Source organism: Triticum urartu, chromosome 2A (assembly GCF_056163025.1).
Source record: "Triticum urartu cultivar PI428250 chromosome 2A, HENAU_Tu73, whole genome shotgun sequence".
In the NCBI taxonomy this organism is placed as follows: Eukaryota; Viridiplantae; Streptophyta; class Magnoliopsida; order Poales; family Poaceae; genus Triticum; species Triticum urartu.
Genome location: NC_141874.1, coordinates 161321226 through 161393314, shown reverse-complemented (window position 1 = coordinate 161393314; position 72089 = coordinate 161321226). Strand labels below are relative to the sequence as shown.

Sequence of the window (72089 nt, the reverse complement as noted above, 5' to 3'; positions counted from 1 at the left end):
CTGATAGGGATTAGTGGGGAATCAAATATCTCTTGGTGGAAGTGTAGATCTAGGACCTCTAAAGCAAACCCTAGAGCAATAACAATATTTGTTAGCTAGGGAAGGAGATCAGGAGTAAATGGAGCTTAGGGCAACAATGGAGCTTAAAGGAAAAGATGGGAGTCTTCTTGGGGAAGAAGAACCCCTTTATATAGGTGGGGCAAATCCAACCGCTTTCTGTCCACGGCCCTCACACAAGCGGTACTACCGCTCAGGGGAACGGCACTACTGCTAGTGCAGTAGTTCTAGGAATAGCATTACGAGTGCAAAGGCACAGGGGCGGTAATGTCGTTGAAGCGCTACAACCGTCCACTACCGCCGTACTACTGCTAAGTACAAGACTTAGGGAACTAGCGGTAGTAGAGGGTGAGTAGGATGGGAGTACCACCAGAAGAGGTATTGTCGCTCTACTACCATCGAGGGGATAGGGGGTTACAGAAGAAAAATATAGGCGGTAGTGAGTGTAATAGAGAAACGGAAGTACCGCCCAAGCAGTACTACCGCTCTACTACCACTTATTTCTTTGGGCGACAGAGAAGACAACAATGGTGGGGTAGTAGTTGATGGAAATGTGCCCTAGAGGCAATAATAAAATGGTTATTATTATATTTCCTAAATAATGATAAAGGTTTATTATTCATGCTAGAATTGTATTGATCAGAAACTTAAATACATGTGTGAATACATAAACAAATACCATGTCCCTAGTAAGCCCCTACTAGACTAGCTCATTGATCAAAGATGGTTAAGGTTTCCTAACCATAGACATGTGTTGTCATTTGATAACGGGATCACATCATTAGGAGAATGATGTGATGGACAAGACCCATCCATTAGCTTAGCATATTGATCGTTCAATTTATTGCTATTGCTTTCTTCATATCAAATACATATTCCTTCGACTATGAGATTATGCAACTCCCGAATACCGGAGGAATACCTTGTGTGCTATCAAACGTCACAACATAATTGGGTGATCATAAAGATGCTCTACAGGTATCTCTGAAGGTGTTTGTTGAGTTGGCATAGATCGAGATTAGGATTTGTCACTCCGAGTATCGGAGAGGTATCTCCGGGCCCTCTCAGTAATACACATCATAAGCTTGCAAGCAAATGACTAAGGAGTTTAGTCACGAGGTGATGTATTACGGAATGAGTAAAGAGAATTGCCGGTAACGAGATTGAACTAGGTATGAAGATATCGATGATCGAATCCTAGGCAAGTAACATACCAATGGACAAAGGGAATTACGTATGCATAACGGTTCGACCGATAAAGATCTTGGTTGAATATTTAGGAACCAATATGGGCATCCAGGTTCCGATATTGGTTATTTACCGAAGGGGTGTCTCGGTCATGTCTACATAATTCTCGAACCCGTAGGGTCCGCACGCTTAACGTTTGTTGACGATATAATGTTATATGAGTTATATGATTTGGTGACCGAATGTTGTTCGGAGTCCCAGATGAGATCAAGGACATGACGAAGAGTCTCTAAATGGTCGAGAGGTAAATATTGATATATAGGACGATGGTATTCGTACACTGGAAGAGTTTCGGAGTGTACCGGGTCACCGGAAGGGGTTCCAGACACCCCCAGTAAGTGTATGGGCCTAATGGGCCAAGGGGGGACAGATCAGCCCCTCGTGCGCTCCTTCCTTAGACAGTAGGCCCTAGGGAAAGGAAAGGGGAGGGGAGGCCCCTCCTTCCTTTCCCTCCTCAAGTGGGAAAGGAAAGGGGGGCACCCTCCCCTGCCTTTCCCCCACACTTATATGAGGCAGGGGGAGGGCGCGGCTTGGGAGAGACCCCAAGTAGGATTCCTCCTACTTGGGTGCACCCTTTGGCTGCTCCTCTCTCTCTCTCTCTCTCTCTCTCTCTCTATATATATATATATATATATAGATCCAACGAAGGGATTAAAAAAATACAACTGTATGTGTCTTGGACAAAAAAACAAATAGTTCAGTATATATTTATGTCGCAGTGAGCTGAAATGCTTATTATTTTTACCGAGGACACATAGATTCATATTTTGACAATCCCTCCGTTGGATCATCTTACTACATTAGAGAGATGCACCCATATTTATTTCATATTTTTGGATAATTTTTAAACCGTTAAAAGTTTAGGGACACTTAACTAGTTCTATGGCAAGCTATGGTAGCCACAATTTTACCTATATATATGGGAGGGGGGTGCCTAGCACACAACAGATAATTGCCTAGCCATGTGCTGCGCCGCCCTTCACCGTTTACATGCCCAGTCATATTTTCATAGTGCTTAGGCGAAGCCCTGCGGAGATCACTTCACCATCACCATGACCACGCCGTCGTGCTGGCGGAACTCATCTACTACCTCGCCACACTGGATCAAGAAGGCGGAGGACGTCACCGAGCTGAATATGTGCAGAACGCGGAGGTGTCGTACGTTCAGTACTTGATCGGTTGGAGCGCGAAGAAGTTCGACTACAACAACCGCGTTGTTAAACGCTTCCGCCTACGGTCTACAAGGGTACGTAGACACACTCTCTCCCTTCATTGATATGCATCTCCATGAATAGATCATTGCGTGTGCGTAGATTTTTTTTTTCTGTTTTTCATGCTATGTTTCTCAACAATAGTAGTGTCATCGTACTGCACCACCCTACTTCCACTGAAGTGATAAACATCAATAAACCCAGAAATAAGCGGTAGTGCCCGTAGCACTGAACTGCGGAAGTACAACATTAGCGGTACTATCGTTGTCGAGGACGACACTACCGCTTCAATGCTTCCAAAACTTCCATACAGAAAACATAGGAACTCCAAAGTTGTGGGAAGGGTATGTGGGTGCATATAGGTATGTGTACGTGTTGATTCCATCATAACCTTTTCAAAGCGGACCTCCTCTTAATAATACATTTTCCTACTACTCAAATTCACCGAAGAAGATGCGTTGGAAAGAAACTGTCTTCACTCTAAATCACTGAGGGGAAAATAACCGTCTTGTGCCATATGTGATAATATCTGAAATGATCAATACACACGGTTACTTCGTAAATTGCATTGTTATCAATTATCAAAAACACCAAGAAAGAAATATGCCCTAACAATAGGCCGGGTGGTTATCCAAACTTGTATGTGGTTGTCACGACGCGAGTTCGGTCCACGAGGAGAACCAGTTATGTTTTCATGGGGGAGGGTTTTTGCTACCCACTAGCGAGCTTTATCGATTGAATTTTTGCTAGGCAGTCCCAGTAGCATTACCTTCGAGCCCCAGTAAGCCAAACCGGCGCTCTCAGCGCTGATTAGGAGCTCCCGACAATTTGCCCTAGCGAGCGGCAAAGAAGACACCACGCATAGGGCCACTCGACTGGGAAGGCCCATTGTCCCTTAGCGACCAGTTCTTTAGTGAACCCGTCTTTTCCCACTATTTCTTTTTTCTGTAAGTTTTTGTTTCTTTTTTCTTTTCAAAGAATTATCGTGCTTTTCAAATTTTGTTCAAAACTTCAAAAAAGTCTGTTTTTCCAAATTTTGTTCATTAAATACAAAGTATTCATATTTTATAAAATTATACAGAATTTTCAAAAATGTTCGTGTCTATTAAAGTTGCTCAGGATGTCAAAACACGAACATTTTTTAAAAAGACCAACCAATACTTTGAACACAAACATTTTTTTAATAATTCAAATATTTTTCAAAAAAAAACACTACTTTTTGGAATTTCAAAACAGATTCAGAAAAATACAAACAAAATTTAGGGTTATTATAAGAATGTTCAAAAATATACCATGTTCAACGGAGGTCTCCGAGTGGCTGGAAGGCTCTATCTCGTCTGGGAGCACGTTGTTTCTCGACATCCTAGAAATGACTCTAATTTTTGCATAGCCTTGTACAAACAATTCAAGGCATCATGCCACGTTGTTTGTGTTTTTGACAAGTTTTATATTTTCTAGAGTTTTTTCAATGAAAAAAGGTTGATATATGGCTAGACCATGTTCAACGGAGGCCAAAAGTCAACTAGTAGTACTTGTGTGGGCCGGCAAAGCATGCAGTGAAAAACGTCTTATTTGTTTAGTACCACATCGCTTAGATATACTCAAAGGTTAAAGGTGCTCATCTATATCTATATCTATATCTATATAAAAAGACCCAAAAAGGCAGATCCAACTGATCCCGGCCATCAAACTAAGTCAATCCAACGACTTAAACTGCTCCAATGGCGAGCGTCCAACGTATTTAACGTGTAATTAATATCATACCAAATATTGCATTAATCACAAAATTAACACACAAATAATAGCATACCTAATATTTGCATGCAATTAATATATTACCTAAATATTAACATGTGTCGCACGTGCACATTTACTAGTGGATATAAGAGAATGGCTCATAGGGGAAGCGCTCGCAGCTGCATCGTAGCTTGTAGGTATACGCTACAAAAAGATTTTTGGTATAATTGAAAACCGAACAGAATCAGTCTTTTTTTCTTTAGCAAACTGAACCGAATAAGTCGGTTAACAAAATATAGATATGTTGTATTGGGTTGATATTTTCGGTTTTTAGGTTTACTAACCAAAAAACAAATAGTAAAAACCATTTTTTTGGTTTCTATCACCCTAATAGGCGGTGGCATCACTCCGGTCGGGCGCCTATTGGGCTGACCCAAGCGTTCTGGATTTGAAAAATGTTCATTGATGTTGAAAAAAATTGTTCATGGGTTTGAATTTTTTTAAAGATTTTCAAAAACATGCACTATTTAAAGTTACAAAAAAGTTCAAGAAACTGAAAAAAAAAGATTCACAAATTTGAAATTTCTAATTTTAAAAAGTTCGCACCTTTGAAATAACAGGAAAAAAAAAGAAAAAAAAATAATGACCATAGTAAAACAGAACAAAACCCAATTTTAAAAAACATGAAAAACCGGCCTAGAAATTCACGAAGTTACATTTGCCACATAAGAAGCCAAAAAGAAAGCAAATGTTCAAGTTGTGTTAAAAAATTATCCAAAATATTAGTTCTTACGTTTGCAAGCTCCTCATACCTCATTAAATTTATTCAAAATAATTAAAATATTGTTTGAAAAAATGTTCTTAACATTTTCACTAACATATCTCTTTAAAAATTTCATAATGTTCATGCTTTTAAAAATTGTTGTTCAAAATTTTCAAAATATGTTCATACTTTTAAAAAATGAAAAATTCAAAATGTATTCAAGTTGTTCGAAGAAATTGGATTTTCAAAATGTGTTTAATTTGTTCAAAAAATTGTCGAATGTTCAAACATTACTCAGTTTTTAAAAATTTATTCAGAATTTCCAACGAATGTTCATTTTTTTAAACTGTCCGGATTCTGCATGGTTGTTACTCCTTCCGTCCCCAAATCTTAGGCATCTAACCTTTTCTAAACAATCCGAAAATCTTAGGCGATTTAGCTACACTTCAGTCGACTGATCCGACTTTGGGTCAGTCGATTTTCAGGAGGGGGGAGGGCTCGCCGGAGGTAAGGAAGAACCTCGCTGGAGAAGCTACCACAGTATCTATCTTAGGGTTCAGGATTGGGGCAGTGGTGGGACGGTGGCGTGGGGATTCGCCGGAGAAAAAGGTTGGCGCGGGGAGGGGGGTGGGGGTCCTAGAGGGATGGCCGGGGTCGCGGAGGACCGGCAGTGAGGAGTGGTTCCGAGGAGGGCGCGGCGGCGAGGACCGGCGGTTCGGCCGGTAATGGCTAGCGGCTCAAAAAGGTGAAGATTGAAGAAGCAATGTGGGCCTTTGATTTCGCATCCAATGACTCAAAAATCGACTGACCATAAATGAAATATTCAAATGACTGATTTAAAATTGGATATGCTTGATATGGATAAGGAGCACACAGGCCGATTGATAGAAAATAACAACTAAACTGCTGCCATTTTTTTTACCATGCACGCAACAACTTTCTTCTAGCGTGCATGCGTGTGCTTTATCCTTAAATTAAGGGATAAAAAACTAGATACCTTTATCTACACGTGTTTTCCATTCATATACTCTTAGTTTTTTACAAGCCATTCATATAGTCTATACTACTTATAAAAAAGCAAACATTATTTTCTCTAAATGCATCCTACAAAACGTATATGGATATATTACCACTGCATGATTAGTCTCACTAAACTCAATCTAACGGCTAGCCTTAACCTAATTTGCTCTCTGTGTGCACTTAGCAATTTACATTGACTGACCGTACTCCACCGCAGAGGAAAATATGAAAGTCCACGTCTGGTCGATTAGGAAACTATAATCACGGACACTCCTATTAAGAAACTAATCACATGTGCATCTAATTATTAGAAAACTAATCACAAACGCATCTTATTATTAGAAAACTAATCATGGGCGCATCCTATTATTAGGAAAATAATCATGTGCATCCTATTAAGAAATTAATCATGGACGTACCTAATTATTAGGAAACTAATCACGGACGCATCCTATTAGATAACTAATCATGAACGCATCTAATTATTAGGAAACTAATCGCGAGCGCATCCAATCGTCTCGGGAATCGTGATCGCGAGTCGCCTGCCGTCACCAGCCCACCACCCACGCAAGCCACAGTGGGAGACACGCGAGGAGGAGCTGCGGCTTCCTCCGAACACACACACGTGTCATCGCCGCTTTCGTCTTCTGCCTGGAGGCCAGGTCACTTTTCAACTGACTGCAACGACTTCGTCCACGTCCTGGCATGCTCTTCGGGAACCACCGGCATCCGCGTCGACTTCAGCTCCGTCCATAATACCCATGCTGACAACCACCCACCGCCGATGCCCTTCAAGTGGGGCAACGCTGAGTATCCTGGACCAGTATAAGCGGGCCAAAAAATCGAGTGGGGGGCGCCTCGGTGCATGGAGGGAGCCGCCTCAAAGCTGGACTACTGATTCACCTGCGTCGACAACGCCGCCCAGTTGGTGAGAGAACACGGTCGCCGCGGACGCTCGTAGGCCTGAACGACGGAGACGCTCGCCTTCACGCGAACGCGCCGCACACACGCACTAATCAAGTAAGCACCGAGTGTTGTTTTTTTACTATCATCGCTACCTCGCCGGTGGTGACACATCTAGAATTACAGAAACTAGAGATGAGGCAATGAGAAACAGAGGCGCGCTGGAGCACACACAGTTGGGTTTCAGGCAACCAATGCCTTCTTTCTTTCTTTACTTTTTCACTGATTTTCACTTACCTGCAATAGACATCCCTGTTTTTTTAAGTACTGACTACCGGTTATTACATGGCCAACTTACGACTACATAGTGAACTCACAGACAAATTCGCTGAACCAAGACCTTACTTGCAGTCATGAAATTACGTGAAAAACCCCAGAAGTTTGCATAAGTGTATTTTTTTTGTCCAGCAGATACATGGCAATTGTAATTTTACATGAGCGTTTTCATACCGTCCTTATCTACAGTTGAGTTAACATGTTTTCCTGATAGAATATTTGGACCACATATAAAAGAAGCAAAAAATGCATGTTGATTATGATGATGACGAATGTAGGATATTTTGTGGTCATGGTAAATTCTCATATCATTTATTTTATTTCATTATTGCACTCTACATTACATACTACGCACGACCACTTTGGTAGAGGTGACGAGTTCGCATCATACAGAGAGACCAACCATGTTTCTTAGAATATCTTGAATCATGATCCTTATGACTTCATCTCTACTACTTATAAGAAGTACATTTTTTCATTTGACTATTTCCTGACTTGAGAGGTAAGGTATGTTTTATCCACTAGAGTTGTTAAAATTGGAAGCATGTCTGCAGTTTTTTTATTTCTAAACCGGCATTTGTTGGCCTTTTTTTGCCACTGTTATTCTTACAAGTGGTAGCCTACGCATGTTGAAGACCATTTTCAAATTATTTATCTTCGTATCATTATTACTATAAACTGGGAGGATATTTGTTATATTGTCAAAATTTTAGAATGTTGAGCCCTTAAAGAAATGTGTAGTACTCAAGTAACTGTTTCAAGTTGTCGTATTAATGCTTTTGTCCACTGAATAACAAGTATAATTATGCAATTTATCACTGTAATTTTTATTTGGTTTACATGTTCTGTTTTCATAATAAAGTAAGTCACTTTTCTTGCCTCTAGACATTACGATACTTGTGTGCGATAGTAGAATCGAATGGTCCAGCTAGCATTTTTTTGTCTTGTTTCACAGCTGATTCTATGCAGTCAAGACATCTCTACACTTCTCTATCTGACAATGGTTTCCTCTTTTCAACAAACCATAGAGGTCTCTTCCCGCTATTATGGTTGACACTCAATTGTAATAATAATTCTTGACTGGAGTTTGTTGGCACTGAAACGGTTCCTTAGCTTGTCCTAAGTGACATTTTCATGTGTGATTATACTTGCATAAATGTGTGCATATGGAGAATCGTGATAAATCTTCTAAATAATTTTGAGTTTTATACATTGGGAACACTTGGTGATCTTTTAATACAGGAGACGTGTTGATTAAGGAGAAACGATATTTCAAATTGTTTGTATGAGTAGGGAATAAGAGATTGTGTATTTTATAGGGAAAATTCAAATTTATGAATAAATTGTCTTGTATTAAGTTTAGTATATTGTGTTAATCTAAATAAACGCGTGTTGCACGTGCACACTTATTAGTTTAAATAGACGTGTGTTGCACGTGCACACTTACTAGTAGTATATATCTTCCACTTGAAAGGAAGTAGTGTATGTTCGTTCGGTATATACAAATTGGCAGAGGTTGCATGCATTATTTATTTCATATAGGAGGTCATATATACTAATTTTGATGGAGCGCACATATTACCACATTCTTGCGATAAAGTATATGCCCGCAAAAGAAAAGTATATGCTACTTCCTTGTGATGGATTACGTACCATATATTTTTGGATGAGTATATACCAATTGAAAATGTATGTACCATTTATTTTTTCCATGGAGTATATATCATCGGTAAATACTCATCATGAATTGCGATATATTCATCAAAAAAAATGGCATTCACTCCATTGAAAAATGTGGTATATATTCCATCAAAAAACTGTTGTGTATACTCCATGGCAAAGGCTATACTCATGACAAAAAAATGATATATACCCCATCACAAAATATATGGTACATACTTTTTCAATGGAGTATATGCCATATTTTTTGTGATGAGTATATGCCAATTCATTACTTTCTTTTGCGGGTGATATATACCAATTCAGTACAATGGAGTACATACCATATTTTTTTATAGATGAGGTATATACACAATTTTAGCTATGGAATGTACATAGAAACCTAAAAACAAGTACAATTAATTCAAAGGGAGGTATAATAAAAAAGTATAATCCATTTTGAATGATGGCATTTGCGTACTAAAAAACAACACTTAAAACTATGTATTTGCATCACAATGCCGCATCGATCAATCTTGGTTGGAGTTCCACGTTGGCGGAGTGTCTTGCTTCATCAGTCTTTTGAGTACCATCGATCTATCTTATTACAGTTTCGTGTTGGCCTTTGAAGATGACTGGCCAATCTGATTCAGATGAGGTGAAGTTTCATTATTCATGCGGAGCGGACATCATCTAGATCCATCAGTTACAATATAAATAAATTAGTACAAGGGACGCAAGTAATCACATTCATGCATGCATGACACCCCGTACCTTGCCATGATCAATATACCGATTTAAATAACATGCATGCCAGGCGCTTCATCATGCATGATGACGCATGTCAATGTATCAGGCGACCCACGGAAGGCGCTTATAATATTAACCCTGACCTGTTAGCTTATACGTATGACAAATGCATGCGTGAAAATTCATCCATACCTCGGTGGCTTCTCGTCTCCTCTGCCAGATGCATCTCGGCCTGTATCTTCTAACTGCCACACGTCGAGTCATCACAGCTGCATGTTGTCTCCCCTATTGAACCCACCGACGACTTCTTGTCTACGAGTCCAGATCAATGTGCTCGTCAAGCATTTTTTTTGGAACACGTTTGGTGAATTGTCTTAATGGAAGAAGAAAAAGAAGAAGAAACAAACATCCTAATACACGGCCAACAATATTTGAAACAGTACGTGGTTATCCCTATTAGTATGGACATGGAACAACTTATCAAACGTTAGGTGATCTTTTTTGTACGTGCAGGATTACCACATATATTTGAATAACAAACTAACTAATTAAGCGCTAAGCCGGTTTGCTAGCGAGACCCAATACACATCGGTGGGAATAAAAAGTTACATGTGACCAGGGAGTATGTACTCCTACGTGTATCAACCCATTTCTCTCTCTCTCTCAACCCATATATATAAGAGTAGGATTTTCTACAAGTGCTTGCCACAGAACTAGTTAAGGTTTTTAACGGTGCAGAAGTTCTCAAAAATTCTGAAAAAAATACTGAACCAACACACCTATAATATAACATGATCCAATGGAGGGATTAAAAAATACGACTGTATGTGTCCTGGAAAAAAAATAAATGGTCCAGTATATATTTATGTCGTAGTGAGCTGAAATGCTTATTATTTTTGCCGAGGACACATAGATGCATATTTTGACAATCTCTCCGTTGGATCATCTTATTATATTAGAGCGATGCTCCCATATTTATTTCATAATTTTTTATAACTTTTAAACCGTTAAAAGTTTAGCGACCCTTAAATAGTTATATATATAGGTAAAATTGTGTCTACTATAGCTTGCCACAGAACTAGTTAAGGATCACTAAACTTTGTATATAATTTGGAGAGAAATACCAATGAAACATTGAGATAAGAACTCTATACTTTGCAAAATAAAATCATAAATCTAGATTATATAATTAAGTCAGGACCAATAGAAGCTACTCCTAAAGATATCGAAGAGTTCAAAATGCATATTGAAGAGTTATTAAAGCTAAAAGCTATAAGAGAACGTAGAAGCCCTCGTCGATCTGCTGCTTTTATAGTTAGAAATCATGCTAGAGAAGTTAGAGGTAAATCTAGAATGGTAATTAATTTTAAAAGGCTTAATGATAATACAGTTGACGATGCATACAATATACCTAATAAGAAGGAATGGATTAACAGAATACAATGAAGTAAATATTTCTCTAAATTTGACTTAAAGGCGGGATTTTGGAAAGTAAAAATTGCTGAAAAAACTAATCCTTGGACAACATTTACTTGTCCACAAGGCCATTATGAATGGCTAGTAATGCCATTAGGTCTAAAGAATGCGCCTGCATTATTTCAAAGAAAAATGCAAAATATATTTAATGATAATCAAGCATTTATATTGGTATACATAAATGATTTGTTAGTATTCTCAAAATCGTACAAAGAGCATATAGCTCATCTTGAAGTGTTCTTTGGAAAGGTAGAACAAAATGGGCTCATACTATCCAAAAAGAAGATGGAAAATTGCAAAGAAAAAATAAATTTCCTTGGTCATGAAATAGGAGAAGGAAAGATATATCTACAATAACATATTGCAAAGAAAATATTAGAGTTTCCTCATAATATGAGTGATAAAAAGGTTTTACAGCAGTTCTTAGGAATTGTAAACTATGCGCGAAACTATATAAATAACATAGCAAAGCTAGCAGGACCTTTATATGCTAAATTAAGAAGAAGAAAATGGTCAAAAATACTTCAATTCTGAAGGTATAAAATTAGTAAAGATCGTCAAGGAAAAGGTCAAGAATTTAAAACCCCTAGAATTGCCTCTAGAAGACAATTATTTTATAATTGAAACAGATGCATCTAAGGTAGGATGGGGTGCGATACTCAAACAAAAACCCAATAAATACTCTCCAAAAGCAGATGAAAAATATGCAGATGTGCTTCAGGAAGTTACAAATTAAAAACGGTAAACAATATTGATAGGGAGATCCTTGAAGTTGTAAATGCAATAAATGCATTTAGGCTATATCTAGGATTTAAAGAATTTACAGTGCGAACAGACTGTGAAGCTATATGCCGATAATACAATAAAATTAATAGTAAGAAAAGCTCAACCAGAAGATGAGTTTTATTTGAAGACACCATAGCTGGGAATGGTTATAACGTTATTTTTGAGCATATTAAGGGGAAGGATAATACCTTACCTGACATATTTTCTCGTGCATCAAATTTGCAGAAATGAGGAAAGTATTATTTGCCAACAGGGATGAATATCTCTTCTTTGGAGAAGAAAATATGCCGAAAGTATTTCAGCCAAATACATTCAATTTCAAGCCAAAACTCATATCAAGCTTGATGAAGCTCAAAGATGCATATTGGATAATTTTTGTTCCAATATACTCTCAAGAGAGAGGAAAAAGGATATTTTTTATCAATTCTCAATAGTTTGGCAGAATATTTTAACGAATTAAACAAAAATTTTCCAAAGCCAGAAAAGATTGAAATACCAAAAGGAGAAACACTATATCTTATATTTGATGGAAATAAACCTGGCATATATTTGGAATGGGAGAATATTATGATTGAAAAATTAGATGCAAAAAGAAAAGGACAAGATTTAACATTCAAAAGGTATTATAATATAGATGATGCCTTACTTTGGGCAAGAAAGGTATTAGGACCAGATTATTATATTGACCCAAAGGCTAAAGACTATATCCAAATGAGAAGAGGCATACCTGTTTCACCAACTCCCATAAAGGGGGAGGCATCAAGCTAAAAAAATATAAAGAAAGAAGAGTCTCCAAAATATAAGACATATCAAGAATGTCTTCTAAAGGGGCTTGACCCTTTAGACAGTGAATACATAGATCAAGAAATGGATAAAAGGTTTAAAGAATTTTCAAAAATAATAAAGAAATAATTGAAAGAAGAAATATTAAAAGAATTAAGGCATGAAATGGACGAAAAATTTGAAGAAATAAAGAAAGAATGCGACCAAAAATATGATTTCAATCTGTTAAATGATGATGATGATCATATGGACATAGCAGGGCATGGGCAGCGACATGAATAAAGCCCAAATTGCCTATGTTGATATCGCTACCAATTATTCGGGCATGGAGGACTATACCCGACCCGAATATTGATAGAAAATTCCAAGAATAGATATTTTAAATATTGATAGAAAATTCCAAGAATAGATATTTTAAATATTGATAAGGTATTATCAATCATATGGGCAGGGAAGACCCTTGTAAAAAAGAATAAGCAATGTTGAAAACTTAAGCAGCCTTGGCATGTATGTACGCATACACTGGTAAGGATTCTTGAAGGCAGAAGAAGCTTTGAAGGCTAATCACATGAAGATCTGTATAGCCGAGGAGCAAAGACTGGTACAGAGAGGTCAGCCAATTATTCATCGAGAGACAATGTCACGTGAAGAAAACAAAATTTCCTGAAGATTCAAGTTTGTCGGCGCTCTCTCTCGCACTTTTTTATATTATTAGAAGGACACACATGTACCCTAATAGGACACGCGTGTTGGAAATATGCCCTAGAGGCAATAATAAAAGCATTATTATTATATTTCCTTGTTCATGATAATTGTCTTTATTCATGCTATAACTGTATTATCCGAAAATCGTAATACATGTGTGAATAACAGACACCAACATGTCCCTAGTAAGCCTCTAGTTGACTAGCTCGTTGATCAACAGATAGTCATGGTTTCCTGACTATGGACATTGGATGTCATTGATAACGAGATCACATCATTAGGAGAATGATATGATGGACAAGACCCAATCCTAAACATAGCACAAGATCGTTTAGTTCGTTTGCTAGAGTTTTCCAATGTCAAAGTATCTTTTCGTTAGACCATGAGATCGTGTAACTCCCGGATACCGTAGGAGTGCTTTGGGTATGCCAAACGTCACAACGTAACTGGGTGACTATAAAGGTAGACTACGGGTATCTCCGAAAGTGTCTGTTGGGTTGACATGGATCAAGACTGGGATTTGTCACTCCGTATGACGGAGAGGTATCACTGGGCCCACTCGGTAATGCATCATCATAATGAGCTCAAAGTGACCAAGTGTCTGGTCACGGGATCATGCATTACGGTACGAGTAAAGTGACTTGCCGGTAACGAGATTGAACGAGGTATTGGGATACCGACGATCGAATCTCGGGCAAGTAACATATCGATTGACAAAGGGAATTGCATACGGGGTTGATTGAATCCTCGACATCGTGGTTCATCCGATGAAATCATCGTGGAGCATGTGGGAGCCAACATGGGTATCCAGATCCCGCTGTTGGTTATTGACCGGAGAGTCGTCTCGGTCATGTCTGCTTGTCTCCCGAACCCGTAGGGTCTACACACTTAAGGTTCGGTGACGCTAGGGTTGTGAAGATATGTATATGCAGAAACCCGAATGTTGTTCGGAGTCCCGGATGAGATCCCGGACGTCACGAGGAGTTCCGGAATGGTCCGGAGGTAAAGAATTATATATAGGAAGTGCTGTTTCGGGCATCGGGACGAGTTTCGGGGTTATCGGTATTGTACCGGGACCACCGGAAGGGTCCCGGGGGTCCACCGGGTGGGGCCACCTATCCCGGAGGGCCCCATGGGCTGAAATAGGATGGAACCCAGCCCATAGTGGGCTGGGGCGCCAGCCCCTATAGGCCCATGCGCCTAGGGTTCCACCATGGAAGAGTCCATGTGGTGGAAGGCACCCCTAGGTGCCTTGGGGGGGAGGGAATCCTCCCCTTGGCCGCCCCCCCCCCCTAGTAGATCTCATCTACTAGGGCCGGCGCCCCCCCATGGCACCCCTATATATAGTGGGGGGGAGAGGAGGGATTTCACACCAGCCCCTGGCGCCTCCCTCTCTCCCCGTTACGTCTCCTTTTCGCAGTATAGGCGAAGCCCTGCTTCCGTGACGCCCTGCATCCACCACCACGCCGTCATGCTGCTGGATCTTCATCAACCTCTCCTTCCCCTTGCTGGATCAAGAAGGAGGAGACGTCTCCCGTCCCGTATGTGTGTTGAACGCGGAGGTGCCGTCCGTTCGGCGCTGGTCATCGGTGATTTGGATCACGTCGAGTACGACTACATCATCACCGTTCCTTTGAACGCTTCCGTGCGCCATCTACAAAGGTATGTAGATGCATCCGATGACTCGTTGCTAGATGAACTCCTAGATGATCTTGGTGAAACGAGTAGGAAATTTTTTGTTTTCTGCATCGTTCCCCAACAACGCTTGCATACTACCGTGCACTTTTTTATATTATTAGAAGGACACGCATGTACCCTAGTAGGACACGTGTGCATACTACTATGTGTAAAATAAGTGAAGGAAGAGTCCCGAAGGCCTCCCTAGCAGCCACCCCTCGCAGCTATAAAAGGAGACGTTGGGCTCAAGAACACAACACAAGACGGGAGAGCACGAAGCACTCAGAGCATCGAGACCCTCCACCAGAGCACAGTTTCCTTCGTAGTTTAGTCACCACCACTACTAGTAGAATAGCCAAGAAGGCGCTTCGATCGCCAAGAGTTTGAAGGTAATTTCCTATTTGTGAGTAATCCCTTCGGGGCCTTCCGATAGGAAAATCATATGTAATTATGTTGTGAAAATGATGTAGTTTCTTGGTCTCACTTAGTATTTTTTATTTATGAATTTATGGGACGAGTTCTTATGCTAGGGATCTTATAGGAGAAATCTCTGCGTGTGTAGTTCTCTGTGTAGCGCAGAGTGGCATTTGAATGAGAACCTTGTGGCCGTAGAGAAGTGTTCCCTTCGGGTGGAACTGCTTGGGAAGACGATAGGAATTTACCCCATAAATTTGCAATTAAAACTACTAAGTGAACGTAACTAGCTACATCTGATACAACATAATGAAAAATATGGTGAGTGCTGAGTAGGATTTTACACCTCTGCGCACACCGTCGGACGAATTATTGGCCTCGCCAGTCCAGAATAGATCTTGTGTCAAATAAATTATCAAGTTAGAACATGGAGGTAATCATATTGAATTAAATATTACTTTGAATAGTGAAGTACTATTCCAAATACTGTACTGAATAGTAAACATTATTGTGAATAGTGCCTACCTAGTGAACAATAAATACTATTCAAGATAAAAAGCATACCTGTCTACCACTTTCACCTAATCCCATATTAGCCTAATCAAAATCTGAGCTAATATTTATTAAAATAATTTATTTTTCATATATTATATATATACAGCCGGTCTATTCTGATAATATTATCAGAATAACCATTCTGATAACACTTCCGCATTGCATGCTCAACGCAGGTGCACTGCACTTTCTGTAGCGAGAGCACTGCAATACAGACTACTAAACTTCGTGTGAGAAAAAACTGCACGCAGTGTTTTTCCGGTACTATTTTCGCTCTAGTTTTTTAACCGTTTATCCAAATGAGGCGTATAATATATCGTTGGAAAGCTATGGATTAGGTGCAACTTCGCCATGTTGAACACTTTTCAAGATTCCTCGCGGTTTAAGAGCAGTTTCAAAAATGGTGTGGCGGACGACAAGTGGCAGCGAGCGTATTTTCATGATTTTTCTCAACTCCTTGTCGGAATGAAGCAAATGATACACCGTTGGAAAAATATCATCGAGGCGCATCTTTTTAATATCTATTATTTTCTCTAATTCGTTACGGTTTAAGAGCTTTAAATTTAGTAAATCGCGGAATTCTGTTTTTTCGAATTTTTTGCAATTTTCGTACTATTTTCGCTCCAGTTTTCGTAACGTTTGTCGAAACGAGACATGTGATACGCCGTTGGAAATCTAAGGACGAGGCATAACTTTCATGTGTTGAAATGGTTTTGAGATTCCTTACGGTTTTTAGTTAATTTTGAAAATCATGCGGCTGACGACGAGAGGCAGCGGCCATTTTTCACGAATTTTTACAAAGTGCCGATCGGAATGATTCAAATTATATGCCGTTGAAAAGATATCAACGAGGCGCAACTTTTTCATGTAGAACACGCTCTCTAATTCCTTACAGTTTAAGAGCATTTTTAAATTTACTGAAATGCGAACACTCTGATTTTCGCGACAGCAAAATCGACAAGTGAACCACATTGGACAGAAAAGCGCACTGCTTCGGACAGGAAACCGCACTCCATCAGACGGGCAAGCGAACTGCTTGATTCTATTTACACGTAAATTCTCTCGTGTGAGAAAGTGGACAAGACTTCACATCGGACATAAGTGAACCCCAAAAGTAAGGAGAAGTGAACCATATTACATCGTTTCGGTAACATTTTTTTCTTTTTGCACTTACAAGATGAACAACATCAGACACCCGACCGCACTGCTTCAGTTAGAAAACTGCACTGTATCAAATGGTCATTTACAAGATGAACAACATCAGACACCCGACCGCACTGCTTTAGTTAAAAAAACACCTGATCGCACTGCTTCAGTTAGAAAACCGCACTGCATCAAATGATCACTTACAAGATGAACAACATCAGACACCCAACCGCACTGCTTTAGTTCGAAAACCGCATTGCATTAAATGGTCAAGTGAACGGCATTCCTTTTTTGTCGTTTCTCTACAATTTTTCATTTAACACATGTTTGCACTTCGTTTTCTTCTTTCTTTTTTTTGTTTGGAATTTTGGGTTTCCACATTGGCGAGTTGTACACGGGCGAAGAAGCAAACTGCATGGTCGAGGGAAATGAGTCGCAACACAATTCGAAATGAACTTCTTTGGTAAACAATTTTCAAAGAGTCCATATAACTTTTATACATAAAATCATCAAACACGGAAAACACCATTTTTGCACTGCATGTCCGCTGCTACATGAATTGTTCACATAAAATTCACAACTGGACTTCTGAACAAGAATGTTTTTGCCATCTCGTTTTTGCCTCCATAGTGGATCAAAGAAGTGGTGCGGACGCTTGTAGCACCCATCTGAAAACTGCACTTGAGATACATCAGCAATGAACTGCACCAGAGCACATCTTTTTGCAGGTGAAAAAAATTTGAAATGCACACGCAGCACCTGGGGAGTGCACGCTATCGTCAATGAACTGCACGGCAAAGCTGGAGCCGCATCGCGCGCGCCGGCGCACTGCAAGTGCGGGGCGGCTAGACTGCAAGGGGAGGAGGGGCACACTCCCACTGCACTGCACACGGGAGTCGCGGTGCACTGCACCACCACGGTTGTGCGTCTCCAGTGGCAGAGGAGACAGAGTGGATCAAGTAGAGCCGCCGGCAACTGGGGGCCTCCAGATCCGCTTGCTGATGGGTAGTCGATCCCGGGCATCTTCGGCTAGCGCGCGGGGCGGCACGGGGGGCACGGATTTGGGCCGTGGTCGGAGAGGAAGACTAGAATAGGCCAGAGGCGAGCTCCGGGCCATGGCCGCGCTGGGCTTGGCCTCCACGCGCATGGCCACGGTGGTGGTTCTGCTCCTCTACGGTGGCGGACGTCAAGCCCGAGGAGGCTGGGGCAGCGCGTGGTGGTGGAGATCCGCCGCCGTCGAGGATGTAGTTTGCTGGCGTGGCGGCCGGTGGGGGCTGTGGGGATTGGACCGTGGCGACGGAGTGTTGCAGGGGGGCGCACAGGAGCTCCGACGGCGCCCGCCGTGGCGGCGCGGGTGGTAGTCGGCCGGGGCTGTGCGGCGGCCATGGATCTGGTGACAGGAAGGTTGGTGGTGGTGTACTGGGGAAGGTGGTGGGGATAGCGAGCAGCTGGGGTGGGGTGGGGGTGGGAGGAGCACCGGCCGGGGTCAGGGGCGGCGGGGCGTGGGAGGGACGGCGCGGCGCCGGTAGAAGGTGGACAGGAGAGGAACTGGTGCGGTGGCGCTGGACGGGAGGGGGAGGGAGGTGGAGGGGGCCGGTGGTTGTAGCACGACGGCTCAACTGGGGGTCGGGAGAAGGAGGTGAGGGAAGTTGGGGGCGTTGTGCTGCGGCAGGGGATGGGAGTGGATAAGGTGCGGTTGGTGGGTGCGTGCGGTTTAGTTTGGATCGGGCCAGCGGTTCGGTTCGCGGCAGCAGGAGGTGTGGAATTGTTAGCAGAATAAGGCAGATGTTATTAGAATAACATTCTTAAGGCGTGTTATCATAATAGACCTGTCATATTCATATATATATACATATATATACATATATATATAATAAATAAATAAACGGGCCATGCGGTGCTAGCCCGCGTGCCCAGCCTCCAGGCCCAGGCACGGCCCAAGGCATGTCACGTGCCAGGCACGTCACGTTTAGGCCATGGCGGGTTGTGCCGGCGTCCTCCCGGGCTAGCCTGGTTGACCCGGCCTATTTGACCAGCTATAATTGTAAGTTTATACGCTTCTCATTTTTCACAAAGCTTAGTCAGCTCAATTGGGGAGCCACTCAATCCCACGGCAAGAGGTCCGTGGTCTGATACCTAGTGGGTGCATGCATACGCTACGGCTCCTTACATCCGTCACCAATGGTCTGACTAGGCCTCACGAAACGTACGACATCAGGGTCGGTGGGATCTCCGCTGAGACGCCCTTTTCTGAACGCAACTGCTGCCAAAACTGAGATGAATGTTGGCATGCTCAGAATCTGTGAACTATAGTTTCTTGCCTGCCACACACAACACAAAAACATCAGGTTTAATCCAACGATGATGGAGCTCGGCGCTGACTGTATCATCCTCTACATGTGGATCTTTGCTTTAGCTAGTGTGTTGGTGTCCCATCAGGCCAAATATCCTTTATGCTTATGAACCGAACTGGAGGACCCTGGTTGTCCAGACCTCACCTTTTTCATTGACGCATAGATGATATGCCGACTTAACATTGAAGATGTCATTCCTAGTGTAATTTTATGCTATGTAATCCTCTGAGTTGGGATCACCTATTGCAATTTGTTTGATATCAAGTGCATCTGAAACTAGGAACATGTCATCTACTTTGGGTGCATCCTAGCCCGCACCATCAGAGGTCAGCAGGTTTGTTTCCTTTGTAACTGCAGGTGTATAAATTTGACCCAATGGTCTTAAAGAACCATGCCTCGGAATTCAATTGCCGTGATAAATGTTGAGCCAAGATCCTTTCCTTTTTCGCCATATCAACCCTTATATTAACATAAGAGCAACTCTAACTGGCCGACCCAAACGGACGCACAATTTATCCTTTTTGTCCGTTTGGGTCGGCGAAGCGGACATGTTTATCCGCTTTTTCAATTGAGTCGACCGCATCCTCAACTGTGCTGCCCCATTTGTGGTTGTGTCCGCCTTGAACATTTTCTCAAACACAACACATGCGAGGGAGGAGGCCGCGCCACTCGCCGGTGTTGGGGAGCGTAGTAATTTCAAAAAATTTCCTACGCACAGCAAGATCATGGTGATGCATAGCAACGAGAGGGGAGAGTGTGGTCTACGTACCCTTGTAGATCGACAACGAAAGCGTTAGCACAACATGGTTGATGTAGTCGTACGTCTTCACGGTTCGACCGATCCAAGCACCGTTACTCCGGCACCTCCGAGTTCTTGGCACACGTTCAGCTCGATGACGATCCCCGGGCTCCGATCCAGCAAAGCGTCGGGAAGGAGTTCCGTCAGCACGATGGCGTGGTGACGATCTTGATGTTCTACCGTCACAGGGCTTCGCCTAAGCACCGCTACAATATGATCGAGGTGTAATATGGTGGAGGGGGGCACCGCACACGGCTAAGGAACGATCACGAAGATCAACTTGTGTGTCTAGAGGTGCCCCCCTGCCCCCGTATATAAAGGAGCAAGGGGGAGGGGGCAGCCGGCCTAGAAGGGGGCGCGCCAAGGGGAGTCCTACTCCCACCGGGAGTAGGACTCCTTCCTTCCTTGTTGGAGTAGGAGAAGGGGAAAGAGGGGGAGAGGAAGAAGGAAAAGGGGGCTGCGCCCCTTGTCCAATTCGAACCAGAGGGGGGGCGCAGGCCTCCTTCCTTTTGGCCTCTCTCCTCTATTCCCGTATGGCCCAATAAGGCCCATATACTCCCCGGCGAATTCCCATAACTCTCCGGTACTCCGAAAAATACCCGAATCACTCGGAACCTTTCCGATGTCCGAATATAGTTGTCCAATATATCGATCTTTACGTCTCGACCATTTCGAGACTCCTCGTCATGTCCCCGATCTGGGACTTCGAACTCCTTCGGTACATCAAAACTCATAAACTCATAATATAACTGTCATCGAAACCTTAAGCGTGCGGACCCTACGGTTCGAGAACAATGTAGACATGACCGAGACATGTCTCCGGTCAATAACCAATAGCGGAACCTGGATGCTCATATTGGCTCCTACATATTCTACGAAGATCTTTATCGGTCAGACCGCATAATAACATACGTTGTTCCCTTTGTCATCGGTATGTTACTTGCCCGAGATTCGATCGTCGGTATCTCAATACCTAGTTCAATCTCGTTACCGGCAAGTCTCTTTACTCGTTCCTTAATACATCATCTCACAACTAACTCATTAGTTGCAATGCTTGCAAGGCTTTATGTGATGTGCATTACCGAGAGGGCCCAAAAATACCTCTCCGACAATCGGAGTGACAAATCCTAATCTCGAAATACACCAACCCAACATGTACCTTTGGAGACACCTGTAGAGCACCTTTATAATCACCAAGTTACATTGTGACGTTTGGTAGCACACAAAGTGTTCCTCCGGCAAACGGGAGTTGCATAATCTCATAGTCATAGGAACATGTATAAGTCATGAAGAAACCAATAGCAACATACTAAACGGTCGGGTGCTAAGCTAATGGAATGGGTCATGTCAATCAGATCATTCACCTAATGATGTGATCCCGTTAATCAAATAACAACTCTTTGTCCATGGTTAGGAAACATAACCATCTTTGATTAACGAGCTAGTCAAGTAGAGGCATACTAGTGACACTCTGTTTGTCTATGTATTCACACATGTATTATGTTTCCGGTTAATACAATTCTAGCATGAATAATAAACATTTATCATGATATAAGGAAATAAATAATAACTTTATTATTGCCTCTAGGGCATATTTCCTTCAGCCGGCGCCTCTGCCAAGGCCCCCGGAGGACACCATCGCGGCACCTCGCGCGTGTTGGATAGAGGCTGTCGCAGGACCTCGCGTGCCCTGGAGAGAGGGCGAGCGCCGCGACGCGAGCGCGGTAGGGCGAGCGGCGACGCGGCAAGGCGAGGCGAGTAGGGCGAGCGCGGCAAGGTGCGGCAGGGCAAGCACGGCAAGGCGAGGCGAGCATGGCGACCGCGAGCTCGGCGACATCGCGATAAGGCGAGCGTGAGCGCGGCGGCGCGACACAGCAAGGCGAGCGTGAGCAGGCGACCGCGGCGGCAGTGACCAGGGGCGGGGAGGTTCGACGCCAGCGGATAAAATAAGTATGAGAAAGATGGAGGTGGGTGGCTGACAGGTGGGCTAGGTCCGGACACAAACAGACGAGGCGGGCGCAGAAAACGTCCGTTTTCTCTGTCTTTGGCCCAAATGTGATTCAAATATGAGACGGAAAAGGGTCCGAGCGAACACAAAAGGGACACAAAATGAAAATCGGTCTTTGTGTTGGATGGACGTTTTTGTCCACTTTGACCTAAATGGACATGCACAGATGAAATTGGTCCGCCGATTAGAGTTGCTCTAAGTTGTTAAAAGGTGTGGTGCTTGCAGAATGCTCCTATAGGTATACTATGCATTCGAAGGACGGGTGGCTGCGAATTAATTAATTTGATAAATCCCTGCAATTTTTATTTATTTATTTCATTATTATTAATAGGATGAAGAGAGATAGTTTCTTTATTTTATAATGTAGTGCGCCCGTGCTTTTTTAGATCTAAGTTTAACCATAAGTTAATCAACAAGACCGACTATGATGAAAGCAAAAATTATATCACTAAATTCATATCAAAAATATGATTCAGAAAAGGAAATTGTTTCTTCCAGCGAAAAGATCACACGTAAGTCCGGACGAGGATGTGCATGGGTATGGCTAGATCTAGTCGACACAGACTTAAACAAATATCAGTCAAGTGATAGAACATATAAAAAAGAAAGAAACAAAAAAATTGCACGGAATATAGCATCTAGCAATGACGTGTTGGTGTGGCTAGAAGGAGTAAATTGCACAGAAGTACCACAATTGGGGCATTGGAAGCAGATTGGTACCAAGATTGGTAATTTGTACGTGTCAGTACCAAGATTGGGGCGAGCCGTTGCAAAAAAAAATAAAAGTGCGTTTTATACGTATTGACAGGGAATCTGACATGTTGGGCCCGCCCGTCAGGCGCCACGCTGGCCAGTGAGCGTGTGCCCACGCGCTGACTCAGACGAGGCCGGGTCCAACCGTTTAGGGCGCGACTGGTGCGGTCGAGCCACACCCCGCTCATTCCCCACGCTCTGCTCTGCCCTCTTCTTCCTTCTATCTGCCTCGCCGCCGTCTGCGCCCGCCCCTGCCGGCCGCCACACGACGCTGCCGTAGCCATGGTTTTGGGAGACGAGAGCAGCGACGACAACTCAAGCCTCCCGTACATGCACTCCGAATCCTCCACCGATGGGCTGAACCAGGTAAGTTACTCCATTGGAGCTAGGGTTAGGGTTAGGTTTAGGAATTTTTGGGATTTTTGTGTGTAGGTGGTCTTTTTTGTGAGGATTTCGTTTGATTTGATGTGTCCTCGTGCTGTGCTTTTGACTGTGCAGGTGCCTTTCTCACTTGAGGACCCGGATTACAAGGGCCTTGAGCTAGATCTGATGGCATTCTGTGAGAAGCATGGGAAGCCATCAAGGAGGCTTGTTGCGTTTGAAGGAACAATGACTGGGAGAAGGTTCTTAGCATGTGCAGAGCCGGTATTTTTCTTGCCTTGGTGATTAGCACTGGATGTGTTCACTGAAAGTGGCAGAGTCTTGTTTGCCACTTGTGATTCAGTTATGTGCATACTCAATTTGTTAGTCATATGTGCCCTACTGTAGTGCTCATTGTGTGAATGCTCATTATTAAGTTCAGTGGAATGCATTTTTACTAAAATATATGCTCCTATTGTGTGCACATGCTATTTATTTACACTTCTTTCCAAATGCAGTGTTTCTCAATATTAAGTTCAGTGGAGGCAGTTAGTAACTATTGCTTACTGCTGATAGTAGGTAGTCTCATTAGCTAGTTTGTTGCTGCGGGCTAGTGTAGTGTATTTAGCTGGGCAAAGTAGTTCACATTGTATTACTTATTACTGTTAGGATTCCATTATATTAATGGTCAATTCTTAGCAAGTGATGTTGCTTAGCACATGGCTGCTTAGAAACTTCTAAGTTGAATGGAGTGTTACTCTATTGCCTGGTAAATATATTGATCATCCATTGTAGGATTACATCAATTTATTTTACAATGTGCTCCTGTTGCTTAGCAAATGTCTATGCAAAATCAGTTAATGTCAGTGCCAACATTAGGTACTGCCATGAACTAACTGTTGCTTTGTACTCTTAGTAGTTGTATTGTACTAAATTTTGCCCTTCTAATTTTTCCAGGAAGGTGAGAATTGTGGGTTTGTTCAGTGGGTTGATGAGCAGTGGCCCCCAACAATGGAGAATGCATTGCTGAAGCTTTGGTCAATGATTGAAGAGAGCAAGTCTGCTAGGGTGAGTGATAATCTTGAAAGTGCTTTAACTATTCATCATTTGACAGAAGAAAAGAACAAGCTGGATGCAGACTATGACAAGTTAGTGAAAGATGTGCATCAACTTGTGGACTTTCAGCAGGATAGGGTTGTGGATTTTAGTTATCTATAGTCTGCTATCACATATCAGCACCAATGCAGAGCTGAATTGGTGGCTAGTAAGAATGCAGAAATGGCAAAGAAAGATGCAGCTATAGAGAAGCTTCAACAGAAGTATGAACTCCTGTGCAACCTGACAAGTGTTCAAGCAACTGTCATCCAAAACCTGAAGTTGAAGAATATGAAAGAGAAGGAATTGATGAGTGAGGCTAGGATGAATTTGGAGTTGAAGAATGCAGAGTTCAAAAAGTTTGAGGAGAAGCTCACCCAAGAGAAGCTAGAGTTGAAGTTCCAGGTTGCTGATCTGCTGAAGCTCAAGGAAAACCATAATGAAGAGAAGCAGATGCAAGAGTTTAAGATTACTGAGCTCATGAAGGCAGAGGAGAAGCTGAAGGAGAAGATCAAGGGGATCCAGGCCATCTTGCAGAACTGAACAAGATTAATTGAGATTAGTGGGCATTGCAGACCTTTTGGGAAGGATGGTTGTGCAATGACCTAGTAACTTAGAATTATGGTTGTGTAATGTATGGTAGTAGTACTAATTGTGAACTGTGGCTGTTTATGTACCTAGTAGTTATGCTATTCATCCTTTTGTGAGAAAAGGATGGATTGTGCATTTGAACTCCACTATGTAATGTGAACAATGCTTGTGTATTCCTATAATGTGTTGAACTCCAGTTAGTATCATTTGCTTTCAATGTTAGACTAAAAATGATGACATATTGTTAACTGAATTTTAATATTATCAGTTAAATTTCAATGAACAAAATGTGGGCCTAATAATGGGCTTATTTATTAGTTTTGAAACTAACATTTGACTCTAATATTGGGCCTACCTACCACCATAAATCTACTGCCTACCTACCAGCCACCATAAATCTACTGCCTACCACCAGCCACCATTTCTACTATATAAAGCACCCCCAATTGCCACAAACAACAGCCACAATCCCTTCTCCTCCGCCTAGCCGCCAGAGAAAACCCCAGGAGAGATAGAGATGGATCTTGGAGAGGTCGTCGATGAAGAAGAACAGGTGCCAAGGGTAGCCAGGCGCAGAGAGGCAAGAAGGAGGGAGAGAAGGCACCTGGCTCAGCAGATCCTTGCAGCACGCAACCGCAAGGACATGGAGCAGTTCGTGGAGGCATTCCCCCTTGGCTCAAACCCTAGTGATGATGATGTCATCCACTGGGCAAGGAGGAGGGCAAATTTTCATCCCTTTCAGGTCACTAGGATGAGGTGGAGTAGAATTCTGTATCCAGATGAATGAGCTGTTAGTATCTAGATCTTCCTTGCTATCTACATGCATTCCCCCTTGGATCAGTTGATGCATGCCATGTAATAAATCCTAGTTCCTCCTTCTTCTATGCTATGTGATGCAGTGTATGCAATGTATGTAGTAACTTAATGAAATAAATCCTGGATCTACCATTCTAGCTTTTTAATCTCTTTGTTCAACTCATCCCTTTCTTCCCTCGACCCCGAGCCACCCTAGACCAAAGTTGATGGCTTTAGGTGGTTCCGTCGATCACGAGCCACCCTAGACCCTAGATGATGGCTTTAGGTGGTTCCGTCGACCCCGAGCCACCCTAGACCAAAGTTGATGGCTTTAGGTGGTTTCGTCGACCCGGAGCCACCAAAACCCAAAATGATGGCTTTAGATGGTTTCGTCGACCCCGAGCCACCCTAGACCAAAGTTGACGGCTTTAGGTGGTTCCGTCTGAAGGAAATATGCCCTAGAGGCAATAATGAAGTTATTATTTATTTCCTTATATCATGATAAATGTTTATTATTCATGCTAGAATTGTATTAACAGGAAACATAATACATGTGTGAATACATAGACAAAAACAGAGAGTCACTAGTATGCCTCTACTTGACTAGCTCGTTAATCAAAGATGGTTATGTTTCCTAACCATAGACATGAGTTGTCATTTGATTAACGAGATCACATCATTAGGAGAATGATGTGATTGACTTGACCCATTCCGTTAGCTTAGCACTTGATCGTTTAGTTTGTTGCTATTGCTTTCTTCATAACTTATACATGTTCCTATGACTATGATATTATGCAACTCCCGTTTACCGGAGGAACACTTTGTGTGCTACCAAACGTCACAACGTAACTGGGTGATTATAAAGGTGCTCTACAGGTGTCTCCGAAGGTACTTGTTGGGTTGGCGTATTTCAAGATTAGGATTTGTCACTCCGATTGTCGAAGAGGTATCTCTGGGCCCTCTCGGTAATGCACATCACTCAAGCCTTGCAAGCATTGCAACTAATAAGTTAGTTGCAGGATGATGTATTACAGAACGAGTAAAGAGACTTGCCGGTAACGAGATTGAACTAGGTATTGAGATACCGACGATCGAATATCGGGCAAGTAACATACCGATGACAAAGGGAACAACGTATGTTGTTATGCGGTTTGACCGATAAAGATCTTCGTAGAATATGTAGGAGCCAATATGAGCATCCAGGTTCCGCTATTGGTTATTGACCGGAGACGTGTCTCGGTCATGTCTACATAGTTCTCGAACCCGTAGGGTCCGCACGCTTAAAGTTTGGTGACGATCGTAATTAGGGTTTTTGTGTTTTGATGTACCGAAGGTTGTTCGGAGTCCCGGATGTGATCACGGACATGACGAGGAGTCTCGAAATGGTCGAGACATAAAGATTGATATATTGGAATCCTATATTTGGATATCGGAAACGTTCCGGGTGAAATCAGGATTTTACCGGAGTACCGGGGGGTTACCGGAACCCCCCCGGGGGGTTATTGGGCATACATGGGCCATAAGGGAGAAGAGGAGGGCCGGCCAGGGCAGGCCGCGCGCCCCCTCCCCCCTAGTCCGAATAGGTCAAGGAAGGGGGGGGGGCGGCGCCCCACTTTCCTCTTTCTCCCTTCCTCCTTCCTTTTCCAACAAGGCAAGAGGGGGAGTCCTACTCCCGGTTGGAGTAGGACTCCTCCAGGCGCACCCATAGGGTCGGCCGCACCTCCCCCTCTCCCTCCTTTATATACTGAGGCAAGGGGCACCCCATGACACACAAGTTGATCCTCGTGATCGTTCCTTAGCCGTTTGCGGTGCCCCCTTCCACCATATTCCACCTCGGTCATATCGTAGCAGTGCTTAGGCGAAGCCCTGCGTCAATAGAACATCATCACCGTCATCACGCCGTCGTGCTGACGAAACTCTCCCTCAATGTTTTGCTGGATGGGAACTCGAGGGACGTCACCGAGTTGAACGTGTGCAGAACTCAGAGGTGTCGTACGTTCGGTACTTGGATCGGTCGGATCGGGAAGACGTACGACTACTTCCTCTATGTTGTGTCAACACTTCCGTTGCCGTTCCACGAGGGTACGTAGACAACACTCTCCCCTCTCGTTGCTATGCATCACCATGATCTTGCGTGTGCATAGGAATTTTTTTGAAATTACTACGTTCCCCAACAGTGGCATCCGAGCCTAGGTTTTATGCGTTGATGTTGTGCACGAGTAGAACACAAGTGAGTTGTGGGCGATATAAGTCATACTGCTTACTAGCATGTCATACTTTGGTTCGGCGGTATTGTTGGATGAAGCGGCCCGAACCGACATTACGCGTACGCTTACGCGAGACTGGTTCTACCGACGTGCTTTGCACACAGGTGGCTGGCGGGCGTCAGTTTCTCCAACTTTAGTTGAACCAAGTGTGGCTACGCCCGGTCCTTGTGAAGGTTAAAACAGCACCAACTTGACAAACTATCGTTGTGGTTTTGATGCGCAGGTAAGAACGGTTCTTGCTATGCCCGTAGCAGCCACGTAAAACTTGCAACAACAAAGTAGAGGACGTCTAACTTGTTTTTGCAGGGCATGTTGTGATGTGATATGGTCAGGACATGATGCTAAATTTTATTGTATGAGATGATCATGTTTTGTAACCGAGTTATCGGCAACTCGCAGGAGCCATATGGTTGTCGCTTTATTGTATGCAATGCAATTGCGCTGTAATGCTTTACTTTATCACTAAGCGGTAGCGATAGTCGTGGAAGCATAAGATTGGCGAGACGACAACGATGCTACGATGGTGATCAAGGTGTCACGCCGGTGACGATGGTGATCATGAAGGTGCTTCGAAGATGGAGATCACAAGCACAAGATGATGATGGCCATATCATATCACTTATATTGATTGCATGTGATGTTTATCTTTTATGCATCTTATCTTGCTTTGATTGACGGTAGCATTATAAGATGATCCCCCACTAAATTATCAAAGTATAAGTGTTCTCCCTGAGTATGCACCGTTGCGAAAGTTCTTCGTGCTGAGACACCACGTGATGATCGGGTGTGATAGGCTCTACGTTCAAATACAACGGGTGCAAAACAGTTGCACACGCGGAATACTCAGGTTTAACTTGACGAGCCTAGCATATAACAGATATGGCCTCGGAACACGGAGACCGAAAGGTCGAGCGTGAATCATATAGTAGATATGATCAACATATTGATGTTCACCATTGATACTACTCCATCTCACGTGATGATCGGACATGGTTTAGTTGATTTGGATCACGTGATCACTTAGAGGATTAGAGGGATATCTTTCTAAGTGGGAGTTCTTAAGTAATATGATTAATTGAACTTAAATTTATCATGAACTTAGTACCTGATAGTATCTTGCTTGTCTATGTTTGATTGTAGATAGATGGCTCGTGCTGTTGTTCCATTGAATTTTAATGCGTTCCTTGAGAAAGCAAAGTTGAAAGATGATGGTAGCAATTACACGGACTGGGTCCGTAACTTGAGGATTATCCTCATTGCTGCACAGAAGAATTACGTCCTGGAAGCACCACTAAGTGCCAAGCCTGCTGCAGGAGCGACACCAGATGTTATGAACGTCTGGCAGAGCAAAGCTAATGACTACTCGATAGTTCAGTGTGCCATGCTTTACGGCTTAGAACCAGGTCTTCAACGACGTTTTGAACATCATGGAGCATATGAGATGTTCCAGGAGTTGAAGTTAATATTTCAAGCAAATGCCCGGATTGAGAGATATGAAGTCTCCAATAAGTTCTATAGCTGCAAGATGGAGGAGAATAGTTCTGTCAGTGAACATATACTCAAAATGTCTGGGTATCATAATCACTTGACTCAACTGGGGGTTAATCTTCCTGTTGATAGTGTCATTGATAGAGTTCTTCAATCACTGCCACCAAGCTACAAAAGCTTCGTGATGAACTATAATATGCAAGGGATGAATAAAACTATTCCTGAGCTCTTCGTGATGCTAAAAGCCGCGGAGGTAGAAATCAAGAAGGAGCATCAAGTGTTGATGGTTAATAAGACCACCAGTTTCAAGAAAAAGGGCAAATGGAAGAAGAAAGAGAACTTCAAGAAGAACAGCAAACAAGTTGCTGCTCAGGAGAAGAAACTCAAGTCTGGACCTAAGCCTGAGACTGAGTGCTTCTACTACAAGCAGAATGGTCACTGGAAGCGGAACTGCCCCAAGTATTTGGCGGATAAGAAGGATGGCAAAGTGAACAAAGGTATATGTGATATACATGTTATTGATGTGTACCTTACTAATGCTCGCAGTAGCACCTGGGTATTTGATACTGGTTCTGTTGCTAACATTAGCAACTCGAAACAGGGGCTACAGATTAAGCGAAGATTGGCTAAGGACGAGGTGACGATGCGAGTGGAAAATGGTTCCAAAGTCGATGTGATCGCGGTCGGCACGCTACCTCTACATCTACCTTCGGGATTAGTATTAGACCTAAATAATTGTTATTTGGTGCCAGCGTTGAGCATGAACATTATATCTGGATCTTGTTTGATGCGAGACGGTTATTCATTTAAATCAGAGAATAATGGTTGTTCTATTTATATGAGTAATATCTTTTATGGTCATGCACCCTTGAAGAGTGGTCTATTTTTGATGAATCTCGATAGTAGTGATACACATATTCATAATGTTGAAATCAAAAGATGCAGAGTTGATAATGATAGTGCAACTTATTTGTGGCACTGCCCTTTAGGTCATATCGGTGTAAAGCGCATGAAGAAACTCCATACTGATGGACTTTTGGAACTACTTGATTATGAATCACTTGGTACTTGCGAACCGTGCCTCATGGGTAAGATGACTAAAACGCCATTCTTCGGTACTATGGAGAGAGCAACGGATTCGTTGGAAATCATACATACAGATGTATGTGGTCCAATGAATGTTGAGGCTCGTGGCGGATATCGTTATTTTCTCACCTTCACAGATGATTTAAGCAGATATGGGTATATCTACTTAAAGAAACATAAGTCTGAAACATTTTAAAAGTTCAAAGAATTTCAGAGTGAAGTTGAAAATCATCATAACAAGAAAATAAAGTTTCTACGATCTGATCGTGGAGGAGAATATTTGAGTTACGAGTTTGGTCTACATTTGAAACAATGCGGAATAGTTTCGCAACTCACGCCACCTGGAACACCACAGCGTAATGGTGTGTCCGAACGTCATAATCGTACTTTATTAGATATGGTGCGATCTATGATGTCTCTTACTGATTTACCGTTATCGTTTTGGGGTTATGCTTTATAGACGGCTGCATTCACGTTAAATAGGACACCATCGAAATCCGTTGAGACGACGCCTTATGAACTGTGGTTTGGCAAGAAACCAAAGTTGTCGTTTCTGAAAGTTTGGGGCTGTGATGCTTATGTGAAAAAGCTTCAACCTGATAAGCTCGAACCCAAATCGGAGAAATGTTTCTTCATAGGATACCCAAAGGAGACTGTTGGGTACACCTTCTATCATAGATCCGAAGGCAAAACTTTTGTTGCTAAATTCAGAGTTTTTCTAGAGAAGGAGTTTCTCTCGAAAGAAGTGAGTGGGAGAAAAGTAGAACTTGATGAGGTAACTGTACCTGCTCCCTTATTGGAAAGTAGTACATCACAGAAACTGGTTTCTATGACACCTACACCAATTAGTGATGAAGCTAATGATAATGATCATGAAACTTCAGATCAAGTTACTACCAAACCTCGTAGATCAACCAGAGTAAGATCAGCACCAGAGTGGTACGGTAATCCTGTTCTAGAAGTCATGCTACTAGATCATGATGAACCTACGAACTATGAAGAAGCGACGGTGAGCCCAGATTCCGCAAAATGGCTAGAAGCCATGAAATCTGAGATGGGATCCATGTATGAGAACAAAGTGTGGACTTTGGTTGACTTGCCCGTTGATTGGCAAGCAATTGATAATAAATGGATCTTCAAGAAGAAGACTGACGCTGACGGTAATGTTACTATCTACAAGACTCACGCCACCGGAACACCACAGCGTAATGGTGTGCCCGAACGTCGTAATCGTACTTTACTGGATATGGTGCGATCTATGATGTCTCTTACTGATTTACCGCTATCGTTTTGGGGTTATGCTTTAGAGACGGCCGCATTCACGTTAAATAGGGCACCATCAAAATCAGTTGAGACGACGCCTTATGAACTGTGGTTTGGCAAGAAACCAAAGTTGTCGTTTCTTAAAGTTTGGGGCTGCGATGCTTATGTGAAAAAACTTCAACCTGATAAGCTCGAACCCAAATCGGAGAAATGTGTCTTCATAGGATACCCAAAGGAGACTGTTGGGTACACCTTCTATCACAGATCCGAAGGCAAGACATTTGTTGCTAAGAATGGATCCTTTCTAGAGAAGGAGTTTCTCTCGAAAGAAGTGAGTGGGAGGAAAGTAGAACTTGATGAGGTAACTGTACCTGCTCCCTTACTAGAAAGTAGTACATCACAGAAAACTGTTTCAGTGACACCTACACCAGTTAGTGAGGAAGCCAATGATAATGATCATGAAACTTCAGATCAAGATACTACTGAACCTCGTAGATCAACCAGAGTAAGATCCGCACTAGAGTGGTACGGTAATCCTGTTCTGCAAGTCATGCTACTAGATCATGATGAACCTACGAACTATGAAGAAGCGATGGTGAGCCCAGATTCCGCAAAGTGGCTTGAAGCCATGAAATCTGAGATGGGATCCATGTATGAGAACAAATATGGACTTTGGTTGACTTGCCCGATGATCGGCAAGCAATTGAAAATAAATGGATCTTTAAGAAGAAGACTGACGCTGATGGTAATGTTAATGTCTACAAAGCTCGACTTGTCGCAAAAGGTTTTCGGCAAGTTCAAGGGATTGACTACGATGAGACCTTCTCACCCGTAGCGATGCTTAAGTCCGTCCGAATCATGTTAGCGATTGCCGCATTTTATGATTATGAAATTTGGCAGATGGATGTCAAAACTGCATTCCTGAATGGATTTCTGGAAGAAGAGTTGTATATGATGCAACCGGAAGGTTTTGTCGATCCAAAGGGAGCTAACAAAGTGTGCAAGCTCAAGCGATCCATTTATGGACTGGTGCAAGCCTCTCGGAGTTGGAATAAACGCTTTGATAGTGTGATCAAAGCATTTGGTTTTGTACAGACTTTTGGAGAAGCCTGTATTTACAAGAAAGTGAGTGGGAGCTCTGTAGCATTTCTGATATTATATGTGGATGACATATTATTGATTGGAAATGATATAGAATTTCTGGATAGCATAAAGGGATACTTGAATAAGAGTTTTTCAATGAAAGACATCGGTGAAGCTGCTTACATATTGGGCATTAAGATCTATATAGATAGATCAAGACGCTTAATTGGACTTTCACAAAGCACATCCCTTGACAAGGTTTTGAAGAAGTTCAAAATGGATCAAGCAAAGAAAGGGTTCTTGCCTGTGTTACAAGGTGTGAAGTTGAGTAAGACTCAATGTCCGACCACCGCAGAAGATAGAGAGAAAATGAAAGATGTTCCCTATGCTTCAGCCATAGGCTTTATCATGTATGCAATGCTGTGTACCAGACCTGATGTGTGCCTTGCTATAAGTCTAGCAGGGAGGTACCAAAGTAATCCAGGAGTGGATCACTGGACAGCAGTCAAGAACATCCTGAAATACCTGAAAAGGACTAAGGATATGTTTCTCATATATGGAGGTGACAAAGAGCTCATTGTAAATGGTTACGTTGATGCAAGCTTTGACACTGATCCGGACGATTCTAAATCGCAAATCGGATACGTGTTTTTACTGAACGGTGGAGCTATCAGTTGGTGCAGTTCTAAACAAAGCGTCGTGGCGGGATCTACATGTGAAGCGGAATACATAGCTGCTTCGGAAGCAGCAAATGAAGGAGTCTGGATGAAGGAGTTCATATCCGATCTAGGTGTCATACCTAGTGCATCGGGTCCAATGAAAATCTTTTGTGACAATACTGGTGCAATTGCCTTGGCGAAGGAATCTAGATTTCACAAGAGAACCAAAGACATCAAGAGACGCTTCAATTCCATTCGGGATTTAGTCTAAGTGGGAGACATAAAAATTTGCAAGATACATACGGATCTGAATGTTGCAGACCCGCTGACTAAGACTCTTCCACGAGCAAAACATGATCAGCATCAAGCCTCCATGGGTGTTAGAATCATTACTGTGTAATCTAGATTATTGACTCTAGTGCAAGTGGGAGACTGAAGGAAATATGCCCTAGAGGCAATAATAAAGTTATTATTTATTTCCTTATATCATGATAAATGTTTATTATTCATGCTAGAATTGTATTAACAGGAAACATAATACATGTGTGAATACATAGACAAAAACAGAGAGTCACTAGTATGCCTCTACTTGACTAGCTCGTTAATCGATGGTTATGTTTCCTAACCATAGACATGAGTTGTCATTTGATTAACGGGATCACATCATTAGGAGAATGATGTGATTGACTTGACCCATTCCGTTAGCTTAGCACTTGATCGTTTAGTTTGTTGCTATTGCTTTCTTCATAACTTATACATGTTCCTATGACTATGAGATTATGCAACTCCCGTTTACCGTAGGAACACTTTGTGTCCTACCAAACGTCACAACGTAACTGGGTGATTATAAAGGTGCTCTACAGGTGTCTCCGAAGGTACTTGTTGGGTTGGCGTATTTCGAGATTAGGATTTGTCACTCCGACTGTCGGAGAGGTATCTCTGGGCCCTCTCGGTAATGCACATCACTCAAGCCTTGCAAGCATTGCAACTAATAAGTTGGTTGCAGGATGATGTATTACGGAACGAGTAAAGAGACTTGCCGGTAACGAGATTGAACTAGGTATTGAGATACCGACAATTGAATCTCGGGCAAGTAACATACCGATGACAAAGGGAACAACGTATGTTGTTATGCGGTCTGACCGATAAAGATCTTCGTAGAATATGTAGGAGCCAATATGAGCATCCAGGTTCCGCTATTGGTTATTGACCGGAGACGTGTCTCGGTCATGTCTACATAGTTCTCAAACCCGTAGGGTCCGCACGCTTAAAGTTCGGTGACGATCGTAATTAGGGTTTTTGTGTTTTGATGTACCAAAGGTTGTTCAGAGTCCCGGATGTGATCATGGACATGACGAGGAGTCTCGAAATGGTCGAGACATAAAGATTGATATATTGGAAGCCTATATTTGGATATTGGAAATGTTCCGGGTGAAATCGGGATTTTACCGGAGTACCGGGGGGTTACCGGAACCCCCCCGGGGGTTATTGGGCCTACATGGGCAATAAGGGAGAAGAGGAGGGCCGGCCAGGGCAGGCCGCGCGCCCCCTCCCCCCTAGTCCGAATAGGACAAGGAAGGGGGGGGCCCCCTTTCCTCTTTCTCCCTTCCTCCTTCCTTTTTCCAACAAGGCAAGAGGGGGGAGTCCTACTCCCGGTTGGAGTAGGACTGCTCCAGGCGCACCCATAGGGCCGGCCGCACCTCCCCCTCTCCCTCCTTTATACACTGAGGCAAGGGGGCACCCCATGACACACAAGTTGATCCTCGTGATCGTTCCTTAGCCGTGTGCGGTGCCCCCTTCCACCATATTCCACCTCGGTTATATCGTAGAAGTTCTTAGGCGAAGCCCTGCGTCGATAGAACATCATCACCGTCATCACGCCGTCGTGCTGATGAAACTCTCCCTCAATGTTTTGCTGGATCGGAACTCAAGGGACGTCACCGAGTTGAACGTGTGCAGAACTCGGAGGTGCCGTACGTTCGGTACTTGGATCGGTCGGATCGGGAAGACATACGACTACTTCCTCTACGTTGTGTCAACACTTCCGTTGCCGGTCCACGAGGGTACGTAGACAACACTCTCCCCTCTCGTTGCTATGCATCACCATGATCTTGCGTGTGCGTAGGAATTTTTTTGAAATTACTACGTTCCCCAGCACCGTCGATCTTGAGTCACCAAAACCCAAAATGATGGCTTTAGGTGGTTTCGTCGACCCCGAGCCACCCTAGACCCTAGATGATGGCTTTAGGTGGTTCCGTCGACCCCGAGCCACCCTAGACCAAAGTTGATGGATTTAGGTGGTTCCGTCGATCCCGAGCCACCAAAACCCAAAATGATGGCTTTAGGTGGTTCCGTCGACCCCGACCCACCCTAGACCCTAGTTGATGGCTTTAGGTGGTTCCGTCGACCCCGAGCCACCCTAGACCAAACTTGATGGCTTTAGGTGGTTCCGTCGATCCCGAGCCACCCTAGACCCTAGATGATGGCTTTAGGTGGTTCCGTCGACCCCGAGCCACCCTAGACCAAAGTTGATGGCTTTAGGTGGTTTCGTCGACCCGGAGCCACCAAAACCCAAAATGATGGCTTTAGGTGGTTTCGTCGACCCCGAGCCACCCTAGACCAAAGTTGATGGCTTTAGGTGGTTCCGTCGATCCCGAGCCACCAAAACCCAAAATGATGGCTTTAGGTGGTTCCGTCGACCCCGAGCCACCCTAGACCAAAGTTGATGGCTTTAGGTGGTTCCGTCGATCCCGAGCCACCAAGACCCAAAATGATGGCTTTATGTGGTTTCGTCGACCCCGAGCCACCCTAGACCCTAGTTGATGGCTTTAGGTTCCATTTTGAGTACTCATCAACATATCAATCATAAAAAGAACCATTTTGAGCATAGACAACATATCAATAACTCCATTAATATATCCAGCATATCAATAACTCCATTTTGAGTACTCATCAACATATCAATCATAAAAAGAACCATTCTGAGCATAGAAAACATATCAATAACTTCATTAATATATCCAGCATATCAATAACTCCATTTTGAGTACTCATCAACATATCAATCATAAAAAGAACCATCCAGGCTTGCATAATATAATGAGTACTCATCAATAACTCCAGCATATTAATAACTCCAGCATATTAATAACTCCAGCATAATATGGCATTGATTCTTAAAGTACACCACCAAAGCAAGATCACATTGTATCACAGGATGCAAGAACACACACATGAATTATCTAGTTACCACTTGCATAGAAGTAGCTCCTCCATCCACTATGTCTACCACCAGCACCTCTCCCAGTAGTAGATGTGGAGGGAGTAGTAGATGTGGAGGGACCAGATTGCCTTGGGGCAGAGAATGTACCTCTCCCTCTCCCAGCACCTCTCCCAGCACCTGGTGCAACACCTCTACCAGCACCTCTCCCAGCAGCACCTCTCTCAGCTCCTCTCCCAGCTCCTCTCCCAGCACCTCCTGTTCCAGCTATTGGTGTTGTTGTAGGGGCTGGATGAGAAGTTCTTGCTGCTGGTGTAGTAGCAGCAGCACCAACATTGGAATTCCTTGCAAGAGGCTTGCATAAACAAGAAGCAAAATGAGTTAGTACTTAAAAAATGGAATGTACAAGAAGGAAAACATGTTACTACTTATAAGAGGATCACCACATGTTTGTTCTTCCTCAAAGCCAGCTCACGCTTCAACTGCTTCATGCAGCTTGTGTACCTATGTCCTTGCAGTCCACAATTGCCACATGTTATAGTCCCCATTCTTGATGTGTCCTTAGGCTTTGGAACTTCAAATTTCCCCTTGATCCTCTTCTCTTTCTTTCTTCCTCTCTTCACTTTAAATGCAGGTGGGTCAATGTCTGGACCAGGGGTCCTTGTCCAGTCATGCTCACCAGGAACTGGATAGATCATTGGTTCATAAGCTGCCACATAAAATGCTTTCTTGAAGAACTTGCTTACATAATCCTCTGGTTTTCTTTTGCCCTTGTTTATTGCTGAGATGGCATGGTTACATGGGATGCCAGTGAGGTCCCATTTTCTGCACCCACATGAAGGAAATATGCCCTAGAGGCAATAATAAAGTTATTATTTATTTCCTTATAATCATGATAAATGTTTATTATTCATGCTAGAATTGTATTAACCGGAAACGTAATACATGTGTGAATACATAGACAAACAAAGTGTCACTAGTATGCCTCTACTTGACTAGCTCGTTAATCAAAGATGGTTATGTTTCCTGACCATGAACAATGAGTTGTTATTTGATTAACAAGGTCACATCATTAGTTGAATGATCTGATTGACATGACCCATTCCATTAGCTTAGCACCCGATCGTTTAGTATGTTGCTATTGCTTTCTTCATGACTTATACATGTTCCTATGACTATGAGATTATGCAACTCCCGTTTACCGGAGGAACACTTTGGGTGCTACCAAACGTCACAACGTAACTGGGTGATTATAAAGGAGCATTACAGGTGTCTCCAAAGGTAGATGTTGGGTTGGCGTATTTCGAGATTAGGATTTGTCACTCCGATTGTCAGAGAGGTATCTCTGGGCCCTCTCGGTAATACACATCACATAAGCCTTGCAAGAATTACAACAAATATGTTAGTTGTGAGATGATGTATTACGGAACGAGTAAACAGACTTGCCGGTAACGAGATTGAACTAGGTATTGGATACCGACGATCGAATCTCGGGCAAGTAACATACCGATGACAAAGGGAACAACGTATGTTGTTATGCGGTCTGACCGATAAAGATCTTCATAGAATATGTAGGAGCCAATATGGGCATCCAGGTCCCGCTGTTGGTTATTGACCGGAGACATGTCTCGGTCATGTCTACATTGTTCTCGAACCCGTAGGGTCCGCACGCTTAAGGTTACGATGACAGTTACATTATGAGTTTATGCATTTTGATGTACCGAAGGTTGTTCGGAGTCCCGGATGTGATCATGGACATGATGAGGAGTCTCGAAATGGTCGAGACATAAAGATTGATATATTGGAAGCCTATGTTTGGATATCGGAAGTGTTCCAGGTGAAATCGGGATTTTACCGGAATACCGGGAGGGTTACGGGAACCCCCCGGGAGCTATATGGGCCATAGTGGGCCTTGGTGGAAAAGAGAAGGGGCTGCCCTAGATGGGCTGCGCGCCTCCCCCTTCCCCTAGTTCTATTAGGACTAGGAGAGGTGGCCGGCCCCCTCCTCCTCTTTTCCCCCTCCGCGAATCCTATTCCGACTAGGATTGGGGGGGGGGGGAATCCTACTCCCAGGAGGAGTAGGACTCACCTGCGCCCTCCCCCTTGGCCGGCCAGCCTCCCCCCTCTACTCCTTTATATACGGAGGCAGGGGGCACCTCTAGACACAAGTTGATCCACGTGATCTATTCCTTAGCCGTGTGCGGTGCCCCCTGCCACCATATACCTTGATAATACTGTAGCGGAGTTTAGGCGAAGCCCTGCTGCTGTAGTACATCAAGATCGTCACCACGCCATCGTGCTGACGGAACTCTTTCCCGACACTTTGCTGGATCGGAGTCCGGGGATCGTCATCGAGCTGAACGTGTGCTCGAACTCGGAGGTGCCGTAGTTTCGGTGCTTGATCGGTTGGATCGTGAAGACGTACGACTACTTCCTCTATGTCGTGTCATCGCTTCCGCAGTCGGTCTGCATTGGGTACGTAGACAACACTCTCCCCCTCGTTGCTATGCATCACATGATCTTGCGTGTGCGTAGGAATTTTTTTGAAATTACTACGAAACCCAACAGTGGCATCCGAGCCTATGTTATTTATGTTGATGTTATATGCACGAGTAGAACACAAGTGAGTTGTGGACGATACAAGTCATACTGCCTACCAGCATGTCATACTTTGGTTCGGCGGTATTGTTGGACGAGACGACCCGGACCAACCTTACGCGTACGCTTACGCGAGACCGGTTCCCTCGACGTGCTTTGCACATAGATGGCTTGTGGGCGACTGTCTCTCCAACTTTAGTTGAACCAAGTATGGCTACGCCCGGTCCTTGCGAAGGTTAAAACGGAGTCTATTTGACAAACTATCGTTGTGGTTTTGATGCGTAGGTGAGATTGGTTCTTACTTAAGCCCGTAGCAGCCACGTAAAACATGCAACAACAAAGTAGAGGACGTCTAACTTGTTTTTGCAGGGCATGTTGTGATGTGATATGGTCAAGGCATGATGCTGAATTCTATTGTATGAGATGATCATGTTTTGTAACCGAGTTATCGGCAACTGGCAGGAGCCATATGGTTGTCGCTTTATTGTATGCAATGCAATCGTGATGTAATGCTTTACTTTATTACTAAACGGTAGTGATAGTCGTGGAAGCATAAGATTGGCGAGACGACAACGATGCTACAATGGAGATCAAGGTGTCGCGCCGGTGACGATGGTGATCATGACGGTGCTTCGGAGATGGAGATCACAAGCACAAGATGATGATGGCCATATCATATCACTTATATTGATTGCATGTGATGTTTATCTTTTTATGCATCTTATCTTGCTTTGATTGACGGTAGCATTATAAGATGATCTCTCACTAAATTATCAAGAAGTGTTCTCCCTGAGTATGCACCGTTGCCAAAGTTCGTCGTGCCCAGACACCACGTGATGATCGGGTGTGATAAGCTCTACGTCCATCTACAACGGGTGCAAGCCAGTTTTGCACACGCAGAATACTCAGGTTAAACTTGACGAGCCTAGCATATGCAGATATGGCCTCAGAACACGGAGACCGAAAGGTCGAGCGTGAATCATATAGTAGATATGATCAACATAAACGATGTTCACCATTGAAAACTACTCCATCTCACGTGATGATCGGTTATGGTTTAGTTGATTTGGATCACATAATCACTTAGAAGATTAGAGGGATGTCTATCTAAGTGGGAGTTCTTAAGTAATATGATTAATTGAACTTAAATTTATCATGAACTTAGTCCCTGATAGTATCTTGCTTGTTTATGTTGGTTGTAGATAGATGGCTCGTGCTGTTGTTCCGTTGAATTTTAATGCGTTCCTTGAGAAAGCAAAGTTGAAAGATGATGGTAGCAATTACACGGACTGGGTCCGTAACTTGAGGATTATCCTCATTGCTGCTCAGAAGAATTACGTCCTGGAAGCACCGCTAGGTGCCAGGCCTGCTGCTGGAGCAACACCAGATGTTATGAACGTCTGGCAGAGCAAAGCTGATGACTACTCGATAGTTCAGTGTGCCATGCTTTACGGCTTAGAATCGGGACTTCAACGACGTTTTGAACGTCATGGAGCATATGAGATGTTCCAGGAGTTGAAGTTAATATTTCAAGCAAATGCCCGAATTGAGAGATATGAAGTCTCCAATAAGTTCTATAGCTGCAAGATGGAGGAGAACAGTTCTGTCAGTGAGCATATACTCAAAATGTCTGGGTATAATAATCACTTGATTCAATTGGGAGTTAATCTTCCGGATGATTGCGTCATTGACAGAATTCTCCAATCACTGCCACCAAGCTACAAGAGCTTCGTGATGAACTATAATATGCAAGGGATGAACAAGACTATTCCCGAGCTCTTCGCAATGCTGAAAGCTGCGGAGGTAGAAATCAAAAAGGAGTATCAAGTGTTGATGGTTAACAAGACCACTAGTTTCAAGAAAAAGGTCAAAGGGAAGAAGAAGGGGAACTTCAAGAAGAACGGCAAGCAAGTTGCTGCTCAGGAGAAGAAACCCAAGTCTGGACCTAAGCCTGAAACTGAGTGCTTCTACTGCAAGCAGACTGGTCACTGGAAGCGGAACTGCCCCAAGTATTTGGCGGATAAGAAGGATGGCAAGGTGAACAAAGGTATATGTGATATACATGTTATTGATGTGTACCTTACTAGAGCTCGCAGTAGCACCTGGGTATTTGATACCGGTTCTATTGCTAATATTTGCAACTCGAAACAGGGACTACGGAATAAGCGGGCACTGGCAAAGGACGAGGTGACGATGCGCGTGGGAAACGGTTCCAAAGTTGATGTGATCGCGGTCGGCACGCTACCTCTAGATCTACCTTCGGGATTAATATTAGACCTAAATAATTGTTATTTGGTGCCAGTGTTGAGCATGAACATTATATCTGGATCTTGTTTAATGCGAGACGGTTATTCATTTAAATCAGAGAATAATGGTTGTTCTATTTATATGAGTAATATCTTTTATGGTCATGCACCCTTGAAGAGTGGTCTATTCTTATTGAATCTCGATAGTAGTAATACACATATTCATAATATTGAAGCCAAAAGATGCAGAGTTGATAATGAAAGTGCAACTTATTTGTGGCACTGTCGTTTAGGTCATATCGGTATAAAGCGCATGAAGAAACTCCATACTGATGGACTTTTGGAACCCCTTGATTATGAATCACTTGGTACTTGCGAACCGTGCCTCATGGGCAAGATGACTAAAACACCGTTCTCCGGTACTATGGAGAGAGCAACAGATTTGTTGGAAATCATACATACCGATGTATGTGGTCCGATGAATATTGAGGCTCGTGGCGGATATCGTTATTTTCTCACCTTCACAGATGATTTAAGCAGATATGGGTATATCTACTTAATGAAACATAAGTCTGAAACATTTGAAAAGTTCAAAGAATTTCAGAGTGAAGTTGAAAATCATCGTAACAAGAAAATAAAGTTTCTACGATCTGATCGTGGAGGAGAATATTTGAGTTACGAATTTGGTGTACATTTGAAAAACTGTGGAATAGTTTCGCAACTCACGCCACCCGGAACACCACAGCGTAATGGTGTGTCCGAACGTCGTAATCGTACTTTACTGGATATGGTGCGATCTATGATGTCTCTTACTGATTTACCGCTATCGTTTTGGGGTTATGCTTTAGAGACGGCCGCATTCACGTTAAATAGGGCACCATCAAAATCAGTTGAGACGACGCCTTATGAACTGTGGTTTGGCAAGAAACCAAAGTTGTCGTTTCTTAAAGTTTGGGGCTGCGATGCTTATGTGAAAAAACTTCAACCTGATAAGCTCGAACCCAAATCGGAGAAATGTGTCTTCATAGGATACCCAAAGGAGACTGTTGGGTACACCTTCTATCACAGATCCGAAGGCAAGACATTCGTTGCTAAGAATGGATCCTTTCTAGAGAAGGAGTTTCTCTCGAAAGAAGTGAGTGGGAGGAAAGTAGAACTTGATGAGGTAACTGTACCTGCTCCCTTACTGGAAAGTAGTACATCACAGAAAACTGTTTCAGTGACACCTACACCAGTTAGTGAGGAAGCCAATGATAATGATCATGAAACTTCAGATCAAGATACTACTGAACCTCGTAGATCAACCAGAGTAAGATCCGCACTAGAGTGGTACGGTAATCCTGTTCTGCAAGTCATGCTACTAGATCATGATGAACCTACGAACTATGAAGAAGCGATGGTGAGCCCAGATTCCGCAAAGTGGCTTGAAGCCATGAAATCTGAGATGGGATCCATGTATGAGAAGAAAGTATGGACTTTGGTTGACTTGCCCGATGATCGGCAAGCAATTGAAAATAAATGGATCTTTAAGAAGAAGACTGACGCTGATGGTAATGTTACTGTCTACAAAGCTCGACTTGTCGCAAAAGGTTTTCGGCAAGTTCAAGGGATTGACTACGATGAGACCTTCTCACCCGTAGCGATGCTTAAGTCCGTCCGAATCATGTTAGCGATTGCCGCATTTTATGATTATGAAATTTGGCAGATGGATGTCAAAACTGCATTCCTGAATGGATTTCTGGAAGAAGAGTTGTATATGATGCAACCGGAAGGTTTTGTCGATCCAAAGGGAGCTAACAAAGTGTGCAAGCTCCAGCGATCCATTTATGGACTGGTGCAAGCCTCTCGGAGTTGGAATAAACGTTTTGATAGTGTGATCAAAGCATTTGGTTTTATACAGACTTTCGGAGAAGCCTGTATTTACAAGAAAGTGAGTGGGAGCTCTGTAGCATTTCTGATATTATATGTGGATGACATATTGCTAATTGGAAATGATATAGAATTTCTGGATAGCATGAAGGGATACTTGAATAAAAGTTTTTCAATGAAAGACCTCAGTGAAGCTGCTTACATATTAGGCATTAAGATCTATAGAGATAGATCAAGACGCTTAATTGGACTTTCACAAAGCACATACCTTGACAAAATTTTGAAGAAGTTCAAAATGGATCAAGCAAAGAAAGGGTTCTTGCCTGTGTTACAAGGTGTGAAGTTGAGTAAGACTCAATGCCCGACCACTGCAGAAGGTAGAGAGAATATGAAAGATGTTCCCTATGCATCAGCCATAGGATCTATCATGTATGCAATGCTGTGTACCAGACCTGATGTGTGCCTTGCTATAAGTTTAGCAGGGAGGTACCAAAGTAATCCAGGAGTGGATCACTGGACAGCGGTCAAGAACATCCTGAAATACCTGAAAAGGACTAAGGATATGTTTCTCGTATATGGAGGTGACAAAGAGCTCACCGTAAAAGGTTACGTTGATGCAAGCTTTGACACTGATCCGGACGATTTTAAATCGCAAACCGGATACGTGTTTACATTAAACGGTGGAGCTGTCAGTTGGTGCAGTTCTAAACAAAGCGTCGTAGCGGGATCTACATGTGAAGCGGAGTACATAGCTGCTTCGGAAGCAGCGAACGAAGGAGTCTGGATGAAGGAGTTCATATCCGATCTAGGTGTCATACCTAATGCATCGGGTCCAATGAAAATCTTTTGTGACAATACTGGTGCAATTGCCTTGGCAAAGGAATCCAGATTTCACAAAAGGACCAAACACATCAAGAGACGCTTCAACTCCATCCGGGATCTAGTCCAGGTGGGAGACATAGAGATTTGCAAGATACATACGGATCTGAATGTTGCAGACCCGTTGACTAAGCCTCTTCCACGAGCAAAATATGATCAGCACCAAGCCTCAATGGGTGTTAGAATCATTACAATGTAATCTAGATTATTGACTCTAGTGCAAGTGGGAGACTGAAGGAAATATGCCCTAGAGGCAATAATAAAGTTATTATTTATTTCCTTATAATCATGATAAATGTTTATTATTCATGCTAGAATTGTATTAACCGGAAACGTAATACATGTGTGAATACATAGACAAACAAAGTGTCACTAGTATGCCTCTACTTGACTAGCTCGTTAATCAAAGATGGTTATGTTTCCTGACCATGAACAATGAGTTGTTATTTGATTAACGAGGTCACATCATTAGTTGAATGATCTGATTGACATGACCCATTCCATTAGCTTAGCACCCGATCGTTTAGTATGTTGCTATTGCTTTCTTCATGACTTATACATGTTCCTATGACTATGAGATTATGCAACTCCCGTTTACCGGAGGAACACTTTGGGTGCTACCAAACGTCATAACGTAACTGGGTGATTATAAAGGAGCATTACAGGTGTCTTCAAAGGTAGATGTTGGGTTGGCGTATTTCGAGATTAGGATTTGTCACTCCGATTGTCGGAGAGGTATCTCTGGGCCCTCTCGGTAATACACATCACATAAGCCTTGCAAGCATTACAACTAATATGTTAGTTATGAGATGATGTATTACGGAACGAGTAAAGAGACTTGCCGGTAACGAGATTGAACTAGGTATTGGATACCGACGATCGAATCTCGGGCAAGTAACATACCGATGACAAAGGGAACAACGTATGTTGTTATGCGGTCTGACCGATAAAGATCTTCGTAGAATATGTAGGAGCCAATATGGGCATCCAGGTCCCGCTATTGGTTATTGACCGGAGACATGTCTCGGTCATGTCTACATTGTTCTCGAACCCGTAGGGTCCGCACGCTTAAGGTTACGATGACAGTTACATTATGAGTTTATGCATTTTGATGTACCGAAGGTTGTTCGGAGTCCCGGATGTGATCATGGACATGACGAGGAGTCTCGAAATGGTCGAGACGTAAAGATTGATATATTGGAAGCCTATGTTTGGATATCGGAAGTGTTCCGGGTGAAATCGGGATTTTACCGGAATACCGGGAGGGTTACGGGAACCCCCCGGGAGCTATATGGGCCATAGTGGGCCTTGGTGGAAAAGAGAAGGGGCTGCCCTAGATGGGCTGCGCACCTCCCCCTTCCCCTAGTCCTATTAGGACTAGGAGAGGTGGCCGGCCCCCTCCTCCTCTTTTCCCCCTCCGCGAATCCTATTCCGACTAGGATTGGGGGGGGGGAATCCTACTCCCAGAGGGAGTAGGACTCTCCTGCGCCTCCCCCTTGGCCGGCCAGCCTCCCCCCTCTACTCCTTTATATACGGAGGCAGGGGGCACCTCTAGACACAAGTTGATCCACGTGATCTATTCCTTAGCCGTGTGCGGTGCCCCCTGCCACCATATACCTCGATAATACTGTAGCGGAGTTTAGGCGAAGCCCTGCTGCTGCAGTACATCAAGATCGTCACCACGCCGTCGTGCTGACGGAACTCTTCCCCGACACTTTGCTGGATCGGAGTCCGGGGATCGTCATCGAGCTGAACGTGTGCTCGAACTCGGAGGTGTCGTAGTTTCGGTGCTTGATCGGTTGGATCGTGAAGACGTACGACTACTTCCTCTACGTCGTGTCATCGCTTCCGCAGTCGGTCTGCGTTGGGTACGTAGACAACACTCTCCCCCTCGTTGCTATGCATCACATGATCTTGCGTGTGTGTAGGAAATTTTTTGAAATTACTACGAAACCCAACACCACATGTGTGCAATTGCAAGTTAACAACATGGGTTTGCTGCCCACTTGTAACTTGGCACAAGTCCACACCAGCTTGAATTGGTTTGCAATATTTGGCCCTCTCCTTCTCAACCTCTAGCTTCTCACTATAATGGGGTGTTATGTCCCATCTAGCATTCTTTCCACTCTCCCTATTCCTATGCCACCTCATCATCTGCTTATCCTTTATTCCATCACACATTGTCCTAATTGATTTGTTCCTAACATCTAGGACATACTTGTTGAACACCTCAGACAAATTGTTAACTACAAGGTCAGTCTTGCTGTTTATGTCAAATGCATGCCTTGCCCATGTTTTCTTGGGTATTTGACAAAGCCACTCCCAAGCTTGCTCACATTCAGCTCTAAGGTCATTCATTGCAATGTTAAATTTGTGTTCACTATATGCATAGGCAACATTATCCATATACTTTTTCAGATCTTCCCCCCTAAACCCAGCATTTTGGAAGTTTGCATAGATATGCCTAAGGCAGAACCTTTGGTTGCACTTAGGAAAGACAACATTCACTGCATTTAGTAGGCCCTGGGACACATAATTAAACTAGCTAAGCTACTATCTAGCACAAAACAACCATATAGAAACAAGGACATAAGATAAAAGCACATACCTTTTGTCTAGCTGACATTATTGTATATGGACCAAACTGTCGCTCTTCTCCTCCTAGGCAGATTTTAAGTTGGTGTAGAGACCAACACCAGTTAGGTGTGTCCTCTTGCCCAACAATACCAAATGCTAGTGGGTATATGTTGTTGTTGCCATCTCTACCAGTGGCAGCAAGTAATTGAGCACCAGTAGTTAACTTAATGAAGCACCCATCAACACCTGAATGAGCAAGCAAATTCAATATTTAAAACATTCAAATGCATTTCAAGATGAAACAATATGTAACTAATGCACAAGGTGAACAAACTAACCAATGAATGGTCTGCTCCCCTTGAGAGAAACCCCTCCCTTGCTCCATTGATGCAATAGAACATAGCATGGAATCTTGGACCTGGATGGGGGATTTTTTTCAGTGGATGTTGGAGTTACAGTAGTGACTACTACTCTACTCCCAGGGTTTGTATCCATCACCGTGTGAGCATAGTCTTTCAACCTAGGGTATTGCTTCTTGTGGTCTCCTAGCACAACATCAATAGCTAGGTTCTTTGCCCTATATGCCATTGACTTGGGCACATCCACACCATACTTCTCCATGCAGGCATCAATCAAAGTCTGAATGACAGTTGTTAGATCAGATCTGAACAATGACTCATACTTCTGTGCAAGCCACTTGGCACTTACCCTTGTTGTCTTTGTACTAATAGGGCAAGTGCGCTTAATTCTCATCTTCTTAATTACAAAAGTAGTTTCACCTTTTATAACTGGTGCCACCATAAAGAAGTTGCAATGTTTTTGGTTGCATTGTACAATTATTCTTTGATCTGAGTTCCTATGATATTTCAAGTTTCTGCCTTGAGTGATGTGTAAGTTCAACAAAGCCTCTCTGAATTGATGTTGATCCTTGAAACACATCTTTAGACATAATTGCTCATGTGGTGCTTCCATTTTCTCATTGTACCATTTTCTAGGAGGCCTCTGCTTTGCCCTGCTCTTCCTTTTCTTTGGCAGCATAAATGACAATGGCTCATAACCATCATCATCAGCCTCCTTCAACAATCCTTTCTCTTCTTCGTCAGATGAAGGTTTGAAATCAGGTTCCTCCTCTTGAACTACACTTGAATGTGTCCTTGTTGTAGGCCCTTTCCTAACTGGAAGCTTCTGTTTCTTCTTCTTCTTCTTCTTCTTCTTCTTCTTCTTCTTCTTCTTCTCTTCATGTGCAATTACAGTTTCTTCATCCTGTGAAACAACTATCACCTTCATCCATTTGAAAAGGTTCCTCAACCTCTGTGTCACCCTCATAATGCACCACTTCTTCCTCCTCAGATTCTTCATCATCTGTTTCTTCCTCTTCTATTTCATCATACTCTCTCTATTTCTTTCCCTCATCCATCTCTATGTCATCAGCATCACCCATATAAAAAGGGTTTACATCACTGTCATCTTCACCTTCACAAACCACCACTGCCATCATATCCCTCTTCTTCTTCTATTTCCAAAACAACTTTCAGTTTTCCTCTTACATTCTTGCTCTCTTGTGTGCAAACACCAGTACCATGAGCTACACTGCAGCTACTACTCTGACTTTCAAAGGCAACTCCTTCTTCATCAACAACATAGATGGGTGGCTCACTGAGATCATATAACACATGCTCTTCATACACAACAATGGATAATTCTTACCTCTCAAACTGGCTGCAAGGAGGTGGACATGCCCTCGCTAGCAAATTTAGAACCTTACACTCCTCAACCTGCCTCTTTACTAGTTGCAACTCAGCATTACTCTCTACCATCTCCAATCCTTTCTCCCCTAAATCTGGATTCTCAATGTGAAACAGCAGATCATATTCACTAAATCATTGGGTTTCCATCACTGCAATCATATTCAGGTATGTTACATCTGAACCGCAGAGCTTCGGCTCAAACATTTCTGAAGCATCAAAATGGAACCTAACAGCCAAAATGTCATCATACAAACTGCAAAATGAAATAACAGACAAAATTGGTTAATAAACAATTTTACTTAACAGATAGGCTAACATATAAACAAACCTTTGTTTAAGTTAACATATAAACAAAGCTTTGTTTAAGTTAACATATAAACAAAGCTTTTATTTACCCTTACAATATGAATAAACTAAACAATTGCTACAAAATCAAACAATGTAAACAACTATCTCAATGCAACCCTAATTACAGAGATGGTACTTAACTCACATCAAACTGATGTTTTGTATTTTCAGATAAGTAGTTAACAGAATTGTCCACTAATGGTGCTCTGCTCTAGTTAGGACTCATTTAATCCACTATGCTTCTCTGCTCTGCTCTGCTCTAGCTAGGTAACACCTAATGCTGCTATGACAATTTGGACTAAGAAATAACAATGTAATCCACTAATGCTGCTTTGCTCTGCTCCAGTTAGGTAACACATAATGGTGCTCTGCTCTAGTTAGGACTCATGTAATCCACTATACTTCTCTGCTCTAGCTAGGACTAGCAATTAGAGCGCTAAACATGTAGGCAGTAAACCCTAACACTAATCCCCAATTTTAGTGAGCAAGAATGGAACAGTGGAGCACTTATAGAACACCACCGAAGCCATGAGTCCAGTGATGGGCGGTGCTAGGGTTGGCCACCCAAATTCGCGCCAATCCCAGCCTCTGCTCCATCGACAACGCCGGCTCTGCAAAATCTTCGTCCTCGCTACTGTACTCCGAGCTGGAGTAGCCGCCACTGCCATCGAGGCCTAAGCAGGGGAGGTCGCCGCCGCTCGCATCGCCCCGGCCATCGCCGAGGCCATCGTCGCCAGGGCACAGCAGCCGCGGGGGAGAGGAGGGCACGAGGGAGGAGCAGCTGCGGGGGAGGTGACAGCGCCTAAGCACTTCTATCCATGGCTACGACGACGTGGTGTGGCGGGCGGCGGGGCGGGCGGGGAGGCAGTCGCCGGCGAGGGTGCGAGGAGAAGGAAGAGGGCAGAGCGGGGTCGGGGTCTGGCTCGACCGCACCAGCCGCGCCCTAAACGGTTGGACCCGGCTTCGTCCTAGTCAGCGCGCAGTCAGCGCGCGGGCACGCGCTCACTGTCCAGCGTGGCGCTTGACGGGCGGGCCCGACCGGTCAGATTCCCTGTCAATACGTATAAAACACACTTTTAGTCTTTTTTGCAAGGGCTCACCCCAATCTTGGTACTGACACGTAAAAATTAGCAATCTTGGTATCAATCTGTTTCCAATACCCCAATTGTGATACTTCTGTGCAATTTACTTGGCTAGAAGCAACTCTCAGTCAAGTAGTCAAGTGGCGCAACATGTAAAGAAAAAGAAAAAAAGTTAAAAAGAAATTTTTCATAGATCTCAATGCATGATCTTATAAATAGCATCGTGAGATTTAGCAATCCCATTATGTGATTAATCAACTCTGGGTCCAGGCGAGGCGCCCAAGAGTCTGGCCCAGCAGCTCGCGTCCTGTGTCGCGGGGGCAGCATCTTCTGCCTCCGCGCCCGTGTCGGTCACGCCGAACAGACTGCCCATCTCCTCCAGCGTCCGGCCGCGCGTCTCCGGGAGGCAGGTGAAGAAGAACACCCACGCGAGCACGGCGATGCCGGCGTAGAGGAAGAAGGTGCCGCCCAGCGTGATGGCGCTGGACAGCGAGAGGAAGGTCATGGACATGGCGCCGCTGACCAAGCGGTTGCCGGCCTCCCCGACAGCGAAGCCCAGCGCGCGCACCCGCAGCGGCAAGATCTCCGTGGTGTACACACCCAACACGGGCCCGAGGCCGATGGAGAAGAATGACACGTAGACCAGGACGGACGCCACGCACAGGACGACCGCCCACGGGATCCTCGCGTCCGGGTTCTGGTCCACCACGGTGAGGCCCGTCGCGAGGCCGACGAGCGAGACTATTATGCCGCCAGTGCTGCATAGCAGCAGCGGCCTCCGGCCGACACGGTCGAGGAGGAACATGGCGACCAAGATGACGAGCGTCTTGACGACGCCCATGGCGCAGGTCGCGGCCAGCAGTTGGTGGTCGCCGGTGAGACCAGCGCTCTCGAACACGCGCGGGCTGTAGAGCACGACGGAGTCGGAGCCCGTCAACTGCTGGAACAAGAAGACGCCGAGCGCCGCGACCAGTATTCGCCGCATGGAAGGAGTCGGCGACAGGATGAGCTCTCTCCACACCTGCTTCTCCTCGCCGCCTCTCTTCCTGGGCACGACGACCACGTCGCCGTCGAGGTCGTCTGGAATGCCGGCGGCGGTCTTTATGTCAGCGAGGCGCTCCTCGGCCTCCTCCGGCGTGTCGGTGATCTTCTCCAGCACGACCCTCGCGTCCGCGAGGCGGCCTTTCATGACGAGCCACCGGGGAGACTCCGGCATGCCGGACACCAAGACGGCGAGCAGGACGGACGGCACCGCGCCGATGCCGAGCATGAAGCGCCAGCCAAGGTGGAGCGGCAGGCGAGCGAAGGCGTAGTTAGAGATGTAGCCGAGGAGGATGCCGATGTTGATGAAGACCTCCGTGAAGGACACAAGGAAGCCGCGCGCCGACGCCGGGGCGATCTCAGCTGTGTACACGGGCGCTATCACGATGGCGTAGCCCACGCCGATGCCGGCCACGAAGCGACCGAGCATGAGCATGGTGTAGCCGCTTGCGAAGCCCATGAGCAAGGCACCAGCAAAGAAGAAGAAGGCGGCAAAGATAGCCGTGAAGCGGCGGCCGATCCAGTCGGACGTCCTGCCGGCGGCTAATGTGCCGATGATGGAGTAGATGCTCAGGATGCCCATCAGGATCTCCACCTGCACGTCCGTGATCTCGAGGTCCTTCTGGATATACAGCGACGCCCCGCTCATCACACCGGTGTCTATGGCGGCCACGAAATAAACACTTCATATAGCCAAACGCGAGACAGAATCAGGCGTGGAGGTGATAATGTCAACATGTGTACCGTAGCCGAGGACGATGGAGGCCATGGAGGCGACGACGGCGCAGGTGGAGGCATACTTGATGTTGCTCTTCTTCTTTTTGGGTGCTACTGCCTCTAGGAGCCCGGCTGAAGCCATCTTCTCTGCTCTGTCCTCACAGAGGGATGCCACTACCATGGTCTACTGATTGGTGATGTTTGGATCCTAATTAAGCATGAGGGATGGTGGAGTCTTATCGAACAAGTGCTTGAAATGATGGATGGCTGAGCACGTTTACCATGCTTCTGCGTGCAAGCAAGTTCATACATCCTGACCTTGTTTGATTTCCATGACATCGCCAGGACCTTTTTATACTACATTTAATCGAGGATTAACGCGTCTTTTGGGATGCGCAGCCATCCTATTGACCATTTGATCAACCAACTTTGATTATTGTTATTTTTCAAATAGGAACATTTTTTATTGTTTCAGCACATGGCCACCGCTGGCAGCGTAAGCTTTGTCAGTTAGTGCATTGGGCAAATGATGGTACCAACCTGCACCTGCTGCAACAAATATTCTATTACTATCTCTGATGGCATTATATGCTGAGCCCACCCACCTTCCCGGTGAAACACGTTAACTTTGAGTACTCCTGCCGGTGGTCTTTGCCAAAGAGGGCTACAGTTCTATATCGTACTGTAAAACTTGTCTAGGAAATTACACAAATACACTAATTTTTTGAGGCAGAGGTAGTCCAAAATCAGAACTCTAAGCGATTTTGAAAACCACAACTCTTTTTGTTTTCAGTATTCTTGTACTTCCTCCTTTTCTGGTCTGCGTATACAATTTGATCAAAGTCAAACATTGTCAACTTTGACTAAGCTTAAAAAAAATATCAACATTAACAATATTATGAAACTAATATTACTAGATGCATCATGAAACTAGTTTTTAAACCATATAGTTTTGATATTGTAGATGCAGACTTTTTTCTACAAAATTAGTTAAATTTTACAAAGTTTGACTTTGATTAAATTTTATATGCAAACTAACAAGAAATAGAGGCAGTTACTCATAATCAGGCATTACAATCACTCACGGTGATACTCAAGACATCCTCTCGACAAGAACCAAGGCAAACCGCAGTGCGACTGTGCAATCTACCAAAGCTTGCCAGAATCAAGCCAAAGCACGGTCCTTTGGACTACCACTATTCTGACTACGTCTAATGTGAATAATAGAAGAACCGCGTTCCTTCATACTTTTCAGAATCTCTCTAACAAGAAAATCATTCCTTGATTAATATCCGTGCTGACAATAATCAATACTTCCTCCAAGCAATCAGATCCAACATCGACCAGGATGTTACTTCATTGCAAAGCCAAAGCAAAACCCTCCAGACTCGCTAGCAATTCGACCTCTAGTGCATCGGCACATGCGTGTGCATGCAACAACAAAAAATGACAATTCGGTCATGATCTCGCACGACCATCCTAGATCCACCAATTCCAACCAAAAATGCCCCACTAGTATTAAGTTTAACTCGATCCACACTAGGTAGTTTCCAGCTGCTCGCCTGAGCAGAGGCCGTATGACGGAGTCGAATCCGGCATATGTTGGGTAGGGAGGTCCCGAGCTAGTAGCCTTGGCACGATGGTAACAAAGACAGGTGATTTTACCCAAGTTCGGCCTCTCTTGAAAAGATAACACTCTACGTCCTGCTTTGATTCTATTGATTGAGGGGGTATAGAGTTGATACGTCTCCAACGTATCTACTTTTCCAAACACTTTTGCCTTTATTTTGGATTCTAATTTGCATGATTTGAATGAAACTAACCCGGACTGACATTGTTTTCAGCAGAATTGTCATGGTGTTATTTTTGTGCAGAAATAAAAGTTCTTGGAATGACCTGAAAATCAACGAAGATTATTTTTGGAATATATAAAAAATACTGGCGAAAGAATCAAGGCCAGGGGGCCCACACCCTGTCCACGAGGGTGGGGGCGCGCCTACCCCCTAGGCGCGCCCCCTGCCTCGTGGGTCCCCTGGTGCTCCTCCGACCACAACTCCAACTCTATATATTTGTGTTCGGGAAGAAAAAAATCAAGGAGAAGGATTCATCATGTTTTACGATACGGATCCGCTGCCAAGCCCTAATCTCTCTCGGGAGGGCTGATCTGGAGTCCGTTCGGGGCTCCGGAGAGGGGAATCCGTCGCCATCGTCATCATCAACCTTCCTCCATCACCAATTTCATGATGCTCACCGTCGTGCGTGAGTAATTTCATCGTAGGCTTGCTGGACGGTGATGTGTTGGATGAGATTTATCATGTAATTGAGTTAGTTTTGTTAGGGTTTGATCCCTAGTATCCATTATGTTCTGAGATTGATATTGCTATGACTTTGCTATGCTTAATGCTTGTCACTAGGGCCCGAGTGCCATGATTTCAGATATGAACCTATTATGTTTTCGTGAATATATGCGAGTTCTTGATCCTATCTTGGAAGTCTATAGTCACCTATTATGTGTTATGATCCATTAACCCCGAAGTGACAATAATCGGGATACTTACCGGTGATGACCGTAGTTTGACGAGTTCATGTATTCACTAAGTGTTAATGCTTTGGTCCGGTACTCTATTAAAAGGAGGCCTTAATATCCCTTAGTTTCCAATAGGACCCCGCTGCCACGGGAGGGTAGGACAAAAGATATTATGCAAGTTCTTTTTCATAAGCACGTATGACTATATTCGGAATACATGCCTACATTACATTGATGAACTGGAGCTAGTTCTGCGTCACCCTATGTTATAACCGTTGCATGAGGAATCACATCCGACATAATTATCCATCACTGGTCCATTGCCTACGAGCTTTTCATATATTGATCTTCGCTTATTTACTGTTCCGTTGCTACTGTTACAATCACTATAAAACCAAAAATATTACTTTTGCTACCGTTACGATTACTATCATATTACTTTGCTACTAAAATACCTTGCTGCAGATATTAAGTTTCCAGGTGTGGTTGAATTGACAACTCAACTGCTAATACTTGAGAATATTCTTTGGCTCCCCTTGTGTCGAATCAATAAATTTGGGTTGAATACTCTACCCTCAAAAACTGTTGCGATCCCCTATACTTGTGGGTTATCAAGACTATTTTCTAGCGCCGTTGCCGGGGAGCATAGCTCTATTCTTTGAGTCACTTGGGATTTATATCTGCTGATCACTATGAAGAACTTAAAAGATCAAAGAACCAAGATTTTTCCCTCAACTACGAGGGAAGGTAAGGAACTGCCATCTAGCTCTGCACTTGATTCACCTTCTGTTTTGAGTAAACTTGCGACACCTACACCTGCTTTTCATTCTGATATGTCGCATGTTATTGATGATGCCACTTCTGCTTTGCATGATACTTATGATGAAACTACTTCTATGCTTGATAATACTGTCCCACTAGGTGAATTTCTTGATGAACAACTTGCTAGGGCTAGAGAGAATGAAATTATTGAAACTGATAATATTGATGAAAGTGATGATGAAGATTCTCCCCCTAGATATGAATTGCCTGTTGTGCCTGAGGGTTATGTTATGGATGAAGAAACTGCTAAAGACTTTCTTGCTTGCAATGATAGATCTGATCTTAAGAAATTATTAGCTAAGCTTAAAGAAAAGTGTTTGAATGCTAGAATGAAATATGACCCTGCTTTTGCTACTTCACCTATCTTTATTACTGACAAAGATTATGATTTCTCTGTCGATCCTGAGTTAATTACTTTGGTTGAATCTGATCCTTTTTATGGCTATGAATCTGAAACTGTTGTGGCACATCTTACTAAATTAAATGATATAGCCACCCTGTTTACTCATGATGAGGAAACTCGCTATTACTTTATCCTTAAGTTGTTTCCGTTCTCATTAAAGGGTGATGCTAAACATGGTTTAATTCTCTTGATCCCAGTTGTGTGCGTAGTCCCCAGGATATGATTTATTACTTCTCTACTAAATATTTCCCCGCTCATAAAAAACAAGCTGCCTTAAGGGAAATATATAATTTCGTGCAAATTGAAGAAGAGAGTCTCCCACAAGCTTGGGGAAGGCTTCTCCAATTACTTAATGCTTTGCCTGATCATCCTCTCAAGAAAAATGAAATACTTGATATCTTTTATAATAGACTAACCGATGCTTTCAGAGACCACCTGGATAGTTGTGCTGGTTGTGTTTTCAGGGAAAGAACTGTTGATCAAGCTGAATTGCTATTGAATAATATGTTGAGTAATGAAAATGGACACTTCCTGAACCAACTCCTAAGCCAACTCCAAAGAAAAGGGGTATTCTATTTCTTAGCCCCGAAGATATGCAAGAGGCAAAGAAATCTATGAAAGAAAAAGGTATTAAAGCTGAAGATGTTAAGAATTTACCACCTATTGAAGAGATACATGGTCTTGATAACCCGACACAGGTAGTAAAGGTAAATTCTCTCTATAGATTTGATGAAGGTGATATTCCTCGTTATAAGTCTGCTAGCCAATGCTTAGATGAGTTTGATAATTTTATTGTTAAACAAGAAAACTTCAATGCTTATGTTGGTAGACAATTGAAACGCAATGCTGATATGCTTGAACACTTGAGTGATGATATGTCTAGAGTTAAAAGTGAGCTTAAAATTATTAGTAAAAATGCTTCTATGGTTCCCACTCAAGTAGAACAAGTACTTAAAGCTCATAATGATTTGCTCAATGAATTAAATAATAAGAAAAATGATAATGATGTTAGAGTTATGACCAGAGGGGGTAAAATGACTCAGGAACCTTTGTATCCTGAGGGCCACCCTAAGAGAATTGAGCAAGATTCTCAGAGAACTAATATTGATGCACCTAGTTCTTCTAAGGAGAAGAAGAAAAATGATAGGACTTTGCATGCTTCTAGTGAACCTGTTGTTGACACACCTAAGAATCCCAATGATATTTCTATTTCTGATGCTGAAACACAATCTGGTAATGAACATGAACCTAGTGATAATGTTAATGATGATGTTCATGTTGATGCTCAACCTAGCAATGATAATGATGTAGAGATTGAACCTGCTGTTGATCTTGATAACCCACAATCAAAGTATCAACGTTATGATAAGAGAGACTTCGTTGCTAGGAAGCACGGTAAGGAAAGAGAACCATGGGTTCAGAAACCCATGCCTTTTCCTTCCAAACCATCCAAGAAAAAGGATGATGAGGATTTTGAGCGCTTTGCTGAAATGATTAGACCTATCTTTTTGTGTATGCGTTTGACTGATATGCTTAAAATGAATCATTATGCTAAGTATATGAAGGATATTGTTACTAATAAAAGAAAGATACCGGAAGCTGAAATTTCCACCATGCTTGCTAATTACACTTTTAAGGGTCGAATACCAAAGAAACTTGGAGATCCAGGAGTACCAACTATACCATGCTCCATTAAGAGAAACTATGTTGAAACTGCTTTATGTGATCTTGGAGCTGGTGTTAGTGTTATGCCTCTCTTTTTATATCATAACTAGAATTGAATAAGTTGACACCTACTAAAATATCTTTGCAAATGGCTGATAAATCAATTGCTATACCTGTCAGTATTTGTGAGGATGTGCCTGTTGTGGTTGCAAACGTTACTATTTTAACGGACTTCGTTATTCTTGATAATCCCGAGGACGATAGTATGTCGATTATCCTTGGTAGACCCTTTTTGAATACTGCAGGGGCTGTTGTTGATTGCAACAAAGGCAATGTCACTTTTCATGTTAATGGTAATGAGCATACAGTACACTTTCCGAGGAAACAACCTCAAGTCCATAGTATCAATTCTATTGGAAAATTTTCAACGATTATTATTGGAGGTTTTGAATTTCCTCTTCCTACTGTCAAGAAGAAATATGACATTCTTATTGTTGGGGACATGCATATCCCTGTTGAGGTAACCTAGTGTTATTCAAAATTTCTCCGGTTTCATGCGATTCGGAATGAGTTTGTTAACAAGACTTGATCAACCTTGTTAGTGGATTCCTTTTGATGAGCATGAGATGGATGAAGTTAGAAAGCACAACCTTCTGTACCCTTCTTTTTTACTTTCTGTTATTTATATTAAATAAAGCGAAAATGGTATTTTCTATCTATTTTCTGAATTATCCTTGCAATAAAAAATACCCCAAAAATAAAAGTTCTCCAAATGCCCTGAAAATGAAATATGACTTTTCCAGAATATTTAAGATTTTTTGGCACTAAGAACACATCAGGGGGACCCACCGTGTGCCCACGAGGGTGGAGGGCGCGCCCCCTGCCTTGTGGACCCCAGGTGGGTCCCCTCCACTTATTCTTGCACCCACACACTTCGTATTCCTCTAGAAAAAATTATCCACCATCTCAAACCCGAGTTCTAGCTCATCTTGCTGCCATTTTCGATCTCCTTGCTCAAAGCTCCATTCACAAAACTGCTTTGGGGGATTGTTCTTCGGTATGTGACTCCTCCAATGGTCCGATTAGTTTTTGTTCTAGTGCTTTATTTATTGCAAAATTTTGTTGCTTAGGTGACCCTGTTCTTGAACTTGCATGTCAAATTTATGTGGTCAAAAGTAGTTTTAATGCATGATATAGCCTCTATACACTTGTAGGAGTAGTTGCTATCAATTTTGTTGAGTTTGGTTCACTTTTATTTTGAGTCACTAAAAATTACAGAAATTTTTTAGAGGAAGAAATATGTTTAGGAAAATGTACCAAGGTAGTTCCTCAAGGAAGCAAGGCCCAAGGCCCGCAATACGCGAGCCGGATAATGAACTACCAAGGGAGGCTCAAGTACGGCCTTGTGAATGGTCGTCAGAGGATTTCATGGTTCGGGTAGGAATCAAGGAAGAATTTGATGCATATGTGCATAACACTGATCTGGAGAGCTTGGAGGCAGATAAGTGCTGGCAATACCTCTACTTAACTGATTCATTTGTGAGAAGGTTTAAATATACATCTTCGCGCAATTCTCACACAGTCCTATTTGATCTTATGATAAATCTTATACTATGGACTTAGAATATTTTAATATTACTTGTAAACTCCCGCAGTGGGGTAGTGCTAGTGAACCTCGCAAATCTGAATTTAAAGAATTTCTTGCTAGTATCACTATGGGGGAATCTAGAGAAATAACACAAGCTACCATAGGGAGCATTCATTTTCCTGCCATACATTATTTTGCTCTCTCTATAGGTAGATGCATTAATGGTAAGGATGAGGCTTGTCACATGTGCGTTCCAGATCTTAGTGTTCTCAAGAGTGCTGTATTAGGAGATAGACAATATAACTTGGGGGCCATTGTTGCACGCAGGTTGCATAACAATAGTACTAACGGAGATTTCCTCGGTGGAATTTATGTAACCCGTTTAGCTGATTTTCTTGGTATACCCATACGTGGGGATGATATTGAGTTGCCTCCTACTTATCTTGATTATAATGCTATGGTTCTTCATCAGTTTGTTGAGAGGAACGATCAGTTCCTCCAGTACCGACTAATCTTTGACACACGGCGCACCTTCCACGTTGCTCTCCCTACTCCTGCTTTCTTTGACTTTTAGAAAAAAGGGAGATATGTTATAAACAGGGAGGAGGCGAGCGAGTACAAGAGGAGGACGAAGGTAGATCGCCTCCAAGTTGCAGCTCATGAGGAAATTGCCGCTGCCTTTCAGTACGACCCCAGCTACAACTTTGATCCTTGGGCATAGACCAACTTAGGCCAAAAGCCTAAGCTTGGGGGAGTATGTATTTCTCACCGACATTACATTCATGTTCACACACTCATGCCAGTTGTCGGTGCTCATACTTTTTCGTTGTATCATCCATGCTAGTTTATTTTCTTTTTAAGCATTCTTCTTGTGTGTTTGAAAAACCTTAAGAAAAACCAAAAAAAAATTAGTTGTAGCTTTTAGTTAGTTTAATTTCCATGCCTGTAGTAGTAATAATTAAAAAGAAAACCCCAAAAGAGTTCTCGTTGTTCTTTTGCTTGTTGGGAGCTTTCGCGTGTAAATAGTTTTGTTTCTTTTCTTTTCTTCAGGGGTCGAGAGGAGAAGACCACGATGAAAATGTTGAGTGGCTCTCTTATGCATTATTGTTGATTTAACAAAGAGCCCACATTACTTTGTCTTCTCTCCTGAGTTGAATGCTTGCAGATTCCAGCTTAGTCCAATGCACGTGCACTTTTATTATTATCCACACTATACGGTCGTGCAAGTGAAAGGCCATAATGACGATATATGATGAACTGATTGAGATGAGAAAAGCTGGTATGAACTCAACCTCTCTTGTTTTTGTAAATATGATTAGTTGATCATTCCTGATTCAGCCTATTATGAATGAAACATGTCTGCAATGACAATTAGAGATTATAGTTGATCATGCCATGCTTAATTTGCTAGTAGTTTATAATGGTTTACCTTGCGTGCCAACATGCTATTAAAATGGTTGTGATGTGGTATGATAGGGTGGTATCCTCCTTTGAACGATTCGAGTGGGTTGACTTGGCACATGTTCACGCATGTAGTTGAAACAAAATCAACATAGCCTCCACGATATTTATTTCATGGTGAATTATATCCTACTTGTTGGGAATATGCCCTAGAGGCAATAATAAATTGGTTATTGTTATATTTCCTTGTTCATGATAATCGTTTATTATCCATGCTGGAATTGTATTGATAGGAAACTCAGATACATGTGTGGATACATAGACAACACCATGTCCCTAGTAAGCCTCTAGTTGACTAGCTCGTTGATCAATAGATGGTTATGGTTTCCTGACCATGGACATTGGATGTCATTGATAACGGGATCACATCATTAGGAGAATGATGTGATGGACAAGACCCAATCCTAAGCCTAGCACAAAGATCGTGTAGTTCGTATGCTAAAGCTTTTCTAATGTCAAGTATCATTTCCTTAGACCATGAGATTGTGCAACTCCCGGATACCGTAGGAATACTTTGGGTGTGCCAAACGTTACAACGTAACTGGGTGACTATAAAGGTGCACTACGGGTATCTCCGAAAGTGTCTGTTGGGTTGGCACGAATCGAGACTGGGATTTGTCACTCCGTGTGACGGAGAGGTATCTCTGGGCCCACTCGGTAGGACATCATCATAATGTGCACAATGTGATCAAGGAGTTGATCACGGGATGATGTGTTACGGAACGAGTAAAGAGACTTGCCGGTAACGAGATTGAACAAGGTATCGGGATATCGACGATCGAATCTCGGGCAAGTATCGTACCGATAGACAAAGGGAATTGTATACAGGATTGATTAAGTCCTTGACATCGTGGTTCATCCGATGAGATCATCGTGGAGCATGTGGGAGCCAGCATGGGTATCTAGATCCCGCTGTTGGTTATTGACCGGAGAACGTCTCGGTCATGTCTGCATGGTTCCCGAACCCGTAGGGTCTACACACTTAAGGTTCGGTGACACTAGGGTTATAGAGATATTAGTATGCGGTAACCCGAATGTTGTTCGGAGTCCCGGATGAGATCCCGGATGTCACGAGGGGTTCCAGAATGGTCCGGAGGTAAAGAATTATATATAGGAAGTGCTATTTCGGCCATCGAGACAAGTTTCGGGGTCACCGGTATTGTACCGGGACCACCGGAAGGGTCCCGGGGGTCCACCGGGTTGGGCCACCTACCCCGGGGGGCCACATGGGCTGTAGGGGGTGCGCCTTGGCCTATATGGGCCAAGGGCACCAGCCCCAAGAGGCCCATGCGCCAAGAATCAAGGGAAAGGAAGAGTCCTAAAGGGGGAAGGCACCTCCGAGGTGCCTTGGGGAGGAGGGACTCCTCCCTGGCCGCACCCTTCCTTGGAGGAAGGGACAAGGCCGCGCCTCCCCCCTCTCCCTTGGCCCTATATATAGTGGGGGGAAGGGAGGGCAACCATACCTAAGCCCTGGCGCCTCCCTCTCCCTCCCATGACACATCTTCCTCCTCCCGCAGCGCTTGGCGAAGCCCTGTTGGAATCCCGCTACTTCCACCACCACGCCGTCGTGCTGCTGGATCTCCATCAACCTCTCCTTCTCCCTTGCTGGATCAAGAAGGAGGAGACTTCGCTGCTCCGTACGTGTGTTGAACGCGGAGGTGCCGTCCGTTCGGCGCTAGGATCATCGGTGATTTGGATCACGACGAGTACGACTCCATCAACCCCGTTCTCTTGAACGCTTCCGCACGCGATCTACAAGGGTATGTAGATCCACTCCTCCCTCGTTGCTAGATGACTCCATAGATAGATCTTGGTGACATGTAGGAAAATTTTGAATTTATGCTACGTTCCCCAACAGTGGCATCATGAGCTAGGTATATGCGTAGTTTCTATGCACGAGTAGAACACAAAGTAGTTGTGGGCGTTGATTTTGTTCAATATGCTTACCGTTACTAGTCCAATCTTGATTCGGTGGCATTGTGGGATGAAGCGGCCCAGACCGACCTTACACGTACTCTTATGTGAGACTGGTTCCATCGACTGACATGCACTAGTTGCATAAGGTGGCTAGCGGGTGTCTGTCTCTCCCACTTTAGTCGGATCGGATTCGATGAAAAGGGTCCTTATGAAGGGTAAATAGCAATTGGCATATCACGTTGTGGTTTTTGCGTAGGTAAGAAACGTTCTTGCTAGAAACCCATAGCAGCCACGTAAAACATGCAAACAACAATTAGAGGACGTCTAACTTGTTTTTGCAGGGTATGCTATGTGATGTGATATGGCCAAAAGGATGTGATGAATGATATATGTGATGTATGAGATTGATCATGTTCTTGTAATAGGAATCACGACTTGCATGTCGATGAGTATGACAACCGGCAGGAGCCATAGGAGTTGTCTTAATTTATTTATGACCTGCGTGTCAACATAAACGTCATGTAATTACTTTACTTTATTGCTAACCGTTAGCTGTAGTAGTAGAAGTAATAGTTGACGAGACAACTTCATGAAGACATGATGATAGAGATCATGATGATGGAGATCATGGTGTCATGCCGGTGATGATGATGATCATGGAGCCCTGAAGATGGAGATCAAGAGGAGCAAAGTGATGATGGCCATATCATGTCACTATTTGATTGCATGTGATGTTTATCATGTTTATGCATCTTGTTTACTTAGAACGACGGTAGTAAATAAGATGATCCCTCATAATAATTTCAAGAAAGTGTTCCCCCTAACTGTGCACCGTTGCGACAGTTCGTTGTTTCGAAGCACCACGTGATGATCGGGTGTTAGATTCTGACGTTCACATACAACGGGTGTAAGACAGATTTACACACGCGAAACACTTAGGTTGACTTGACGAGCCTAGCATGTACAGACATGGCCTCGGAACACAAGAGACCAAAAGGTCGAGCATGAGTCGTATGGTAGATACGATCAACATGAAGATGTTCACCGATGTTGACTAGTCCGTCTCACGTGATGATCGGACACGGCCTAGTTGACTCGAATCATGTAATCACTTAGATGACTAGAGGGATGTCTATCTGAGTGGGAGTTCATAAGATGAACTTAATTATCCTGAACATAGTCAAAAGGTCTTCGCAAATTATGTCGTAGCTCGCGCTTCAGTTCTACTGTTTAGATATGTTCCTAGAGAAAATTTAGTTGAAAGTTGATAGTAGTAATTATGCGGACTAGGTCCGTAAACTGAGGTTTATCCTCATTGCTTCATAGAAGGCTTATGTCCTTAATGCACCGCTCAGTGTGCTGAACCTCGAACGTTGTCTATGGATGTTGCGAACATCTGACATACACATTTTGATAACTACGTGATAGTTCAGTTAAACGGCTTAGAGTTGAGGCACCGAAGACGTTTTGAAATGTCGAAAAACATATGAGATGTTTCGAGGGCTGAAATTGGGATTTCAGGCTCGTGCCCACGTCAAGAGGTATAAGACCTCCGACGATTTTCTTAGCCTGCAAACTAAGGGAGAAAAGCTCAATTGTTGAACTTGTGCTCAGATTGTCTGAGTACAACAATTGCTTGAATCGAGTGGGAGTTGATCTTCCAGATGAAATAGTGATGGTTCTCCGAAGTCATTACCACCAAGCTGCTTGAGCTTCGTGATGAACTATAATATATCAAGGACATAAATGATGATCCTTGAGATATTCGCGATGTTTGACACCACAAAAGTAGAGATCAAGAAGGAGCATCAATTGTTGATGGTTGGTGAAACCACTAGTTTCAAGAAGGGTAAGGGCAAGAAGGGATACTTCATGAAACGGCAAATCAGCTGCTGCTCTAGTGAAGAAACCCAAAGTTGAACCCAAACCCGTGACTAAGTGCTTCTGTAATAAGGGGAACAGCCACTGGAGCAGAATTACCCTAGATACTTGGTAGATGAGAAGGCTGGCAAAGTCGATAGAAGTATATATTGGATATACATTGTGTTAATGTGTACTTTACTAGTACTCCTAGTAGCACCAGGGTATTAGATACCGGTTCGGTTGCTAAGTGTTAGTAACTCGAAATAAAAGCTACGGAATAAACGGAGACTAGCTAAAGGTGAGATGACGATATGTGTTGGAAGTATTTCCAAGGTTGATCAAATATCGCACGCTCCCTCTACCATCGAGATTGGTGTTTGCGTTGAGCATAGACATGATGGGATTATGTCTATCGCAATACGGTTATTCATTTAAAGAGAATAATGGTTACTCTGTTTATTTGAATAATACCTTCAATGGTCTTACACCTAAAATGAATGGTTTATTGAATCTCGATCGTAGTGATACACATGTTCATGCCAAAAGATAGTAATGATAGTACCACCTACTTGTGGCACTGCCACGTAAGTCATATCGGAATAAAACGCATGAAGAAGCTCCATGTTGATGGATCTTTGGGCTCACTCGTTTTGAAAAGTTTGAGACATGTGAACCATGTCTATTGGTGTATATGCATGAAGAAACTCCATGCAAATGGACCGTTTGGACTCACTTGATTTTGAATCACTTGAGACATGCAAATCATACCACATGGGCAAGATGACTGAAAGCCTCGGTTTCAGTAAAATGGAACTAGAAAGAAACTTGTTGGAAGTAATGCATTTTGATGTGTGTAGTCCAATGAGTGCTGAGGCGTGTAGTGGATATTGTTATGTTCTTACTTCACAGATGATTGAGTAGATGTTCAGTATATTTACTTGATGAATCACGAGTCTGAATTATTGAAAGGTTCAAGTAATTTCAGGGTGAAGTTGAAAGATCATCGTGACAAGAGGATAAAATATTTATGATATGATCATAGAGATGAATATCTGAATTACGAGTTTGGCACAGAATTAAGACATTGTGGAAATTGTTTCACAACTAATACAGCCTGGAACACCATAGTGTGATGGTGTGTCCGAACATCATAACTGCACCCTATTGGATATGATGCATACCATGATGTCTCTTATCGAATTACCACGATAGTTTATGGGTTAGGCTTTAGAGACAACCACATTCACTTTAAATAGGGCACCACGTAATTCCGATGAGATGACACCGTATGAACTATGGTTTAGAGAAACCTAAGCTGTCATTTCTTAAAAGTTTGGGGCTGCGATGCTTATGTGAAAAGGTTTCAGGCTGATAAGCTCGAACCCAAAGCGGATAAATGCATCTTCATAGGACACCCAAAACAGTTGGGTATACCTCCTGTCTCAGATCCGAAAGCAATAAGGGATTGTTTCTAGAATCGGGTCCTTTCTCGAGGAAAAGTTTCTCTCGAAAGAATTGAGTGGGAGGATGGTGGATACTTGATGAGGTTATTGAACCATCTCTTCAACTAGTGTGTGGCAGGGCACAGGGAGTTGTTCCTGTGGCACCTACACCAATTGAAGTGGAAGCTTATGATAGTGATCATGAAACTTCAGATCAAGTCACTACCAAACCTCGTGGGATGACAAGGATGCGTACTACTTCAGAGTGGTACGTAATCCTGTCTTGGAAGTCATGTTGCTAGACAACAATGAACCTACGAGCTATGGAGAAGCAATGGTGGGCCTGGATTCCGATAAATGGCTCGAGGCCATAAAATCCGAGAGAGGATCCATGTATGAAAACAAAGTGTAGACTTTGGCGGAACGGCTCGATGGTCGTAAGGCTGTTGAGTACAGATGGATTTTAAAAGGAAGACGGACAATGATGGCAAGTATCACCATTAAGAAAGCTCGACTTGTCATTAAGATGTTTCCCGACAAGTTCAAGGAGTTGACTACGATGAGACTTTCTCACCCGTAGCGATGCTAAGAGTCTGTTGGAATTATGTTAGCGATTACTGCATTATTTATGAAATCTTGCAGATAGGATGTCAAAACATTGTTTCCTCGATGTTTTTTTTGAGGAAAGGTTGTATGTGATACAACCGGAAGGTTTTGTCAATCCTGAAAGATGCTAATAAGTATGCAAAGCTCCAGCAATCCTTCTAAGGACTGGAGTAAGCATCCCGGAGTTGGAATGTACGCTTTGATGAGATGATCAAAGATTTTGGGTTTATACAAAGTTTATGAGAAACTTGTATTTCCAAAGAAGTGAGTGGGAGCACTATAGAATTTCTGATGAGTATATGTTGTTGACATATTGTTGATCAGAAATGACGTAGAATTTCTGGAAAGCATATAGGGTTATTTGGAAAGTGTTTTTCAATGGAAAGCCTGGAATAAGCTACTTGAACATTGAGCATCAAGATCTATAAGGATAGATCAAAACGCTTAATGGTACTTTCAAATGAGCACATACCTTGACATGATCTTGAAGGTGTTCAAGATGGATCAGTCAAAGAAGGAGTTCTTGCCTGAGTTGTAAGGTATGAAGTTAAGACTTAAAGCTCGACCACGGCAGAATAGAGAGAAAGGACGAAGGTCGTCCCCTATGCTAAAGACATAGGCCCTACAGTATGCTATGTTGTGTACCGCACCTGAAATGTGCCTTGCCATGAGTCAGTCAAGGGGTACAAGAGTGATCCAAGAATGGATCACAAGACAGCGGTCAAAGTTATCCTTAGTAACTAGTGGACTAAGGAATTTTCTCGATTATGGAGGTGGTAAAAGAGTTCGTCGTAAAGGGTTATGCCGATGCAAACTTTGACACTAATCCAGATTATTCTGAGTAGTAAACTGGATTCGTATAGTAGAACAGTTATTTGGAATAGCTCCAAATAGAACGTGGTAGCTGCATCTAGGAGATGACATAGAGATTTGTGAATTACATACGGATCTGAATGTTTCAGACTCGTTGACTATAACCTCTCTCACAAGCATATCATGATCAAACCCAGAACTCTTGGGTGTTAGTCACATGGGGATGTGACCTTGAGTGTTAATCACATATTGATGTGAACTAGATTATTGACTCTAGTGAACTCTTTGGATGTTGGTCACATGGGGATGTGACCTGTGAGTGTTAATCACATGGCGATGTGAACTAGATTATTGACTCTAGTGCAAGTGGGAGACTGTTGGGAATATGCCCTAGAGGCAATAATAAATTGGTTATTGTTATATTTCCTTGTTCATGATAATCGTTTATTATCCATGCTGGAATTGTATTGATAGGAAACTCAGATACATGTGTGGATACATAGACAACACCATGTCCCTAGTAAGCCTCTAGTTGACTAGCTCGTTGATCAATAGATGGTTACGGTTTCCTGACCATGGACATTGGATGTCATTGATAACGGGATCACATCATTAGGAGAATGATGTGATGGACAAGACCCAATCCTAAGCCTAGCACAAAGATCGTGTAGTTCGTATGCTAAAGCTTTTCTAATGTCAAGTATCATTTCCTTAGACCATGAGATTGTGCAACTCCCGGATACCGTAGGAATACTTTGGGTGTGCCAAACGTCACAACGTAACTGGGTGACTATAAAGGTGCACTACGGGTATCTCCGAAAGTGTCTGTTGGGTTGGCACGAATCGAGACTGGGATTTGTCACTCCGTGTGACGGAGAGGTATCTCTGGGCCCACTCGGTAGGACATCATCATAATGTGCACAATGTGATCAAGGAGTTGATCACGGGATGATGTGTTACGGAACGAGTAAAGAGACTTGCCGGTAATGAGATTGAACAAGGTATCGGGATACCGACGATCGAATCTCGGGCAAGTATCGTACCGATAGACAAAGGGAATTGTATACAGGATTGATTAAGTCCTTGACATCGTGGTTCATCCGATGAGATCATCGTGGAGCATGTGGGAGCCAACATGGGTATCCAGATCCCACTGTTGGTTATTGACCGGAGAACGTCTCGGTCATGTCTGCATGGTTCCCGAACCCGTAGGGTCTACACACTTAAGGTTCGATGACGCTAGGGTTATAGAGATATTAGTATGCGGTAACCCGAATGTTGTTCGGAGTCCCGGATGAGATACCGGACGTCACGAGGAGTTCCGGAATGGTCCGGAGGTAAATAATTATATATAGGAAGTGCTATTTCGGCCATCGGGACAAGTTTCAGGGTCACCGGTATTGTACCGGGACCACCGGAAGGGTCCCGGGGGTCCACCGGGTGGGGCCACCTACCCCGGGGGGCCACATGGGCTGTAGGGGGTGCGCCTTGGCCTATATGGGCCAAGGGCACCAGCCCCAAGAGGCCCATGCGCCAAGAATCAAGGGAAAGGAAGAGTCCTAAAGGGGGAAGACACCTCCGAGGTGCCTTGGGGAGGAGGGACTCCTCCCTGGCCGCACCCTTCCTTGGAGGAAGGGCCAAGGCTGCGCCTCCCCCCTCTCCCTTGGCCCTATATATAGTGGGGGGAAGGGAGGGCAACCATACCTAAGCCCTGGCGCCTCCCTCTCCCTCCCATGACACATCTTCCTCCTCCCGCAGCGCTTGGTGAAGCCCTGTTGGAATCCCGCTACTTCCACCACCACGCCGTCGTGCTGCTGGATCTCCATCAACCTCTCCTTCCCCCTTGCTGGATCAAGAAGTAGGAGACGTCGCTGCTCCGTACGTGTGTTGAACGCGGAGGTGCCATCCGTTCGGCGCTAGGATCATCGGTGATTTGGATCACGACGAGTACGACTCCATCAACCCCGTTCTCTTGAACGCTTCCGCGCGCGATCTACAAGGGTATGTAGATCCACTCCTCCCTCATTGCTAGATGACTCCATAGATAGATCTTGGTGACACATAGGAAAATTTTGAATTTATGCTACGTTCCCCAACACTACTCATGCTTGCATTCAGTGTTGATTAATTTTAATGCATGTTCATGACTGTTGTCGCTCTCTAGCTGGTCGCTCCCCAGTCTCTTTCTAGCCTTCACTTGTAATAAGAGGGAATATTGCTTGTGCATCCAATCCCATAAACCCCAAAGTTATTCCATATGAGTCCACCATACCTTCCTATATACGGTATCTACCTGCCGTTCCAAGTAAATTTGTATGTGCCAAACTCTAAACCTTCAAATGAAATCCTGTTTTGTATGCTCGAATAGCTCATGTATCAACTAGGGCAATCTGTATCTTCCATGCTAGGCGGGTTATTCTCAAGAGGAGTGGACTCCGCTCCTCACTCACCAGAAAATGGCTGGTCACCGGGATGCCCAGTCCCATGCTCAAATCAAATCAAAATAATTGCAAACAAAACTCCCCTAGGATTGTTGTTAGTTGGAGTCACCCGTTGTTTCGGGCAAGCCATGGATTGATGCTTGTTGGTGGTGGGGGAGTATAAACTTTACCATTCTGCTTGGGAACCGCCTATAATGTGTGTTGCATGGAAGATATCGAGATCTTTGGTTGTTATGTTGACAATGAAAGTATACCGCTCAAAATATTATTCATCTCTATTTCAAATCGAGCTCTAGCACCTCTACAAATCCCTGCTTCCCTCTGTGAAGGGCCTATCCATTTACTTTTATATTGAGTCATCATCCTCTTATTAAAAAGCACCAGTTGGAGAGCACCGCTGTCATTTGCATGTATTATTATTAGTTTACATTGACTATGATTGGATCTCTTTTACTATGAATTACAATTTCCAGTCAGCCCTTGATCTTCAGAGGTGCTCTGCATATCTTTGGTGAAAACTTGAATGCCGACTTTACATATTTACAACAATAAGAGCAAACAGAGTTTGTAAAAAAAATTCTTTATCACTTTCAGTTTGTCAACTGAATTGCTTGAGGACAAGCAAAGGTTTAAGCTTGGGGGAGTTGATACGTCTCCAATGTATGTATTTTTCCAAACACTTTTGCCCTTGTTTTTTTGGACTCTAACTTGCATGCTTTGAATGGAACTAACCCAGACTGACGCTATTTTCAGCAGAATTGCCATGGTGTTATTTTTGTGCAGAAATAAAAGTTCTTGGAATGACCTGAAAATCAACGGAGACTATTTTTGGAATATATAAAAAATACTGGCGAAAGAATCAAGGCCATGCGCCCACACCCTGTCCACGAGGGAGGGGCGCGCCTACCCCCTGGGTGCGCCCCCTACCTCGTGGGCCCCCTGGTGCTCCTCCGACCTCAACTCCAACTCTATATATTCGTGTTTGGGAGAAAAAAATCAGAGAGAAAGATTCATCATGTTTTACGATACGGAGTCGCCGCAAAGCCCTAATCTCTCTCAGGAGGGCTGATCTAGAGTCCGTTCGGGGCTCCGGAGAGGGGAATCCATCGCCATCGTCATCATTAACCTTCCTCCATCACCAATTTCATGATGCTCACCGTCGTGCGTGAGTAATTCCATCATAGGCTTGCTGGACGATAATGGGTTGGATGAGATTTATCATGTAATCGAGTTAGTTTTGTTAGGGTTTGATCCCTAGTATCCATTATGTTCTGAGATTGATGTTGCTATGACTTTGCTATGCTTAATGCTTGTCACTAGGGCCCGAGTGCCATGATTTCAGATCTGAACCTATTATGTTTTCATGAATATATGTGAGTTCTTCATCCTATCTTGGAAGTCTATAGTCACCTATTATGTGTTATGATCCGTTAACCCCGAAGTGACAATAATCGGGATACTTACCAGTGATGACCGTAGTTTGAGGAGTTCATGTATTCACTAAGTGTTAATGCTTTGGTCTGGTACTCTATTAAAAGGAGGCCTTAATACCCTTAGTTTCCAATAGGACCCCGCTGCCATGGGAGGGTACGAAAAAACATGTCATGCAAGTTCTTTTCCATAAGCATGTATGACTATATTCGGAATACATGCCAACATTACATTGATGAACTGGAGCTAGTTCTGTGTCACCCTATGTTATAACCATTGCATGAGGAATCGCATCCGACATAATTATCCTTCACTGATCCATTGCCTACGAGCTGTTCATATATTGATCTTCGCTTATTTACTTTTCCGTTGCTACTGTTACAATCACTATAAAACCAAAAATATTACTTTTGCTACCGTTACCATTACTATCATATTACTTTGCTACTAAAATACCTTGCTGCAGATATTAAGTTTCCAGGTGTGGTTGAATTGACAACTCAGCTGCTAATACTTGAGAATATTCTTTGGCTCCCCTTGTGTTGAATCAATAAATTTGGGTTGAATACTCTACCCTTGAAAACTGTTGCGACCCCCTATACTTGTGGGTTATCAAGAGTACAGGTTGATATACCATGAGATTGTGTATGAATGAGTTAGCCTTTACAGTCTACACCCCTCATCTTATATAGCCATTGGGGTACCTAGGGTTACATAGGTCAGTTGCATCTAAGAATAAACATGTCGAAGATCGTCTTGGAGTATGCACCAAATCTTCGAAGATTCCATCTTGATTCTCCAGAGGGCCCGACGAATGTGGCCCACTGGTTGATTACTTTGGGGGTCCTCGGCATGGCCCATATGTTCGGGAGCCAGCATGGTTCGCACCCCCTTATCCAGGGCACCATCAGTACTCCCCCAACCTTTCTTCAAGCCGAGAACATACTCGGTCGGCCCA

The 72089-nt window shown here is 43.4% G+C and overlaps 3 protein-coding genes and 1 long non-coding RNA gene across 4 annotated transcripts; 1 reads left to right on the top strand and 3 right to left on the bottom strand.

The window, feature by feature from the left end:
• Positions 1 to 17655: 17655 nt before the first annotated feature.
• Positions 17656 to 18950, bottom strand: LOC125536467 (uncharacterized). Its single transcript, XR_007295049.2, has 2 exons — positions 17986 to 18950; positions 17656 to 17901 (listed from the first exon to the last, which is right to left on the bottom strand). It is a non-coding gene; the product is annotated as an uncharacterized LOC125536467 (long non-coding RNA).
• A 4472-nt stretch (positions 18951 to 23422) lies between these two features.
• LOC147984389 (uncharacterized) lies at positions 23423 to 24718 on the top strand. The gene is made up of 3 exons (XM_087541079.1): positions 23423 to 23506; positions 23639 to 23785; positions 24458 to 24718. Exons 1-3 carry the CDS (start codon positions 23423 to 23425, stop codon positions 24716 to 24718), a joined length of 492 nt encoding a protein of 163 aa, XP_087397205.1.
• A 12254-nt stretch (positions 24719 to 36972) lies between these two features.
• Positions 36973 to 50609, bottom strand: LOC125527376 (uncharacterized). Its single transcript, XM_087543526.1, has 6 exons — positions 50473 to 50609; positions 47555 to 50363; positions 47248 to 47462; positions 46599 to 47162; positions 37491 to 37898; positions 36973 to 37402 (listed from the first exon to the last, which is right to left on the bottom strand). The coding sequence occupies exons 2-6, from the start codon at positions 48576 to 48578 to the stop codon at positions 37070 to 37072; spliced, it is 2544 nt and encodes an 847-aa protein (XP_087399652.1). The 5' UTR covers positions 48579 to 50363; positions 50473 to 50609; the 3' UTR covers positions 36973 to 37069.
• On the bottom strand, positions 50440 to 52507 carry LOC125536080 (putative polyol transporter 2). The gene is made up of 2 exons (XM_048699206.2): positions 52180 to 52507; positions 50440 to 52095 (listed from the first exon to the last, which is right to left on the bottom strand). The coding sequence occupies exons 1-2, from the start codon at positions 52331 to 52333 to the stop codon at positions 50645 to 50647; spliced, it is 1605 nt and encodes a 534-aa protein (XP_048555163.1). The 5' UTR covers positions 52334 to 52507; the 3' UTR covers positions 50440 to 50644.
• Positions 52508 to 72089: the final 19582 nt, after the last annotated feature.

Coding starts and splice junctions, on each gene's coding strand:
- LOC147984389 (XM_087541079.1), top strand. CDS start 23,423: ATGGTTTTGGGAGACGAGAGCAGCGACGACAACTCAAGCCTCCCGTAC. Junction 23,507..23,638: donor CCACCGATGGGCTGAACCAG/GTAAGTTACTCC, acceptor TTGACTGTGCAG/GTGCCTTTCTCACTTGAGGA. Junction 23,786..24,457: donor TCTTAGCATGTGCAGAGCCG/GTATTTTTCTTG, acceptor TAATTTTTCCAG/GAAGGTGAGAATTGTGGGTT.
- LOC125536080 (XM_048699206.2), bottom strand. CDS start 52,333: ATGGTAGTGGCATCCCTCTGTGAGGACAGAGCAGAGAAGATGGCTTCA. Junction 52,096..52,179: donor CTCCATCGTCCTCGGCTACG/GTACACATGTTG, acceptor TGGCCGCCATAG/ACACCGGTGTGATGAGCGGG.
- LOC125527376 (XM_087543526.1), bottom strand. CDS start 48,578: ATGATGAAGAATCTGAGGAGGAAGAAGTGGTGCATTATGAGGGTGACA. Junction 47,463..47,554: donor GGGGAGCAGACCATTCATTG/GTTAGTTTGTTC, acceptor TTGCTCATTCAG/GTGTTGATGGGTGCTTCATT. Junction 47,163..47,247: donor TAATGTCAGCTAGACAAAAG/GTATGTGCTTTT, acceptor TATGTGTCCCAG/GGCCTACTAAATGCAGTGAA.